Below are 71,563 nucleotides of genomic sequence, written 5' to 3'. Positions count from 1 at the left end.
CATCCCGAATAACTACATCTGCATTCAGGATGGCAACTAAATCGTCATCCCGCGAGTACCTAACGTAGCTACGCCAGAACGTGTGGGCATTTTTGCATCGTGCCACACACGCGGGATAGAGATGAGTAGTATTTATTGGGCGTGTGACACGAAGTAGGTGCGCCCACACGTGTGGGCAATTCTAATGTCCGCCCACACACAGCCCGTGTGGGTTGCCTCCTGCTTACGCCACACACGATGTGTAAATGCATGTCTAATATACCACACATGTGATGGATATCGGCGTCCATATCTATACAGAACAAGTCATACGGACACTCAGTCGTAGTCGTATGTGCATTGATCTTCTATATAAGAAACCCGTCCAAAAAAACTGCATTATCGGGCGGGGCTCTTTTTTTTAAGGGATCGGGCGGGACTCTTGATCCCACGCGTTATATATAGCGGCATGTTGTTACTTCCGAACTTGAAAATCTCGCAAGTCGTTATCGATCTGTTCGGCAACCTCGACCTGCAGCGCGCGAGCTAGGCGCTTAGCGGCTAAACCTAAAACCCCGACCTCGATGGCGGCGGAGGGGGAGGTGTCGGGAACACTCGATACCGCCGACGTGATGAAGATGGACGAGAAGGAGAAAACTGGAACACTCGGTGCCGCCGACGTGATGAAGGTAGACAAGAAGAAGGAGAAGACTGTGGCGGTGCGCTCGGGGTTTCTCGGCGGCGGCAGCAAGGAGGAGACGTACATCCGGGCCGACATGATCGACCTCGAGAACCTAGACGTCGAGATGCAGAGGGAGTCCATCGCCAAGACTCTGGCTCTGGAGAAGCAGCGCCACAAGGACAAGGATCAGCCCATGGCGCCCTGGGAGATCGACCTCGCGAAGCTAGAGGTGCACCACCGGATAGCACCCGGGACCTTCGGCTCTGTGTATCGCGCCACCTACGACGGCAAGGACGTCCTAGGTATGTACTGCGATTTTGTGTGTCGACGCTCCTCCAACGCCCGTTTTAATGTCCGTGCATGTATAAAACTATGAAAACAAGCGTTGGTTTAGGCTCGGGTTTAGGGTTTGATTGTTTTCTTTTCTGCGGGTAGATTGCCTTTAGGGTTTAAGATCGAGGCACTGGCTAGTCTCGTTCGTTTTGCTATAAGGTGATGGGATCTATCTTAGATCAACTTTTCGTGTTTTGTCTTGCAAAATCATGAAATCCAACAGTCGTGAATTATTTGATGAGTTTTATTCTATGCTATATTAAAATCAAATAGTAGCTAGCCAAATCAGATGGATTCTTTTTTTTCCTTTTTTGAGAATCAGGATGGGTTATGTTCTACATATGCATATCTCCCATCTATGAACTCTAGTTTAGATGAAGTGTTTCCTATTTTTCTTGTATTCCCACCGTCAGATTCTTTATTTATTTTTAATTCTCGCCATTGATACATCATCATTGTTGGTCTTTGGATTCGATAATGTGTCTCGATCTAGCGGCCTGCTCTAATAATGTAATATTAAAATTGGAAAAAATTGTTCTTTCAACTTTTGTTTCTCAGTCAGCTGGTCCAAGTGTTCTGTTTACATATCCTAATAATTAAACATGTTAGGCCCTTACATAATAAACCATTACTATATGCTTAACTCTTATAGACATTTTCGTGGCATACCAGAGATTATAGTTAATACTTTTTGGCGGGGACCAGAGATTATAGTTAATACTTTTTTCCCGTGCGTGTATGAAGCCAAACTATTGGATTGGGGAGACGATGGAGCTATGCCAGAGACTGAAATTGCTATTCAGCGCGAAGCACTGAGTAAGGAGGTTGTTGTCTGGAAGGACCTCGACCACCCAAATGTCACAAAGGTGAATATTTTGCTCCCCGTGAAGACATTTGCATCCTATATTAGGAACGTTCAATGTAGTTTTTTTGGTGGTAGTAGCAATATTAGTTCTTTTTGCTTGCTTGGGACTATCAATAGTGGGCACTACACAACTGTCTTCTTTAGAGCGAGGCTTTCTTTGTGTGTTACATTCTAAAAGTGTAATATTTTCTTCCTTGCAGTTCATTGGCGCATCAATGGGTACCATTGACCTTAGTATTCCAGCTGTGAGCGGGGAGTATAGTGCACCCCCTGATTTTCCAGAGAGTGCATGTTGTGTCGTCGTTGAATATCTCAGTGGAGGAACACTGAGACAACATCTATATGCGAACAGGGACAATAAGCTTACATATGAAGAGGTGGTTGAGCTCGCATTGGATTTGGCTAGAGGGTAAGCAAAGCACTTTCACTTATTTTCCAATCTGAATCGGACGATAACGAATAATATTTTCATATATTCTTTTTACAGATTGGCCTATCTACACTTGAAAGATATCGTGCATCGGGATGTCAAAGCAGAGAATATGCTGCTTGACACAAAGGGGACCCTTAAGATTGCCGACTTTGGGGTCGCGCGTGTGCAAGCTAAGAATCCAGGAGAGATGACGGGCATGACAGGCACGCCAGGTTACATGGCTCCGGAGGTATTACTCGCTGCCAACTAATCGCTCTAGGATTTTGGTGCCCGGCTCAATTCTTGCATTTCTTGAAAACAATCTTATGTTGTTGTCTTTCATATACAGGTTATTCTAGGCAAGCCATACAACAGAAAGTGTGATGTTTACAGCTTTGGGATATGCCTGTGGGCGATCTATTGCTGTGACATGCCTTACTACCCAAACAAGAGCTTTGGAGAAGCCTCCTCTGATATTGTTCATAAGGTTTGTTTCAACCGTCAGCTCCCTCCCTCGTTGTTACACCCAAAATTCATTGCATGGACAAGCATGTTAAATAAGCCTGTGCAACAATATACTTTTTATGCTTACAATTTTACCTTTTATGTTGTGTGCACAGAATCTGCGGCCAAAGATCCCACGGTGCTGCCCGGCCCCGTTGGCGAACATCATGAAGAGGTGCTGGCAGGCTGACCCTGAGAAGCGGCCCGACATGTTGGACGTTGTGCAACTCCTGGACGCTCTTGATACAACCCATGGTGGAGACATGGTTCCGGAAGGGGAGAGCCCCGGATGCTTCTGCTTTTTGAGACCCCGTCGTGCAGGTCCATAGATTTGTCTCCAGTGAACAACATTATGATAGATTTTTGTCGTTGCCTTAATTAGACACGTGTGATGGTGTACTTCAAAGTTTTTTTTCCGGCGGCCGTGTAATTTGAAGTTTACAACCCATGGTTAATTCGACACTTGATTCATGGTCGCGTCCGTTTTCTTCTGTTTTGGGTCGGCTTGACCTGCTGGTTCTTCCTTGCCTCGTTTTTTTCCTGTTGGAATATACTCCCTCCGTCTCAAAAATAAGTGACTCAATTTTATGTTGAAATATACTTCCTTAGTACAAAGTTAATATAAAGTCGAGTCATTTATTTTGGGACGAAGGGAGTACAGAGCATAATGTCATCAAGACATGAACATATCAGGGCTGCATTGGAGAAAATCATGATTGGCTGTTCTTTTGCGGTTCTGCACCCGCCTAATTTGATCCCAGTACTTTTCTCAAACGAGAAATTGATCTGAATCTGCAGTCTGGCAACCGACTGAGTACTGAGCAGAGGCGCGTGTGTTGAAGGATATCAAAGCCTCTGTTCTAGGAGAAACGAAGGCTCAAAAGTCTTCAGCGGATGGATCTTCACGTGGCACATGGATGGATGGGTTTTGGCTCTCGTCTCGTGGAACTCAAGCTGCAGAATGCCGAAAATATAATTATACTGTATTTCAAAACCAGGAACAACCGAGCTTCTCTCACGTAGAGATGCAGTGGCCTCGGCTCATTCAAAAGGATAGATCCATCACCCATGTGCAACTTGTAACTGACTGCGAAGCTATTGTTTCAGCATTAGAGAGAGTTAAGGAGCAGCGTTGTGCTCAACAGCAAATCTTCCGGGAGATGACGTCTACCCGCATGCTGATGACACTAAGGAGGTGTAATGGGAAATTTGACAATGGTAAAGAACACTGAGCGAAAAATTGAGCTCGTTTTAACGTGACAAAGCGGCCACGTGGCTAATAGTGGACGGCGCAAGCAATAATGGCCGTTAACGGCTGGACCGACCGAGCCGGCCAGAAGATGCCCAATAAGTAAATAGTGCTCCACTCCTTTCCCGACGCTCTCACTCTCGCTCCCCTCTGCGTCACCGCCGCCGCCCAGTATCGTCGCATGGGCCGCAATGCCTTCTTGGAAAGAACGGGAGGAGAACAGCAACGACGACGACAAGCTGCACTTCGCCGGGGAGGTAATGCCACCGCCGTTGTATTCTGTCTGATAGCCTAATATTAGGGTTATAGATTTCAGATTGAGGATTTTCTTTTATGTATGATTTGGACCGGATCAAGTGCATTTGACCACTCCAAATTCCTTTTGAACTCGATCCAGTCGCTCCTAACCATAGATGACTCGGACTTTGAAGGTGGTGTGGTGACACAAGAGGTCCCAGTTGAGTGCTACCACCGGAAAATAGACAAGAAATTCGTAACCTTTGAAGGTAGCATTACTGGAAGGAGGTTTTATGGATGTGGTGAGGAAGTAAGTTCCTATGCCTGTCCTGCTTTGCTTATTTGAAATCCCATGTTAATTGCTCTGTTTCTCTGAAAGTTTTCATTTTTTATTAATTGATGCTTATTTGAAATCCCATGTTAATTGCTCTGTTTTTTCTGAAAGTTTTCATTTTCTATTAATTGAGTTATCTCTGGTGTACCATTGTAATGGTTAAAGGTCACACTGGTTTGAAAAAAAGAGTTAAGGCAAAGATTTATATATCTTTAATCTGCTTATTTGAGCATCTATGTTGTTTGGAAGTTTACTTCCATAAACATAGTTAAAGACAAACATAGTTAACTGCTCTGCTTCTCTGAAGCTTAACTGCTCTATTTCTCTGAAGGTTTTTTTATTTAGTAGGAGCTAGAGACAAACATAGTTAAAGAATGAATTTCTGTATGAAAAGGATTATGTTACCCTGGTGTATCATTTATAGCTGCTTATGGCTAAGTAACTTATTTTTCTTGCAGATTGACATTATGGCTATGTTCGATGGGTTGATATGGAGTATCCTAAAGCTACTAAAAAGGCTTCAGAGAAAGAAAACCTCGCATGGGAGTAGGGTCCCAACCCCAACAACCACGGCAGCCATCCAATGGTGCGCGCGCAAGGAGGGGGGATGAAGCGGTGATGTAGCCGGTGGTCGTCGTTGTGCCCGTCGTCCAGATCTTCCCTGTTATGATGCCTCCAACCGCCGATGAGAGTGGAGAGAGGAAGAGTAAGCGGTGAGAAAAGGGTGATGGGATTTATTATGCTGCCTCTAGAAACAACGCGACATCTGCTGCGATTTCCCACACGTGCAGCCGCCTACATGTGCATACCCTCCTAATGCTTGTTTGGACCTGACTCTCTGAAAATGATCGATTTAATCGTTCCTCCTGAACCAGACTATGGGTTGCTTTAAGTTTCGTGCGATGCTGGCCAAGAAACACGCGCAAACAATCAAATGGGACAAAATTGCATCGCAAACTTGGTTTAGAGGGATGCATGCAACCAAACAGAACCAAACAGACCCTTGATGAACTAGCTCATGTTTGTTTGTATTGCTGAGATTAACTGAGAGCATCTACAGCCGGACTTGGCAAATCCGACTCCCTATACGTCCGCGGGCGCATTCAGACGGGCCCTCATATTTCCTTCCGGTCAACCACATGTCTCAAATCCGGACTCTCAAATCCATGCAAATCTATGCACTTCGATCATATAAGACAATGTTGCACGTAAATAACAAAATGTTGGTAAGGAGCATACATAGTGTTTACATAAAATTTATTTTAAGTGCATAACTCAAGTATTAGCTCCTTTGTTTTTATTGTGGGTCGACATGTGCTCCACAAGATCATTGATTAGATGCATGTGCACCTGATGATCTCAAAGTTTCTGATGCATCTGCATAAAGTTCCTAAGCCGAGCCACATCTTGATCTTCCGGGATTTCAACGTTCTCCAGATGCTTCAAAATCATTGGTTTAGACTACACCATCACTGAGGGAGTCCTGGATTAGGGGGTGTTCGGGTAGCCGGACTATACCTTCAGCCGGACTCCAGGACTATGAAGATACAAGATTGAAGACTTCGTCCCGTGTCCGGATGGGACTTTCCTTGGCGTGGAAGGCAAGCTTGGCGATGCGGATATTCAAGATCTCCTACCATTGTAACCGACTTTGTGTAACCCTAACCCTCTCCGGTGTCTATATAAACCGGAGGGTTTTAGTCCGTAGGACAACTTCATCATACAACAATCATACCATAGGCTAGCTTCTAGGGTTTAGCCTCCTTTATCTCGTGGTAGATCTACTCTTGTACTACCCATATCATCAATATTAATCAAGCAGGACGTAGGGTTTTACCTCCATCAAGAGGGCCCGAACCTGGGTAAAACATCGTGTTCCTTGCCTCCTGTTACCATCCGGCCTAGACGCACAGTTCGGGACCCCTACCCGGGATCCGCCGGTTTTGACACCGACATTGGTGCTTTCATTGAGAGTTCCTCTGCGTCGTCGCTTTCAGGCCCGATGGCTCCTTCGATCATCAACAGCAATGCAGTCCAGGGTGAGACTTTTCTTCCCGGACAGATCTTCGTCTTCGGCGGCTTCGCACTGTGGGCCAATTCGCTTGGCCACCTTGAGCAGATCGAAAGCTACGCCCCTGGCCATCAGGTCAGGTTTGGAAGCCTAAACTACACGGCTGACATCCGCAGGGACTTGATCTTCGACGGATTCGAGCCACAGCCAAGCGCGCCGCACTGTCTCGATGGGCATGATATAGCTCTGCCGCCGAACAGCGCCTTGGAGGTCGCACACGCATCGGTTCCGACCATTGATTCGGAGCCTACTGCGCCGATCGAGGATCAGCAGTTGGACGCTGCATCAGGGGCTGCGATCTCAGAGGCGATTGAGCCGAACTCCAGCCCCGCACTCCGCATGGCCCGTGACTCCGAGGAGCCGGATCCCTCTCCGAACTCCGAGCCCCCCGCGCCCCTGCCGATCGAATCCGATTGGGCGCCGATAATGGAGTTCACCGCCGCGGACATCTTTCAGCACTCGCCCTTCGGCGACATCCTGAATTCTCTAAAGTCTCTCTCTTTATCAGGAGAGCCCTGGCCGGACTACGGTCAGCAAGGTTGGGATACGGACGATGAAGAAATTCAAAACCCACCCACCACCCAATTGGTAGCCACTGTCGACGACTTAACCGACATGCTTGACTTCGACTCCGAAGACATCGACGGCATGGACGACGATGCAGGAGACGAACAAGAACCAGCACCTGTAGGGCGCTGGAAGGCCACCTCGTCATATGACATATATATGGTGGACACTCTAAAGGATGGAGATGGCGATGGAACAGCAGGGGACGATACCTCTAAGAAACAGCACAAGCGCCGGCGTCAGCGGCGCCGCTCTAAATCCCGCCAAAGCAAAAATGGTGATTCCGGCACGGGAGATAATACTACTCCGGATAGCGCCGAAGAACACCCCCTCCAGCAAGATTCAGCACAGGAGGACAGAGAAGCCAGCCCCCACGAGAGGGCGGCGGACCAAGATGTTGAGGACGATAATTATACGCCTCCCTCCGAAGACGAGGCAAGCCTCGACGACGACGAGTTCGTCGTGCCAGAGGATCTCACCGAACAAGAGCATTTTAAACGCAGGCTTATGGCCACGGCAAGCAACCTCAAGAAAAAGCAGCAACAGCTTAGAGCTGATCAGGATTTGCTAGCTGACAGATGGACTGAAGTCCTTGCGGCCGAAGAGTATGAACTCGAACGCCCCTCCAAGAGTTACCCAAAGCGCAGGCTGCTACCCCGACTAGAGGAGGAAGCACCTACATCACCAGCGCATGACATGGCCGACCGGCCACCTCGTGGCCGCGACAGAGAGGCCTCTTGGCCCTCCACTCAAGCCATGCCCCAATGCCGCGTCAAGCATACTAAGGCACGGGAAAATGCGCCCGACCTGCGCAACATACTGGAGGACAAGGCAAGGCAAACAAGATCGATCTACGGATCGCGCAGGCGCCCCACGGCACATGACGGTGATCGTCACTCCGGATGCAATAAATCCGGCCGGGCCGAACTCAACAGACAAAGCTCCTTCGAGCTGCGTCGTGATATAGCCCAATACAGAGGCGTCGCACACCCACTATGCTTCACAGATGAAGTAATGGATCATAAAATCCCTAAGGGCTTCAAACCCGTAAACATCGAATCGTACGATGGCACAACAGATCCTGCGGTATGGATCGAGGATTATCTCCTTCATATCCACATGGCCCGCAGTGATGATCTACACGCCATCAAATACCTCCCACTCAAACTTAAGGGACCGGCCCGGTATTGACTTAACAGCTTGCCAGCAGACTCAATCGGTTCTTGGGAGGACCTGGAAGCCGCATTCCTTGACAACTTCCAGGGCACTTATGTGCGACCACCGGACGCCGATGACCTAAGCCACATAATTCAGCAGCCAGAGGAATCGGCCAGGCAATTCTGGACACGGTTCCTAACAAAGAAAAACCAGATAGTCGACTGTCCGGACGTAGAGGCCTTAGTGGCCTTCAAGCATAATATCCGCGACGAGTGGCTTGCCCGGCACCTGGGACAGGAAAAGCCGAAATCTATGGCAGCCCTCACGACACTCATGACCCGCTTTTGTGCGGGAGAAGACAGCTGGCTAGCTCGCAGCAACAATTTAACCAAGAACCCTGGTAATTCGAATACCAAGGACAAAAGCGACAGGTCGTGTCAGAACAAACAAAAGCGCCGCGTTAATAGCGACAGCAACGAGGATACGGCAGTTAATGCCGGATTCCGAGGCTACAAATCCGGTCAACGGAAAAAGCCATTCAAAAGAAATACTCAGGGCCCGTCCAGTTTGGACCGAATACTCGACCGCTTGTGCCAGATACATGGCACCCCCGAAAAGCCAGCCAATCACACCAATAGGGACTGTTGGGTGTTTAAGCAGGCAGGCAAGTTAAGAGCCGAAAACAAAGACAAGGGGCTGCATAGCGACGGCGAGGAGGAGCCCAGGCCGCCGAACAACAGTGGACAGAAGGGATTTCCCCCGCAAGTGCGGACGGTGAACATGATATACGCAACCCACATCCCCAAGAGGGAGCGGAAGCGTGCGTTACGGGACGTATATGCGATAGAGCCAGTCGCCCCAAAGTTCAACCCATGGTCCTCCTGCCCGATCACCTTTGATCGAAGGGACCACCCCACTAGCATCCGCCATGGCGGCTTCGCCGCATTGGTTCTAGACCCAATCATTGACGGATTTCATCTCACAAGAGTCCTCATGGACGGCGGCAGCAGCCTGAACCTGCTTTACCAGGATACAGTGCGAAAAATGGGCATAGATCCCTCGAGGATCAAGCCCACCAAAACGACCTTTAAAGGCATCATACCAGGTGTAGAAGCCAACTGTACAGGCTCAGTCACACTGGAAGTGGTCTTCGGATCTCCGGATAACTTCTGAAGCAAGGAGTTAATCTTCGACATAGTCCCATTCCGTAGTGGCTATCACGCACTGCTCGGGCGAACCGCATTCGCAAAATTCAACGCGGTACTGCACTATGCATACCTCAAGCTCAAGATTCCAGGCCCTAGAGGAGTAATCACGGTCAATGGGAACACTGAACGCTCCCTTCGAACGGAGGAGCACATGGCAGCGCTCGCAGCAAAAGTACAAGGCAGCCTCTCTAGGCAGTTCTCCAGTTCGGCCTTCAAAAAGCCGGACACTATCAAGCACGCCCGGAGTACCCTACAACAAGACCGCCTGGCACGTTCTGAGCTAGCGTAGCAATGCGGCCCCAACCCTGCCCTCGCGATATAGCGAAACCAGTGCTTCGCGTACATAACTACGCTCTTGAAATACCATGGGCACAGGTGAAGGGGCACTATCACAGCACGCCCGAAATACGGCTTAAACCGCACCAGGGGCTGCCGAATTCCTTTTTTTTCTTTTTTTCTCTTACTCTCAGGACTCCATACTTTGGATGACCCGTTCGGCAATTCAACTCTCGCACAAACGATGCAAGATCCAGGAAAGTAGACAAGCCACGCCGCATTATGGAACTCCCAGGTGGTCTCTACTGCGAGCAGTATACCTGTTTTTTAATACAATTCCGCGGCCTGCCCCTAGGAAGGACATGTTAAATAGTCCAATTTCTTTTGCTTATCGCACTATTTGTATCGTTCCGCTTTCATAGCAGCCTTTCTATAAACAATGCATAGCTTTTTGTCTATTTTTTGCATTATCCTCTTTATATATATGTTTATCAATAACATGTTGCATCCGTACACTGTGGTACGGTAAAAATACGCCAGGGGCTTCAGTACCCATCAATATGGCGTGAGAAGTCCGTACACTTTCACAAGTGCGGCACCCCAAACTTATAGCACTATATGCATCGGCTCCGAATCATGATTTGGGTCAATAGTTGGGTTTGCCCGGCTCCTATGTTTTGGTGCCTTACGTTCCGCTATATTGGCTAAGGTAGCACTAGGAGAACTACTGCGATTGTGCCCCAGTTGAGCTGGGATGAGCACCTCAGTAGAGAAAGCTAAAACTGACTATCATGATGAGGCGAGAGACCGGTCGCTGTTCGAGAGGTTTTTCGAGTCCTTAAAGACTTATGCCGCTTCGAGTGAGGAACCGGCTTTGTCCGGCCAAGGCGTCGATAGCGCCCCGAACTCGGTCTTCCGAATACTAGGGGCTTCGCCAAAATTTAAAATTATAGAGTTCTATGGCTAAGTGAGAGTGTTCAAGCATTATAGTCTGATTGCCTTGTTCCTTGTGCTGAGCGCCTCCCTCGACGGACCTAATCATGGGAAAAAGAGCGCTCAGGTTTATCCCGAACACCCCAACACTAGTGGCATGGGGGCAGAAGCCGACGACTGGCCATCTCTCAATTTTTGATAAACGGTCGCACAGAAAGTAATATTTTAAATTCAAGCATTGCTTAGCGCATATGAACAAGTTTTCAGCGCACAGGATAACACGGGCGAGTTCATTCAAAAATTACATCCTTGGTGCATTCATCCGCCATAAAGCAGGCACCGGCCAGAACATCCTTGTAATAGTTCTCGGGCTTGCGATGCTCCTTCCCCGGCGGCGGCCCATCCCTCACAAGCTTCTCACCGTCCAGCTTACCCCAGTGCACCTTTGCACGGGCAAGGGCCCTACGGGCACCTTCGATGCAGACGGAGCGCTTGATGACCTCGAGCCTTGGACAAGCCTCCACCAGCTGCCGCACCAGTCCGAAGTAGCTCCCAGGCAGGGCCTCTCTAGGCCACAGCCGAACTATGAAGCCCTTCAGGGCCTGTTCGGCCGCCTTGTGGAACTCGACCAGCTGCTTCAGCTGGTCGCTCAAGGGCACAGGGTGTCCGGCCTCAGCGTACTGAGACCAGAACACCTTCTCCGTCGAGCTGCCTTCCTCGGCTCGGTAGAATGCAGCGGCATCGGATACGCTGCGGGGAAGATCTGCGAATGCCCCTGGAGAGCTCCGGATTCGGGTAAGTAACAAGTAGTTTACTTTTATATGTCTGCTTTGCATAGAGAATGCCTTACCCGCCGCTATCTTTTTCACCGCATCCAATTCCTGGAGGGCCTTTTGGGCTTCAGCCTTGGCAGATTTGGCAGTTTTAAGGGCCGCAGCAAGCTCGGACGCTCGCGTCTTCGAGTCGAGCTCCAAACTCTCATGTTTTTTCATGAGAGCCTGAAGCTCTTGCTGCACCTCGCCGACCTGCGCCTCAAATTTCTCCCGCTCGGTGCGCTCCGTGGCCGCTCTCTTCTTGGCCTTGGACAGCGCCTGCTTGAGGGTCGCCACCTCAGTTGTGGCCCCTACAATAAGCAGTATACTCCTGTCATTTTTTGCAATTGCATCTTCTTATAGGCATTTTTTCTATAAGGTATCTCTTACCTTCTTTCTCCTCGAGCTGCCATTTGGCAAGGCCGAGCTCTTGCTCGGTCCGCTCGAGGCCCTGCTTCAGGGCATCCACCTCCGCAGTCAGTGCGGCGGTGGCCAGCAGCGAAGCCTGCATACGTATATTGACTCCTTTTTAGTTAGACTCCTGCGATATTTAATAGATCCTCTATTCGGCTTTTCTTTCCGAATGCCAAACAGAGCATCAGGGGCTACTGTCTATGCGGTAATATTTTTACATATTTCTACTTACCTCGAAGCCTGTTAGAAGGCTAGCACAAGCTTCAGTAAGTCCGCTTTTGGCAGACCGAACCTTCTGGACCATCGTACTCATGATGGTACGGTGCTCCTCATCGATGGAGGCGCCCTTAAGCACCTCCAGCAGATTGTCCAGCGCCTCCGGTTGGATGGAGGACGCCGGCTCAATAGGCTTGCTCCTCTTGGCAGGAGTTTGCCTGCCACGGTCCGGAACCGTTGATGATTCTGGCGCGGTGTCCGGCTTAAAGCCGGACTTGGAGCCCTGGGGGGTCTTGTCCCCTTTACTCCTGGAGTCCGGGAGGTCGCCTCGCGGCTCCTCCTGGACCACCTCCTCTTGCCCCGGAGCTTGTCGCGATGCCACTTCGGCGTCATCCGCAGCACAGGGGGAGGCAGCGGGCGGAACTGAATTCACGTCCGATGAATCCAGGGAGCCGCTCGACGACTCGTCGAGCCCGTCCTTGGGCGGGCTGCATGATTATATTCGACATTAGGGAAAGCTGCGCAACAAAAGGAATATCATGAGTTACTCTGGTATCCGAACACTTACGATTTCGTCGGACGCTTGGCCCTGTCCGGCCACTCCTCTTCGTCCTCGTCGGCGTCGGGGGCATAGTCCGGCGGAGGGGTTTTCCTCTTCTTGGACCCTTCGGCCCCCCCTACTAGGGCGGCCTTCCTCTTCTTTCCTCCCCCTGCTGGAGGGGGAGAGGTCTCTTCTTCCTCCTCCTCGTCTTCACGGGAGGAGTGCGTCTCGGACTCATCGGATGACGAGTCCGACACCACCATATGCCGGGAACTCTTTCGAGTCCCTGTGGCCTTCTTCTTCTTGGCCTTCTTCTCCGGCACCACATAAGGTGCCGGAACCAGCAGCTTCACTAGGAGAGCAGGGGCAGGGTCTTCGGGCAAGGGAGCCGGACAGTTAATCAGTCCGGACTTCGCCTGCCAATCCTGTCAAAGGTGAGGGAGTTTAGATCTCGCATAGAGTCAAATTATGAAGAAAACATGACATCCTGTAAAAGATGAAAATATTTTACCTCGCTAGCAGGACGCTGCGAGCTGAATCCGCGGTCTTCGGAGGCGGATGTGGGAGCCTCGGTGCCTTTGGTTAGCCCCTTCCAGACATCTTCGTACATCGTGTCGAAGAGCCTGCTCAGAGTTTGGTGCTGCGCCAGGTTGAACTCCCACAAATTGAAGTCCCGTTCTTGACACGAAAGGATCCGGCGGACGAGCATGACCTGGACTACGTTGAAAAGCTTGAGCTACTTGTTCACCAGGGACTGGATGCATTTTTGCAGTCCGGTCACCTCTTCTTCGTCGCCCCACGACAAGCCCGTCTCCTTCCAGGACGTGAGCCGCGTAGGGGGTCCGGATCGGAATTCAGGGGCTTTGATCCACTTCGGATCGCGTGGCTCGATGATGTAAAACCACCCTGACTGCCACCCCTTCAAGGTCTCCACAAAGGAGCCCTTGAGCCATAGGACGTTGGCTATTTTGCCCGCCATGGCACCTCCGCACTCCGCCTGGTTGCCGCGCACCACCTTTGGCTTGACATTGAAGGTCTTGAGCCAGAGGCCGAAATGGGGGCGGATGCAGAGGAAAGCCTCGCACACGACGATAAACGCCGAGATATTGAGGATGAAATTCGGGGACAGATCGTGGAAATCTAGGCCATAGTAGAACATGAGCCCGCGGAAAAATGGGTGGAGAGGAAAACCCAGTCCGCGGAGGAAGTGGGGAAGAAATACTACCCTCTCATGGGGCCTTGGGGTGGGGAGAAGCTGCCCCTCCTCAGGAAGCCGGTGCGCGATGTCTTTGGATAGGTATCCGGCCTTCCTTAGCCTTTTGACATGGCCCTTCGTGACGGAGGAGATCATCCACTTGCCTCCCGCTCCGGACATTGTTGGAGAAGGTTGAGGTAGGAAGTGCGGGCTTGGGCGCTGGAGCTCGGGTGCGCAGAAGATGGATAGGCAAAGGAGGAAGAAGGCGTAGGTAAAAAGGTGGATCCTTATCCCCTTATATGAGCGGATTCGACTATGCGTCCCCACCAGCCTAGTAAAACTCGCTTGCCTCCCAAGCGCCATGATAAATGGCACGGTTGGGTTACCCACATCCGTATTGATGAGAATCCCGTAAATGGAGGACACGATCTCTGCTATGACAAGACGTGCCAAGGAAACCGCCTCGCAAAACACACTGAGGTGGAAAAGTGAAAATGATTCGAATAAAGGCTTGGCCGTAGTGTGATGTCACGCTGCGGAATACGTCAGCAGATTAGATTTGTGTTAATATTATTCTCTCTGTGGCAATACGTGGAAACTTATTTTGGAGAGCCGGACACTACTCTTGGTGTTTACAAACTTTTATGAAGAATTTGGAGGAGGAACCCGCCTTGCAATGCCGAAGACAATCTACGCGTCGGACTTGTCGTCATTGAAGCCTGGTTCAGGGGCTACTGAGGGAGTCCTGGATTAGGAGGTGTTCGGGTAGCCGGACTATACCTTCAGCCGGACTCCAGGACTATGAAGATAAAAGATTGAAGACTTCGTCCCGTGTCCGGATGGGACTTTCCTTGGCGTGGAAGGCAAGCTTGGCGATGCGGATATTCAAGATCTCCTACCATTGTAACCGACTTTGTGTAACCCTAACCCTCTCCGGTGTCTATATAAACCGGAGGGTTTTAGTCTGTAGGACAACTTCATCATACAACAATCATACCATAGGCTAGCTTCTAGGGTTTAGCCTCCTTGATCTCGTGGTAGATCTACTCTTGTACTACCCATATCATCAATATTAATCAAGCAGGACGTAGGGTTTTACCTCCATCAAGAGGGCCCAAACCTGGGTAAAACATCGTGTTCCTTGCCTCCTGTTACCATCCGGCCTAGACGCACAGTTTGGGACCCCCTACCCGAGATCCGCCGGTTTTGACACCGACAATCACCCTCATTCTCGACAATTATATTGCGTAGAATAACACAACACATCATCAGCTGCCACAAAGTTTCTGATTCTCACAACATTGCAGCACTCCGCACAATTCCTCAACGAGCTTGAAGCACACCAAATGCCCTCTCCACATCCTTCCTAGCCGCTTCCTGCATTATTGCAAACTGGCTCTGTTTTATTGCCATGCGGTTCAGATATGGTCTTCGCCCACTGAGGATAGATGCCATCCGCAAGATAGTATCCCATGTTGTAGTCCCAGCCGTTGATGGTGTAGTTGCACGACGGTGATTCCCCATTGCAAAGCCTCCTAAACACCGAAGATTGTTGAAGAACGTTGATGTCATTGTGAGAACCCGGCATTTCAAAGAAATATGTCAAATCCATAAGTCATGTGATGCCACCGCTTCTAGTATGATGGTGGCCTCTCTGGTGTGGCCTTGATACATTCCCCGCAAACCTTTGAGGCAGTTCTTTCATTGCCAATGCACACAATCAATTGATCCGAGCATTCCTGGAAACCCCCTTGCCTCTCCAATAGCCAACAACATCTCCGTGTCCTGCGCATTTGGTTCTCTGAGATACTCAGGTCCAAACACCTTTGTCACGGCGCGGGCAAACTTGACAGTAGTCTTCAAGCACGTGCTCTCCCCTATCCTGACCATCTCACCAACGACATCTGCAGCGGTACCAAGTGCAAGCATTCTCAGAGTAGCCGTCCACTTCTGCTTGACAGAGAAAGAGAGTTGTCCGCAAGAATCCCTTGTGAGCTTGAAGTAGTCCTCGTGTACCTCCACTCCCTTCACAACGCGCAAAAACAATGGTTTCTGCATGTGAAAACGGCGACAAAACCATGGATCATTCGGGAAAGCAGGATTGGGAGCGAAGTAGTACCTCTGCAGTAGCTTTGCTCCGGACACCCTATCCCGGTTGATCACTCTTCTCATTTTGATTGAGCCATTGAAGTTGAGAATATGCTCCACTTGTCGGTCCATTTCCTCTTGCATGCTCATGTCCACTTCTTCGTCTGAATCCGAGGAATCGAAGAACTCATCTTGAATCATTTCATCAAGCTCCGTCGGTCCATACTCCTCGTCCGACGAAGCATCGGAATCCATCGTTTTCCCTAATAAATCACAAAAAATCTAGTCGGACAATGTGTCAAACACATCAAGGGCAAGGTAGAGCCAGAGAGTTGCCGAACGTACCGCGGTGGCGTCCGGGCCGGCGAGGACGGGGGAGAGGACTGCTCTGTCGAAGCTGGCGACACAGAGGCTAGGAACGGCTGCGGAGGGCACGCGGCGGCGGAGTTGCGAGACGAGCGGCGCCAAGGAGGAAAAAGAGAGGAGATAGCAAATGGATCCAGCAGGTCTTGGGGATGGATTTGGTGCAATTACGGTGGGATCGGGCTGTCGGATCTGACGTGATGGGCATGCCCGGGCGCCTCATATTTGGGTTGGACATGGGGGGTGCCGGCCAGCCCGGAAGGCCCGTCTGAGGGGGCCATCTGGTCGACAAATCATAACCGAGCGGCCCGTCCGGGCGTATGAGGTGGATTTAGGGGCCCGGTTGTAGTGACGTTTGCTGCTTAGGCTAGTCATAGTGGGAGTAACTTAGTGAAAGTGCGTTATATCGACTAGGGGGGGTGAATAGGCGATTTTTATGTAAGTCTTCAAAACTTGGGAGTTCTGAAGACAAACAGTGAAGATTATGCCTATTACTATGTAGCGGAAGTTAGATTACACTAGGCCAGCCATGGTCATGTATTCACAGAGTGAAAGCACAGTGACAAATAGCTTCAGTGTAATAAGGATCAAGTGGGAAGAAGTTATGAAGCCACACAGATCATGCATTCACGTTGTGAAGACAAATGATAAAGCAAGCATGCAATGACTTCACAATAAGTAACAGCAAGGGAAGGAAGTGAAGATGAAACCAGTGACTCGTTGAAGACAATGATATGTTCGACCAGTTCCAGTTGTTGTGACAACTGTACGTCTGGTTGGAGCGGCTAGGTATTTAAACCTTAGGACACACAGTCCCGGACACCCAGTCCTGAACACACAGTTCAGGACACCAAGTCCTCACCGTATTCTCCTTGAGCTAAGGTCACTTAGTCCTCGCCCAATCACTCTGGTAAGTCTTCAAGGTAGACTCCCAAACCTTCACAGACTTCGTTCACTGGCAATCCACAATGTCTCTTGGATGCTCTGAACGCGACGCCTAGCTGTCTGGAGGATTCACAGTCCTCAAGTGTAATAAGTCTTCAGATCACACAGACAAGAAGACTCAAGTGATGCCCAATTTACTCTAGCTCTGGGTGGTTAGGGCTTTTCTCCTCACTAGGAATTTTCTCTCAAAGGCTTCGAGGTGGGTTGCTCTCAAACGACAAAAGCCATGCACTGAAATCTGAGCAGCCAACCGTTTATGGTTGTGGGGGTGGGCTATTTATAGCCACTTGGCAACCCGACCTGATTTGTCCGAAATGACCCTGGGTCACTAAGGAACTGACACGTGTCTCAACGGTCAGATTTCGAACTCTCATGGCAACTTTACTTGGGCTACAAGCAAAGCTGACTTGTCCGGCTCTGGACAAGATTCGCTCTCATTGTCTTCACTCGAAGACATAGGTTTTTGATTTAGGCATCACTTCAGTCATTCTGACTGGTTCTCCTGGACCCCACTTAACAGTACGGTGGTTCCTATGACTCAACAAGAATAAAAAGAACTACGAAGGATCTAAGTCTTCGAGTTCCATAGGCTTCATAACGTGTCTTCTGTTGTCATAGTCTTCAATGTGAATATCTTCATATACCACCTTTGTCTTCAATGTCTTCATACATTTTTAGGGGTCATCTCTGGGTAGTAAAACCAAATCAATGAGGGACTTCTACCTGTGTTTTGCTGCAATTCTCACAAACACATTAGTCCCTCAACTAGGTTTGTCGTCAATACTCCAAAACCAACTAGGGGTGGCACTAGATGCACTTACAATCTCCCCCTTTTTGGTGATTGATGACAAACTAGTTGAAGTTTTCAACGGGGAATATAAAGTGTGAAGTTTGTAAAGGAATTGTCTTCATAAGTTGCAAGAGCTCCCCCTGAAGATGTGCATATAAGTTAATTTGCTTTTGGAATGCAAATGCACATGGCAGGTTGTACTTGTGGAGATCAGCTTCAGCTTATGATGACAATCCACTATGCATGTGAAAGTATATGAAGATAATGACATGCATAATGGAAAATGGACGTCTGCAGAATGAGATGAGTGCGGAATTTATCGTCGCACATGCGGAATTTATCTTCGCAAACAGAGTGGTAAACAAGTAGCAGACGACCATCGAGTTTTAGTGTTTACAACTCAAAAGAACCAAATGAAGCAAAAACAAGAGTTGTAAACACGAAGCAAAGTATAACAAAACAAGGCACCCGCCCATGTTGACCCGCTTGAAGACTATAAACATCATATGCTTCTCCCCCTTTTGTCAGGAATGACCAAAAAGGTTTGAAGACATAGAGTTTTCTACGCGTTCCTAGGCGCAGCAGGGTCGGTGGAGTTGTTTGGCGGTGCTGAGCTTTGAGGTGCTGAGGCGGGTGGTGGTGAAGTAGTATCATCATCTTCATCAATGATCCTCGCAGTGACAGTGGCAGCAGATGAGGAATACTCAGAGTCTTCAAGTGACGGTGTGTTGCGCATCACAGCCCTCCTAGGAGGTGTGGTGTCAAATTTGAAGCGCTCTGTGAAGCCATCCTCTTCAAGTTCAGCTTCAGTGCAGATCATTGAGAGCCATTTCCACGTACGTCGGCAAGTCTCATGTGTAACGAAGGCATTCTTGGTGGCCAGGTTTCGAAGACGATTGACATCCACCAAGAGGCTCTTCATCTGACGTTTCAGCCAGTCGTGATGCCTATCTTGCTTTTGGTGAAGGGCCACAAGAAGCTCTCGGTCAGTGAGGACACGAGCACGCTTCTTGGGTCTTGGAGCGTTTGTGCTATCTGTGGCTTCAGTTGATGCTGGTGCACGTGTAGTGCCAGCCATCGGATAGACCCTGGACATGGCTTCAACACCTTCAACATTCTGCGTGAAGCTCTGGTGTTCGGCATTCTGAAGACTTATTGGTTGCTTGGCAGGCTCAGGGTATATTGCTTCAGCAGAGATATCCACATCTGGCAGGAAGATGCGATGGTTTCGGGCTGAGGGCTGATACGAAATTGTAGAGTGCAGTTTGATCAGCCTCATCACCCAAGGGGCATAGATTTTTAGACCAAATAAGTCTGAGCCTGACGCAGCAAGTTGTCGTATGAAAAGATCCTGTGCGTTGAAGCATTTGCCATGCATGATATAGAATATGAGAGTCTTCATTGCACCCTCAATCTTGGCATGTAGAGAGTGTCCCTTAATGGGCCAGAGAGTCCGCCGGATAATATGATATATGGTCCTGGGCAGGTACTCTAGGTCTTCAACGAAGAACTCAGTTGGATAGGGTGCATCCTGAGGCAATGGCTTCATCATTGAGAGCATCTGACTCATATTGGGTTTAGGTCTCTGGATAATACTCTCAATAGCTTCAGAATGTGATTGGCAGCCTTCCTCGAAGAATTCGCCTGGAGTGGGCAGGCCGGTGAGCTCAATGATGTTAAATGCATTGGCTTCATGATGGACATTTCCGGTCATCCACTCCAGGATCCAAGTCTTCGGATCTCTGTTGTAGCCTTTAATGTGGAGAGTGGCATAAAACTGAAGCAGAAGCTCTTCGTTCCAGTGCTCTTCATCAGTCACGAACGGCAGCAGACCCACTTGCTTGAAGCAGTCCAAAGCTTCCTCAAGACATGGCAGACCAGCAATAGCTTCAACCTCAAGGCGCTTGTGAGGGAAGATGCGACCTTGGTTGTATAAGATGCAAGAATAATAGCTGTGCTGTGAATAGCTCCAGAACCTGTCTGATACAATCCTTTCCCTTGAATAGGGGTTCTTGGAGCTATCGAAAAATGTGTTGTCTGCCTTGAAGCTGTTTACATCAAAGGAGCCAGGTGCTGATGCAGGACCTGGGAACCTTGGAAGCCTTGGGACTGGCTTCTGGACATGAGGCCTGTGCTCTATGTGATAGTCAAATTGTGGCCCTGCAGCAGACTCAGGAACTGAAGTGTCTGGCTCAGTGGCTTCGCTGTCCACTGAAGCATTTGGTGGGGCGGGCTCCACATTGGCTTCAGTGTTAGTAGTTTGAGGGACATCTTCAGGCACGTTCTCTTGGGGAACTGCATCTTGATGGAGCGAGGGAGTGGGTTCTGGAGGTGCTTCTTCATTGTCTTCGGCTGATGCAGCCGGAATTTCTGCAGACTGGACTTGAGGCCGTGGACCTTTGCGAAGCCTACGGAACGCAGACGACGCTTGTGGTGTCGGAGTGGGCTGGGCCTCAATGTCTTCTTCCTCCTGAGGGCGATCCGCCCATGACTCATCTTGTGCCATTGGCATCAGAGGACGACCAATGCTGATGGGTTCGCTTGTTTCAAGCTGAGAAAGGGCTGCATCACCTTGCACATTGTCCTGATGACCAATGTCTTCAGCAGCTAGTGGGTCGGCTGCTAGAATATCTTCAGCGTCAGGTGCCTCTGGGGGAGCAGGCTCATGAACTGTTAGTCTTCTTTCTGCATTCGGGTGAATGACAGAAAGGGGTTCAACCATCAAGGGCTCTGTGGGAGCAGCCCTAGATTTCTTAGTCTTGCGCTTCTTTTTACTGGGGGCAGAAGGAGAGGCTTCAGAGCTCTTCCTTTTTCTGGCTTCAGCTTCTGCAGCTCTTGTCTTCTTTAGCTCTGAAGCTGTTGACCGGCTCTTTGGCTTCGAGCCAGTCGTGGCAGTTGGGAAGACAATGGGAGTGGCTGCTTGTCTTGATGCCTCTGGTTCACTCACAGCAGGCTGCTTCTTCTTCTTTGCGGCCATCTTGGGGTCGATGCCTGGACGCCCAAGTGCCTTGTGCTTTTCAGCCTCGTTGTAGGCTTGAACACATTTGTCAGCCAATGACTTCATCCTTTCACGCGAGCCTTGAGCTTCAGCACGCTTCTTCAGAAAGTTTTCTTTGAGATCATGCAGCATGATTTTGAAGCTTCTCACTTCCTGCACGCTGAGACTAGCCATGTGCTTCTTGAACTGAGCTTTTTCGTGATCAATTTTCTGCTTCAGCTCAACAATGCGCTGAGCAATGGCCAGTTCTGAAGCAATTGCGCCTTGGAAGGCGACGCTGAGTCCAACAGGCAGCTGCAGATCATTGAAGCTTATATCTGGTGTGTCAAACCATTCATCGATGAAGCTGTGGATGATGGCGACATCAAAGAGAGGCAGATTGTTGAAGATTTCCGCTTCCTCCTTGCTTTTGATGAGCTGTTCTAGTGCGTCATCGCCCAGATCTTCATCGCTTGATAGATCAATGGCTTCACTACGCAGAATGGCAGCAGCAGTGAGCTCTTTGCCTGTGTGTTGCTGGGGCTCCTTATCCTTCAGGGGCTTGGAGATGCGGGATACATCTTCAGACTGCACACTGACTTCAGGAGGTGCAGTTTTCAATGGCTTCGCCCTTGAGATTTTTGAGGCAGGGGCCGGCTTCGAAGCTTTTGGTTTCTTTGTCTGCTTTGGCTTCGGCACAGCAGGAGCTTCATCAGACTCAGAATCAGCTGGAGGGTCATTCACAGCAGTCCCTTGGACCAAGATGTGGGTGATCAGGCCCTCAAGATTGGCAAACGGACCGATGATATTGGGTTCCGCGTCGCGTGTGCCATCTGCCCTTGGTGAGGAGGGACCAGGGTTGAAGTCAAGCCCAAATTTCTTCTTGTTTAGCTTCGCTGACTGTTGGGCAAACTGAAAGTTGCGCTTGAAGAGATTGTCGTCACGACACCAGAGAAGTGACGACGGATGTGCATCATCAGGCTGTGGTCCTCGGACCATGCATGGGTAGAAGCCTTGAGCAATGGCTTCATCTCTGGTCCTGGGTACAAGGTTCTTGTATAAGATATCCCCCCATGGACTCTTGATAGCATTCTTTTCAGCATACTCCTGGGTGACGAAGCGGTATTTGAACCACTGTTCTGCCCAATAGCGTCGAATCCATTGGATTCGGGTTTTGCGCTGCCCATAGCTCTCTTCTGGATCTGTTTTGTACATTTCTGCCAAGTCTTCAGGCAGATCCTTGGAAGTTCCCTCACGTCTCTGTCTGCCCCCCTTTCTTGCTGCTGCAACTGAAGCCATAAACTTTAACTTGAAAGGCTTCAAAACTTTCAAAGGCTTCAAAGGCTTTCTTTTTCTTGACAAACAGGAACTGGCTTCAGGAGAGTTTATGTGATGCTGTAGGAATTCTACAAATGAATGCAGACTATGAGAATCGAAGGATTCTCCCACGGACATGTACCTGTGACAGCATTAAGGTGCGAGGGAAGGGGAAGAGGTCATATGCATTCTCAGAAGGTTTTGAAGATTAATCAGTTTAGAAGACATTGACCTCATTGTGCGAAGACATTCACTTATAGATAAGAAGTTGGTTCCAGATTTGTACGAACCCATAGATCAGTACAAGTGAGGAATCTAACTACTTTATGAAGCACAAGTGAATATACTAGGCATGTTATGAGATGCAGCGAGAGATCTAACTGGTGTGAAGAGAAACTTCTTATGGTTGAAAGTGACAGAACCAAGAGATCAAAAGAGGCTGTAAAAAGAAGTTTTATTTACCACACTGGAACTGCTAGACGGAAGGAAGTTGATGCCGAGCAGTTCAGTCCTCCGTGCCCTAACTTGGCGACGGAAAACACCTACGGCGACGACGGAGAGGACGATGTCCGCGGTCGGCGTGAGGACGGCGTTGGAGAGGTTGCGGCAGCGAAGCGCTTCGTCTCCGGCGTCGTCGAGTGCTAGCAGTGGCGCTAGGGTTCGTGCGAGGATGGAAGAAGGAGATAATGACTGCGGTAAGTGTGAATTTATAGACTCAGAGGCGGCACTGTGCTATTACACAGGTGCCCCTGGCGGTTCGCATTTGAGGCACGCGTGGCCAGTTAGCGGAAGTTTGGGGTTTGTTCCACGTCCCACGCACGCCTAAATTGTCGGGCGGTCATTCCTGCTTCTCCGGATCTTATGTGGAGGAATGAGCATTAAAAACGGACTTTTATGGTTGTCTCTATGTCTTCAGCTGACAAGGACACAGTGAAGACATTTGACAGTTTCAACAGAATGCATATGACTTGGAGAGATAGAGTTTGAGATAGAAAGCATAGAGAGGTTAGGGTCCGATCACATTCACTTAGTTCAAAAGATTCAACCAAGAAGACATAGCTATAAGTGAATGGTGTAGAGGACAGAACACTAGAGCATATATATATATATGTAATCATCGTAGTGAAGATAATCATGAAGATATGTTAAGTTCGAAGCCAAACCAATGTGAAGATATTGCAACGTAACGCCATGTGTTAAACACTTCAAAATGGAACATTTGGTGGTGGCGTTACCCACCGTATAGGAAGTATTAGACCCAGACACGGCGCACAATTATCGTGGCGCTCCGAAGTCAAATTCCACATTAATGTATTCACACTTAGAATGTATGTCTTCATTGATTGAAGATATACTTTACTTTGTGTGTTGCACATCTAAGTCATCAATATGCATAAGTGTTAGGATGTGTGCCTGATCACAGGACATTTGAGGATTCCAAGATATTTAGCTCACACCGTAACTTGCAAAACCTCTTCTCATCCAAGGGCTTGGTGAAGATATCTGCCAATTGCTCTTCAGTGTTGACGTGTATGATATCAATGTCTTCCTTCACAACATGATCTCTGAGAAAGTGATGACGAATTTCAATGTGCTTTGTCTTCGAGTGCTGAACTGGGTTGTTGGCAATCTTGATGGCGCTTTCGTTGTCGCAGTAAAGTGGCACTTGCTTCAGATGAATGCCATAATCCTTGAGTGTTTGCTTCATCCACAGAAGCTGAGCGCAGCAAGATCCAGCAGCAATGTATTCAGATTCAGCAGTGGAGAGAGATACACAGTTCTGCTTCTTTGAAGACCAACATACAAGTGATCGTCCCAGAAAGTGACATGTGCCTGATGTAGACTTGCGATCAACTTTGTCACCAGCATAATCAGCATCCGAAAATCCAACCAAATCAAACTCTGAGCCCTTTGGATACCATAATCCTAGAGTTGGGGTGTGAGCCAAATATCGAAGAATTCGCTTCACAGCTAAGTGATGCGACTCCTTTGGTGCCGCTTGAAATCGAGCACACATGCAAACACTAAGCATGATATCTGGCCTAGATGCACATAAATAAAGCAAAGACCCAATCATGGAGCGGTATACCTTTTGATCAAACTCTTTACCATTGTCGTCGGGACCTAGATGATGTTTGGCCGGCATTGGTGTTGTGAAGCCTTTGCAGTCTTGCATACCGAACTTCTTCAGGCAATCTTTGAGATACTTCTCTTGAGATATGAAGATGCCATTGCTCTGTTGTCGGATTTGAAGACCAAGAAAGAACTTCAGCTCCCCCATCATGGACATCTGATATTGCTCTTGCATCATATATCCAAACTCTTCACTATACTTCTGATTGGTGCAGCCGAAGATAATGTCATCCACATATATTTGGCACACAAACAGTTCACCATCGTATGTCTTCGTGAAAAGAGTGGGATCCAGGGAACCAGGTATGAAGCCTTTGCTCTTCAGAAAGTACTTGAGTGTATCATACCAGGCCCTAGGGGCTTGTTTGAGGCCATACAGTGCCTTGTTGAGCTTGTATACCATATCAGGATGTTTTGGATTTTCAAAGCCAGGTGGTTGTGCAACATACACTTCTTCTTCAATCTTGCCATTGAGAAAGGCACTTTTCACATCCATTTGATATAGAAGTATGTTATGATGATTTGCATAGGCCAGCAGTATACGTATGGCTTCAAGCCTAGCCACAGGAGCAAATGTTTCATCGAAGTCAATGCCCTCCACTTGAGTATATCCTTGAGCAACGAGACGAGCTTTGTTTCTGACAACTTGACCATGCTCATCTTGCTTGTTGCGGTATATCCATTTAGTGCCTATTATGTTGTGCTTCCGTGGATCAGGACGCTTAACCAGTTCCCATACATTATTCAGTTCAAACTATTGAAGCTCTTCTTGCATAGCTTGAATCCATTCAGGTTCCATGAAGGCTTCTTCAACTTTCTTGGGTTCTGATATTGAGACGAATGCGAAATGCCCACAGAAGTTTGCTAGCTGAGTTTCCCTTGAACGAGTGAGTGGACCAGGTGCATTGATGTTGTCAAGTATTCTGTCAATCTGTACTTCATTTGCAACACGAGGATGTATAGGGCGAAGACTTTGCTCTTGCTGATCTGCGTTGTTGTTTGGAGGAATGTCTTCATGCTGAGCATTGTCTTCATGTTGATCAGGTGCTGAGATGATGAGTTCTTCTTCAGGATGAGCTTCAGAAGGCATAATCTCTCCAGTTCCCATAAGCTTGATTGATTCACTAGCTGGGACTTCATCTAGCACATTTGGCAGTTGCTCTCTTTGTGAACCATTTGTTTCATCAAACCGTACATCCACTGTTTCGACCACTTTGTGATGGAAGAGATTGAAGACTCTGTAGGAGTGTGAATCCTTTCCATATCCAAGCATGAAGCCCTCATGTGCTTTTGGTGCAAACTTTGAGGTGTGGTGTGGGTCCTTGATCCAGCATTTTGCGCCAAATACTCTGAAGTAACTGACATTTGGCTTCTTGCCAGTTAGGAGTTCATAAGATGTCTTGTTCAGAAGCTTGTGAAGATAAACACAATTGATTGTATGGCATGCAGTATCAATGGCTTCAGTCCAGAATTTTCTTGGAGTCTTATATTCATCTAGCATTGTTCTGGCCATCTCAATGAGTGTTCTGTTCTTGCGTTCGACGACGCCATTCTGCTGTGGCGTGTATGGAGCTGAGAATTCATGTGTGATGCCCAAGGTATCCAGATATGTATCAAGGCTAGTGTTCTTGAATTCAGTGCCATTGTCACTTCTGATGTGCTTTATCTTGGCGCCAAAATTGTTCATAGCTCGATTTGCGAAGCGTCTGAAGACATCCTGCACTTCAGTCTTGTAAAGGATTATGTGTACCCAAGTATATCTAGAGTAATCATCAACAATGACGAAGCCATAGAGGCAAGCAGTAGTAGTAAAAGTTGAGTAGTGAGTGGGACCGAAAAGATCCATGTGGAGCAGTTCGAAGGGTTGTGTAGTAGTCATGATTGTCTTCGAAGGATGTTTTGCCCTTGTCATCTTCCCTGCTTCACAGGCACCGCATAAAGTGATCTTTCTTGAACTTGACGCCCTCGATGCCTATGACATGCTTCTTCTTTCGCAAGGGTGTGGAGGTTCCTCATGCCAGCATGCCCAAGCCTCCGATGCCAAAGCCAGCATTCTGAAGCTTTTGCAAGAAGACATACTGCAAGTTGTGGTCCTGCTGAGAAATCTACCACGTACAAATCACTTTCCGATACCCTTCAAACACTAGAGATTTGTCAGATTCCATTAGCACCAGGCAGCGATATTTTCCAAACATTACAATCATATTCAAATCGCAAAGCATTGAGACAGACATTAAGTTGAAGCCAAGGGATTCAACAAGCATGACTTTATCCATGTGTTGATCCTTTGAGATTGCAACTCTACCTAGACCCAATACCTTACTTTTACCAGTGTCAGCAAATGTGATGTGGCTCTTGTCGGATGGACGTAAAGTTGAGTCCATAAGAAGGCTTCTTCTGTCCAGTCATGTGATTTGTACACCCACTGTCAATAATCCATTCTGAAGACTTTGAAGTCGCTGGTGTCGTACCCTACAGTGCAGTTAGGGGGATAGGCTTCACGAAGAGAATTGTGAAGCATAAACATTTGACGAACCAGTGGGTTATGAAAACTTAGATCCAGATTAGGACTAATAGGGAGAGTAGCATGCGATTCAGGAGCAAAGTACATAATGATGCCATTCGGGCATTTTATCTTGCGCCCTACAAGATTTTTAAGGTCCCCAGCAATAGCATCAGAAGATTTTGTTTTTCTGCTGGAGACCTTTCCCTGCAAAAGAGAGTTAAGCTTTCTTAACCACCCACATCTTCAAGGGTGGCTTAGAAGCAATAAGTCTAAGTGCAGCATCTGAGAATTTTGGCTTTGAAGCCTTAGCAAACAGTCTAGCAGGTGGACAATAATACTCATAGGAATAAGCAGAATAATTTTTGGTTCAACATGACACGATTCGATGAACCGCTCTCATTTTCATATGCCTGATTATGGTTTCCCTGCAAAACATTTGCGTTAGTGCGACTCTGGTGAGTCCTCTGTCTGTATGAAGCCTTTGGACCATATGAAGCCTTTGGTCTGAGGTTTGTCTTCTTCAAGTGAGGTGTCAAGAAGACATTCACAGGAAGATTTTCCAGACATGTTTTCGGAACCCAGATCTTCTTCAAAGGCGGTCCATTCCTGCAGTTAGTACCAATGTACCTGGCAAATACTTCACCATTCTGACTCTTAAACAGTTTGTAGTTTGCATCAAAGGATTCATCAATGATAATGGGGTTAGCACAAGTGAAGCCAGATAGATTGGATGGATCTGCTAAGGATTCCTTTGCAGCAACCCATGTGGTTTTGGGGTACTGCTCAGGTTTCCAGTAAGAGCCATCTGCATTAATTTTCCTCACGAACCCAACACCCTCTTTCCTAGGGTTTCGGTTCAGAATCTACTTCTTAAGGACATCACATAGTGTCTGATGCCCTTTCAGACTTTTGTACATCCCTGTTTCAAGCGATGTCTTCAACCTAGCATTCTCATCAGCAATAGCAGTGGTATCCTCAGCAGAGGGGTTAGTTACCATTTCAACAGTTGAAGATATTGCACCAACAGTAGCAGTGGAACATTCAGCAACAGAAGTAGCATTATCACGCTCAATGCATTTAAGGCATGGTGGTTCAAATCCTTCCTGAGCGGAACTGATCTGTTCGGCTCGAAGTGACTCATTTTCCTTTTGAAGATCTTTATGATCCGCTCTCAACTTCTCAAGATCTTGCTTCTTTTGAAGATAATCATAGGAAAGCTTTTCATGAGTTGTGAGAGAGTCTCAAGACGATCTTCAAGTTCCTGATACTTAACGTGAAGATTTTTTATGTCTTCAATTAAGGATTCAGATCGAGTCATTTCAGCACCCAACAGATCATCGCTTCTGTCTAACAGTTTTTGAATATGTTCCATAGCTTTCTGTTGTTCAGTTGCAATTTTAGCAAGTGTTTTGTAGCTAGGTTTTGAATCACATTCAGAGTCATCGTCACTAGATGTTTCATAGCGAGTAGTGCGTGTGTTTACCTTGGCACCGCGTGCCATGAAGCAGTAGGTAGGAGTGGAGTCGTTCTTGTCATTTGCGTCGGTGTCGGTGATGCAGTCATTGTCTTCAGTGTTGAAGATGGACTTGGCGACGTATGCTGTAGCCAGACTCGCAATGCCAGAATCAGACTCCTCCTCAGACTCCACCTCTGCCTCCTAAGATGCGGACTCCTCCTCTGAATCCATCTCCTTTCCAACAAACGCACGTGCCTTGCCAGATGAGCTCTTCTTGTGTGATGAAGACTTTGATGAAGACTTGGAAGAAGACTTTGAGTATTTCTTCTTCTTCTTGTCGTCAGAATCATATTCCTTGCTCTTCTTCTTCCTTCTGTTCTCATTGTCCCACTATGGACACTCAGAGATGAAGTGTCCAGTTTTCTTGCACTTGTGACATGTTTTCTTCTTGTAGTCATGAGCAGAAGCTTCATCATTCCTTAAGCTTGATCGTGAAGATTTTCTGAAGCCTTTCTTCTTGGTGAATTTTTGGAACTTCTTCACTAGCATTGCAAGTTCTCTTCCAATGTCTTCAGGATCATCAGAAATGCAGTCAGATTCTTCTTCAAATGAGGAGACAGCTTTTGCCTTCAAGGCGCGAGTTCGCCCATAGTTTGGACCGTAGATATCTCTTTTCTCAGAAAGCTGAAACTCATGTGTGTTGAGCCTCTCAAGTATGTCTGACGGATTGAGTGTCTTGAAATCAGGACGTTCTTGAATCATCAGGGCCAGGATGTCAAACGAACTATCAAGTGATCTCAGCAGCGTCTTGACGATTTCATGTTTGGTGATCTCAGTGGCGCCGAGGGCTTGAAGCTCGTTTGTGATGTCAGTGAGTCTGTCAAATGTGTGCCGGACATTCTCATTGTCATTTCGCTTGAAACGGTTGAAGAGATTGCGAAGGACACTGATTCTTTGATCTCTCTGGGTTGAGATGCCTTCATTAACTTTGGAGAGCCAGTCCCAGACCAGTTTGGATGTCTTCAAGGCACTCACACGGCCATACTGTCCTTTGGTCAGATGACCACAGATGATATTCTTGGCAGTAGAGTCCAGTTGAACGAATTTCTTGACATCAGCAGCAGTGACACCTTCTCCAGCCTTGGGAACGCCGTTCTCGACGACATACCATAGGTCGACATCAATGGCTTCAAGATGCATGCGCATCTTATTCTTCCAGTAGGGATATTCAGTTCCATCAAAGACGGGGCAAGCAGCGGAGACTTTGATTATCCCTGCAGTCGACATAGCTAAAATTCCAGGTGGTTAAACCGAATCACACAGAACAAGGGAGCACCTTGCTCTGATACCAATTGAAAGTGCGTTATATCGACTAGAGGGGGGTGAATAGGCGATTTTTATGAAAGTCTTCAAAACTTGGGAGTTATGAAGACAAACAGTGAAGATTATGCCTATTACTATGCAGCGGAAGTTAGATTACACTAGGCCAGCCATGGTCATGTATTCACAGAGTGAAAGCACAGTGACAAACAGCTTCAGTGTAATAAGGATCAAGTGGGAAGAAGTTATGAAGCCACACAGATCATGCATTCACGTTGTGAAGACAAATGATAAAGCAAGCATGCAATGACTTCACAATAAGTAACAGCAAGGGAAGGAAGTGAAGATGAAACCAGTGACTCGTTGAAGACAATGATATGTTCGACCAGTTCCAGTTGTTGTGACAACTGTACGTCTGGTTGGAGCGGCTAGGTATTTAAACCTTAGGACACACAGTCCCGGACACCCAGTCCTGAACACACAGTTCAGGACACCAAGTCCTCACCGTATTCTCCTTGAGCTAAGGTCACTTAGTCCTCGCCCAATCACTCTGGTAAGTCTTCAAGGTAGACTCCCAAACCTTCACAGACTTCATTCACTGGCAATCCACAATGTCTCTTGGATGCTCTGAACGCGACGCCTAACCGTCTGGAGGATTCACAGTCCTCAAGTGTAATAAGTCTTCAGATCACACAGACAAGAAGACTCAAGTGATGCCCAATTTACTCTGGCTCTGGGTGGTTGGGGCTTTTCTCCTCACTAGGAATTTTCTCTCAAAGGCTTCGAGGTGGGTTGCTCTCAAACGACAAAAGCCGTGCACTGAAATCTGAGCAGCCAACCGTTTATGGTTGTGGGGGTGGGCTATTTATAGCCACTTGGCAACCCGACCTGATTTGTCCGAAATGACCCTGGGTCACTAAGGAACTGACATGTGTCTCAACGGTCAGATTTCGAACTCTCATGGCAACTTTACTTGGGCTACAAGCAAAGCTGACTTGTCCGGCTCTAGACAAGATTCGCTCTCATTGTCTTCACTCGAAGACATAGGTTTTTGATTTAGGCATCACTTCAGTCATTCTGACTGGTTCTCCTGGACCCCACTTAACAGTACGGTGGTTCCTATGACTCAACAAGAATAAAAAGAACTACGAAGGATCTAAGTCTTCGAGTTCCATAGGCTTCATAACGTGTCTTCTGTTGTCATAGTCTTCAATGTGAATATCTTCATATACCACCTTTGTCTTCAATGTCTTCATACATTTTTAGGGGTCATCTCTGATAGTAAAACCGAATCAATGAGGGACTTCTACCTGTGTTTTCCTGCAATTCTCACAAACACATTAGTCCCTCAACTAGGCTTGTCGTCAATACTCCAAAACCAACTAGGGGTGGCACTAGATGCACTTACACTTAGGTAGTAACATAGCACACTCCAAGAAAATTTTGCTTACGTGGCAAGTAGTTAATGAGAGATGGTAACATAATATGTAATTGTAACATAATATGTTACTGTAACATAATATGTTACTGTAACATAGTGCTTCCCGAAACAAGATGAGTCTACAAGTTAATAAATGAAGTCATCTATGATACTACTATTATGTTACTTTGCATTATGGAGGTAATAACTTAGACCAGTGTCATATGCATGACACTGGTGTAAGTTACTCCCACTATGACCAGGCTAGTCATAGTGGGAGTAACTTAGGTAGTAACATAGTGTATTCCGAGAAATTTTTGTTTATGTGACAAGTAATTAATGAGAAGTGGTAACATAATATGTTACTTTAACATAGCATTTTTCAAGACAAGATGAGTCTATAAACTATTAAATGAAACCATCTATGATACTATTATTATGTTACTTTGCACTATGAAGATACTCCCTCCATTCTAAAATAGATGACTCAACTTTGTACTAACTTTAGTACAAAGTTGAGTCATCTATTTTAGAACGGAGGAAGTAGTAACTTAGAATAGTGTCATATGCATGGGACGCAGACTAAGAGCACTCGGCGACTCCATCCACCGAAATCACGTCCGCTGCTGCTCTGTCTCGGGATGTGTGCAACATAATTGTAAAATAGTTTTTCCTGGCTATACACGACCTGTAGCGTATGCTTGAACAATTTGTACCTGTCCATCGGCATTAACTGTAACTGCATAGGGGTCCATTAGAGCACTGTACAGTTCAGCCACCATAATCAATTCAACACTCATGCACGTACCTTCACGAGTTAAGCCCGACCCCAGGAAGACTGCATTGCCAGATCTGAGGAGAGGGAAGAAAGTTCTCAACGGATCATACTGTTCTTCTTCCACAACGATCTACTATCCCTTTTCTTTAACCAGACAAGAGATATTGTTTTGGTACAAGTCCGAGGAGTTGTAGATCTTGGAGAAAAGATGTGATTCCGTCACCAGATCCCCAGCCCGATCCATGAAACGGCTCACTAGATCTGAGAAACGGCTTCCATGGAAGGTAAACTAGCTTGTTTTTAAAGAAAATCATCATATTCTTACTGCACAACCCGCTCACCAAAAAGATTGTTGAAACTGCTTTTGTGGTAAAGCGATGGAGTGCTGGCTGTTCAGCATGGTGGGACATGGTACATTGAATTGGCGTGTAATTTCTGCAGTCATGTAATGTTTGCATGGTAGTTGTGAGCAAAGGGCTGGATGCATGTTGTGCACGGGATGAAATGACATATTTGAGCTGTGTGTGATAAAGTTTGTTATGTGGATTAATTATATGACAGTACAGACGGACCTCTAATTTGAGGTTTAAGAAAAATCAATTTGTGTAACAAATAAGTCCTAGCAGATGAGTACAGGCAATTTTATTTTAATAATTCGAGAGGAGTGTAGCAGAGTGATGGAGAGAATAGGAAATAAATAAAGATTTGCTAAAGTGAAAATGATATTAGTATTGCAAACGAGTAGACGCGAAACATGAAATATTAAATAAATTGCATGGTAATTGGAATTACATAGTCCGTTTAATGAGGGCAGACGGTGCTTTAGGACTCAATGATTACTTAATTTATTGTTTACATTTAACAATGTTTGGTAGTTGGGAAGATGGTGCATGTAGGCAGTCTCGCGTTTGGACAGAAGTTTCTTTGCCTAAAAACAGAAACACATGAACTTTAGTACGGACATACACTACAGCGCATGATAAATACGCAAGGAAGAATGTCTAAATACAAAACAGCTAATATAGTGATTTCAGATCCCGAGGATAATTGATGAAACCGATTCCAGAATAGTCACTAAGTGCTCTAGGCAATTTCACATATGCATGACACTAGTATAAATTACTCCCTTGTGACCAGCCTTCCCTGGATCCCGATTCCAAGTGTTGCGCGCTTTTCCACGTCGCAGCGTTGAGATTCTCGAGCTTGCCGGCCAGTGCATCGCTGTCTCGAGCTCACGAGCTCCGCCCGGCCCACAAGTTAGCAGCGTCTTCAATAATCTCCAAATGGATCCGTGAAAGATTACGTAGCGGCCTCGCGCTCCGACCGGGACGTGATGCTCTCTGACGAACACACGTAGGCTGTGGCGCAAGCTGGTTCACCGTCGGCACCAAGAAAAATACATTCAACTTTGTCGACCTGGTACCGTACTGTTCCTAATCAATTTCCTCCACGTCGCTGTGGCTGTGTATGGTATTGCTACGGTTCCCCGCCGTCCCAGCCGGAGCGAGTCTACAGGAGCAGTGTCGCATAAAAGGGTTATTTCCTCCTTTCATCTGCCTAATATATTAACGTTTTTAACTATTAACAAGATTAAGATTAATAATATATGACATTCATAATATAAAAATTATATCATTGAAAACTCCTTTCACACACGAATTTAACGGTGTGCTTTGTGTAAGTTACATGTCATATATTACTGTTTTAGTATTTGCTTAAAGTTAGTCTTGAAAAACACATTAGGCCCTATATCTATATATAGATGAAAGGAGTGAGTAGCTCGCTGGACCATCTTGGCACCCCTGCCCTGCTCTGCCTCTGCCGCTGAGGTGATCTGCTCATGGCGGGGAGCATCTCGTCCGCGCTGTTGCTCCTGCTTAACATGGCGGGCGCGCTGCTCGCCCCCTCTCCCCGCGCTCCTTTTCCCCAGAGCCTGCCGGGCGCCGCCGATGACGACGGGGACGTCGACTTCTTCTTCTTCCCCTTCCTGGTGCGCTACAAGAGCGGCCGCGTCCAGCGCTTCGTGGGCACGGACACCGTGCCGGCCTCCGTGGACCCCGCCACCGGCGTGGCCTCCAAGGACGTGGCCATCGACGCCGCCGCGGGACTGGCCGTCCGCCTCTACCTGCCGAGCCTCGGCAATGGCACGAGGAGCGGGCGCGGCGACAGGCTGCCGCTGGTGGTGTTCTACCACGGCGGCGGGTTCGTCACGGAGTCCGCCTTCTCGCCGACGTACCAGCGGTACCTCAACGCGCTCGCGTCCAAGGCCGGGGCGCTCGTCGTGTCGGTGGACTACCACCTCTCGCCGGAGCACCCCCTCCCGGCGGCCTACGACGACGCGTGGGCGGCGCTCCGGTGGGTGCTCAGGAGCGCGCGGTCCGGGTCCGGGGCGGAGCCCTGGCTGTCGCGCCGCGCCGACCTGACGCGGCTGCTCCTGGCCGGCGACAGCGCCGGGGGCAACATCGCGCACAACATGGCGATGCGCGCCGGCAGGGAGGGCCTGGACGGCGGCGCGGCCGTCCAGGGCATAGCGCTGCTGGACCCGTACTTCTGGGGGAAGCGCCCGGTGCCATCGGAGACGCGGGACCCGGCGGAGCGGCGGTTGAACGACCGCATATGGAGCTTCGTCTGCGCGGGGAGGTACGGCGCCGACGACCCGGTGGTCAACCCGGTGGCCATGGCGAGAGACGAGTGGCGGCGGCTGGGGTGCGCGCGCGTGCTGGTGACCGTGGCCGGGCTGGACGTGCTGAGCGCGAGGGGCCGCGCGTACGTGGAGGAGCTCAGGGCGAGCGGGTGGGGCGGCGAGGTGCGGCTGTACGAGACGCCCGGCGAGAACCACGTCTACTTTCTCTTGCAGCCGGACGGCGAGAAGGCGGCGAAGGAGATGGATGCGGTGGTGGCCTTCATCAACGGCGACCGGTCATTCGGGAACTCGAAGCCAGAGCGTTCGGCCAAATACACAAATATCTTAGGAACTCTCGCAGAAGGACAGGAGAAGAACAACGAAAAATGAAAATCCAGTTGCAAGTAAAAGGAACAAATCTATCGTTCTCGTTCCCATAGGAGTATCAGTTTCTTTTATGATGAAAGGCACTCCCGCGTTGCTTTCACTGAACACTGGAGCGGTCGTATTATTATCCCTAAATGGCCTCTTTTTCAAACTTAAGCACACCAGTGGCTCCTGGGTGGCAAGAAGAACAAACGACAACGTGACCGTCAAAATCTTTCCAGGTTATCAACGCAGCCAGAGTTATATAGATTTGCCAGGCAATGGCATAACAACAGATAGACTGCGATGGTACATATTACTCATAAAACAACATCAAGCATAGAAATTTGCAAAACCGAGGTCCAGCCAAGGAGAGTCTCTCCGCTAGAATTAGTTCCCTTGGGCAGACTTAATTCACTGCGTCTAGATTTCTAAATAGAAAATAAGATACTTTAGATTCGGATTTTATACAATGGCCACTTGCGGATGGCATCCCGAACCAGGGCAAGAACGGATGACCGGGAACGCTGATGGCAAGTATCACTGCTTGAAGCGCTGCAGCAACAAAGATTTATTCAGATACCTGTGGCATTTCAAACAAGAGCTACAACAATGGACCACGTAAAGGTTTGGTTTAACTCACATCATTGGGTCCGCGAGCATCCTTAAATTGCTCCGATATCTCCTCCCTCGCTTGTTTAGCTGAAGATAGAGAAGCAAAAGTTGTCAGCTTTTTAGCACAAATAAGGCATTAAAATTGAAACCGTAGTTTCAAATAATGTGATAAACAATAAAAACACAATGCGCATAAACAATATCTTCATACTGTATAGTAGCATCTTCATAACAGGAAAATAAACTAAGACTCAATTACATAAACTGCAACAAGTGGTGTAATATGAAGATATATGTCACATTTCCTACCACAAACAAAATGATTTTACTTAGATTCACTATGCTAACTTTCATACAAAATATTCTCAAACCAATATTCACCGAAATAGGTGAAACATTAAATGAGCGACATACAAGGAGTAAGCAATCGGTATAGTGATGCTACCTTTAGATGAGAGATCCTCCAAAGTCCTGTTGGTCCTCACAGCAAACCTCTGGAAGGCACGGCTGCACAGTAAAAAGAAACATCTTGCTCAGAACAAACAGCACCAAGGCAAGTAAAATACTCCCTCCGTAAACTAATATAAGAGCGTTTAGATCACTAAAATAGTGATCTAAACGCTCTTATATTTGTTTACAGAGGGAGTAGAAACTAACGGATATCAAGGGAAACTCATGGTGTCTAAACAAAGTGGTTAATAATACTCCCCGGTGGTTACTCGACATCAGAGTAAAATATAACATGACACAAGAAAAACCCAACAAGCTCCGCCCTATCCAAAGCATAGGAAACAAACTCAGATGCAAGCTCAAGGACATAAATCAATCACAATTTTAAAAGAGATATTAAATTTTTCATTTACAGAGACAGATTCAGAAGCAAGTCAATCAGCACAGATCCACCCGAAGTAGACCCTAAGACTGGGGCAACATATGAAATCATCATCCTCTTGGATATTCATTTGCTGACACTAAGGCATATTTGGTATAAAGGTTATAAGCATCAGAAGTTTAATGCAGTTCAGCTAAATGAATTATTGGCTAAGTGCCACAGCTCACATGGATTTGTTCACATACATAGATATCAGCAACATGTAAGAGAGTGGTAACTAAATAAAGCAGATGAAAAAACATCTTACTCAGAAAGAACAACAACAAGGCAGGTAAAACAGAAAGAAACAGAAATCAAGAACAACCGAAACTGTGGTAGCTCAACAAAGCAGATAAAAATATTTCAAAAGGCTGCAAGAGTGTGGTTCCTGAACATCAGAGTAAAATTTAACAAGATGGCACAAGATAAACTCAACAAACTCCACCTCATCCAAATTACAGAGCACAAACTCACACCAGTCATGAGGAGCTAAGGCAATCATAATTTTAAAATGAAATAACAAAACAATTCATTTACAGAGTCAGATTCAGAAGTATATCAATCAGCACAGATCCACCAAAGCAGACCCTAAGACTGGGGCGACAAATATGAAATAATCATCCTCTTGGAAATTCATTGCTGACATCAAATCATCATTACAGGCATCAGAAGTTGAAAGCCAAATTAATCATTGGCAAGGTGGCACAGCTAGCATGGATTTGCTCACAGAGCATGCTCTCTGCAGTTTCCTTGATCAAATTAAAATAATTTAACTGGCTAAGTTATGGTTTCTCAAATGCAATTTTAATCAAAATTAAACAGGCAGACAAAGGTTGTAGCTAGGAGCAGAAGACTATTTTGTTGAAGTAATCACAGTTTGGTCATCTGAACTATGCACTTGTGATCATCACCAAGCTTGCAGACCGATAAAAGGAAGTACAAAAACAAACAGAGTTCGACCTCATTGATAATTATGCTTTCCACATGAAGAGAGTTGAGACATATGTTTGTCTATCATTTTAGTTTAATCATCGGCCAAACAAACAAACAAAAAGGGCAAACCAAGAAGATAATGTGGTAGGGGGACTTAGAATTTGGGTACTCGGCAAGTAAAACAAATGCCAGTTATGACGAACGAGACCAAAAATCAATCATCACCGTCCATGGCAATTCTGACAATTTTCTTGAACAGTGGCAAAAAGGACTAGTTCATTCTCCAGAAAAGGTGTGGTCAAGGTCATCAGACAGGAGCAAAATACTTTTTTTGTTCAAATAAGGGGACAACAAAACCATAAATATACGTCAGACAAAATTTAGACATAATATACCAAAAACCTAGTGCAAATGCTCCATGTACACTCAGTCCATCAGGTGTTCTTCGAATAGTGTGATCATTCCCGCAAGAATCATTACAAGTCTGCTAGAACACATCATCGTTGTCATGAAAAATCAAATTGATTACCAGCTCATAATCGTCAAACAAGAGAAAGGACACAAACACATACAGTAACTGTTCGGCAAACAGGGAATGTAAAACAACACACAAATGTAATGCAAATGTTGCATAACAACTCAGTCCCTTAGATGTTCTTTGAACTGTGCGATCATTTCCGCAAGAATCATTACGGGTTTTTAAGAACTCAATCACTGTTACCATGAATACATCATTTCAATGAAACCATCAAACAATACAAGCCTATCAAAGCAAATAGCTCTAGCAACAGAATTCAGATGACACCTCAACTGGATCCCATTGTGTTTAATTCAAAATAGGGGAAACTAACCACCAGAATTCAGATGGCCATTCCATATGAAGCTAACAAATTTCTAAAAAAAATGAGGATGAAAGAAACATGTGATACAGAGTGTATGTATCCTCGCTCCTTGGGAAATCTATGTGCCCACCCGGTCCCTTAGATGTTCTTTGAATCAAGCGATCATGCTCGCAAGAAGCATTACAGGTCTGCAAAGGCTCATCACCTTCGCGGACGACTAGTTGGATTTGGGGGATTTTTGACCAAAGTAAAAAAAAAATCGACCTTTTTCCTAATAATGATTGAAACTCAAATCCCAAAAATACAAACAGACCGCACGCATCCTAGAACAAATCAATACCAGTAGCATGTATGCAAGAGCCGTGCTGCACCCTGCGTCATGGGGAAACCCTACGAGGGCACATGAAATGGCGAGCCCGCGATACAACGAGCTGATGTGGCTTGAAGGGAACGAATCCGCTGGGAACCGACCGGAGAGCCGATCCCCCCAAGGACCAGATGACGAAGCGCTACCAATCCGCATGGTATCGATCAAACCAAATCGACGATGGAACCCTCGCGAGACGACGACGGGTAGATCTAACCTAGGTTCTGAAGGGAGGGACGGAGGGAAGGGGGGGGGGGGGGGGGGGGCAAACATACTTGTTGGCGAGGCCCTCGACGAGGAACTCGTTGACGACGTAGCTCAGCGCCCTGCTGAAGATGCCGCCGCCGGCCATGGCGAAATGGTGGAGCGCGGAAACTTCGCGAAGGGGGCGGAAGCAGGCGACTGGTCAATTGGAACGGCGTTGTGATGCGATGCGACACTCGTAAGAATAGCAGTCTCTTTAACCTTCTTTTTTTAGGCAAAGCAGTCCCATTTGGCAGGTTTGGGATACGTTTTTATGCTCACTCGCAGGTGATTGAACCAGACCTGGCCATATGGCCCGAGCTACGCGGCCCAGGCCAAATGCTCCTTTGGGAGCCCTCCAAGGGTCATTTGGGTGGAATAAGACTGCGTCACTTGACGCACACTTAAAACCATCACATGCTTGTGTTTTGGGTGCTCCTTTTGATGTAATTTTTTAAATTTTTCGCACACGTTTTCTGCTTTGTAGATGTTTATTTTTTTATTTTTTAGTTTTTCGGTTTTTCACCGGTTTTTCTTAGCTTTTGGAAAAAAATTAAAAAAAATTGCGCAAACAAACGTGTTTTTTTCTTCTGCAAGAGGCACAGATTTGCTTTCACGAGAGATACGGTTGCGCCTCTTGAAAACAGAAAAAACACATTTTTTCCTTCCCGCGTTTAGCACGGCTGTCGTGGAATTGTCACGGCAGATGTCCTTAGTGTCAGGACTTAGTCGCAAGGCCAACGCATCTATGTGGTAGCTTGAGAGGGGTTGAGCGGAATCAAGAGACGCAACACAAAACAAGGATTTAGACAGCTTCGGGCCCCGGGAAACATCATCTGGTAACAACCCTACATGCTGTTTGTGGCTAGGTCTCATTATGCTCACGATGGAGTCGACGGTAAACCGGCTCTTTGTGTCTAGCCCTAGAGATTGTTTCTTCTTGCTTGTCCCTCTTTGGGGAGCCCTGCCCCTCCTTATATAAGTTGAAGGGGGCGGGTTACATGTAGAGTCCAACTCGGACTTAAGACTTAACTATTCTGACTTCTCTTTACGGGCTTCTTAACATCTTGGGCTTCAAAACGTCTCGGGCTTCATAACCCCTGGCAACCCAGTTATCACTGTAATCCGGTTTAAGATGGTCTGTCGGTTTAAGATGGTCTGCCGGTTTAAGATGATCTGCCGGTTTATGATGATCTGCCGGTTTATGATGGTCTGCTATGTTGTCATCTGACTTAACTCTTGCCGGGTTATCATCTGACTTAACACTTGCCAGTTTACCACCTGCCTTAACACTTGCCGGTTTACCACCTGCCGGTTTACCGTCCGTCTTAGCCATCTGTCTTAATTGTCTGCCGGTTTACCATCCGCTGGTTTACCAAGTCCCAGCCGGGTTATGACTCCGGCCGGGTCATACCGAGGGGTATATCCCCGACAACGGCCGTGTCTCTCAGAAACGGAAAAAAACATGTTTTTTTTCTTGTCGCGAGTGCCTCTCGAAAATAGAAAAACATGTGTTTTCTTTTTTTCCTTCCGCGAAAGGCACAAATATGCTTTCACGAGAGGCGCGGTCATGCCTCTTGAAAATGAAAAAAATGTGTCTTCTTTTTTTTCCTTCCGCGAGAGGCACCAATTTACTTCTCGTGAAGACATGGATTTGCTTCCGTGAGAGGCACAATCGTATCTCTTTAGGAAATAAAAAAAGGGACTCTCAGTTTAGTTTTTTCATCTTTTTTTGTGAAAATAAAAGTTCTTCAAAACTATTAATATGGGGTCTAATATTGAAGATTTTGACATGATGAACCCAACGTGAAAATAATTCAAGATTTGAACGTATAATTAAAGAGATAATCTGAATAAATGAATCTATGAAAAAAGAAAAAAGTCACAGGTTGCTCGCAACCTGAGAAGGTGAGAGTGACCTTTGCAAAAAGTGCCACTTAATTGTTGATTTCGACACATCACACGAACCGATTTCTAACATCGAGGTTGGGAGCTCCTATACAGTGACCTCCACGAACCGATTTCTAACATCGAAACCAGGCATCGCGCCCCCTGGCTTTCATGCACGTCTTTGCGCCGGCATGGGTATGGGATGGGGCTCCCTTTTTTCTTCGTTCTTTTTTCCTATTTGTGTTCTTTTCTATTTTTTCTTCCCAAAAAGTTTGGGGTTTGAAAAATAATCAAAAAAATGATCAACAACGCAAAAACTATTCATGAATTCAAAAATATGTTCACCAATTTTCAAAAATGAACATTTTACGAATTCTGATGAGAAATTTTGTATTTGTATGAACAAAATTTGAATTTCAGATGAATAGTTTTTAGTTTTGATGATTTTTTTTGTATATTGATGAATATTTTTTGTATTTGATGGACAAATTTTAAATTCAATGAACTCTTTTGAGTTTAATGAACAAATTATGAATTCGAGAATTTTTCGAAATCAATGAACATTTTTGAACATGATGATATTTTAAAAAAATACATGGACATTTGTATGATTTTGATGCATAAAATTTGAATTTCAATAAATGTTCCCTAATTTGAAAACATGTTTGAATTTCAAAAAAAGATCACCAATTTGAAAAAACCGTTCCTAGATTTCATAAAATAATAAAAAAAAAAATAAAAGAGAATGGAAAAAACCAAAAAAGAAAAGTAGAAAGAAAGAAAGAAAGAAAATAAGAAAAAGAAACGAGTTTGGGAATGTTCTAGAACCTTTCCAAAAAATCGGCATCGGATAGCTGGGCCGGCCCAAACAAACGCAGTGTCAAGCTAGGTTGCGCACGCGGTCGGTCAGCTGCGAGCCGCATGCCAATTAGGATTTGTCGGTTCCTTCACTGCGTCCTGTAGATTTGTGTCGGGCTGGTTTTCTATGATTTTTTTTATTTTTCAAGAAAACGAATCCACTGGGAACAGACCGAAGAGCCGATCCTCCCAAGGACCAGATGAGGGAGCGCTACCAATCCGCATGACATCAATCAAACCAAATCAACCTCAAAACCTTCGCGGACGACGACGCACATATTTAATCTAAGTTCTCGAGGGAGGGAGGGAAAGGCGAGGCAAGCATACTTGTTGGAGAGGCCCTCGACGAAGAACACATTAACGACGTAGCTCAACACCCTGCTGAAAAATGCTACCGCCGGTCATGGCGAAATGGTGAAGCAAGGAAACTTCGCGAAGGGTGCGGAAGAAGGCGACTGGTCAATTAGAACGGCGTTGTGTTGCGACACTGGTAAGAATGACAATTTTAACGGCAGATCCTGACGCATCTAATTGGGTCGGCCCATCTAATGTTTTTTCTGTCTATTAATTCGCAAAAAGGGGCGCTGTATGAGAATCGAATCCGCGACTTCCCATATCGAGGACGTAGGTGTAATCACCACGCCACCAAGAGGGATCTGGTAAACTTTAACATTTTTCCTCTTTTATTTGTTCTTTTTCCTTTTCCTTTTCCTTTTTTTTTCAAATTTGATGAACTTTTCTCAAATGTATGACTTTTTTTGTAAATCAATGAAATTTTTCAAATTTTCTTGTACTATTTTGTATTTCGTGAACTTTTTCAAAATTTTCATGAACTTCTTCAATCCGTGAACTTTTTTGAACTCGTGAACTTTTCTGAAATTAGTGAACCTTTTCAAATTCCGTGAACTTTTTCTGAGATTTATGAACTTTTTACCCGAATTAGTGAACATTTATTTCAAGTTTTGGTGTGCTTTTTGTAATACCTGAACCTTTTCTTTCTAAATCAAATTTGTGAACTTGCAAATTTTGGGACAGAGCGGCGACAATTTTCCTTAACTACTTCACAGTAGTATGGATTACGAGTACGTGGTGTCTCTAGTGGTTAGCCAAGCACTGGTAGCAATGCAGTGGTGCGAGTTTGATTCTTGACCGCAACAAGTTTTTAAGGTTTTTTTCGCTGCCGCTGCGTGTTCGTGGGCCGGCCCACCAGGGCGCTGCAGTGAGCGCCAGTTTTGGTTAAGCGGTGCTAAACACGCGGAATAGAATGTCCCAATTTTAACCACATGTCCCATGCCTGCGGATACCTGGCCCATTTGGCAGGGTTTGGATACGTCCACTCGCAGGTGGTTTTTTTCGCTGCCCATTTGGCAAGGATTTTTTCGCTGCCTCTGCGTGTTCGTGAGCCGGCCCACCAGAGCGCTGCAGTGAGCGTCAGTTTTGGTTAAGCGGCGCTAAACGCGCGGAATAGAATGTCCCAATTTTAACCATCCTGCGGGTACCTGGCCCATTTGGCAGGGTTTGCATACGTTCACTCGCAGGTGGTTGAACCAGACCTGGCCATGTGGGCTGTGCTACGCGGGCCGGGACAAAAGGACACGTTGTTATACTTTGGTAATCTTTTATTTCTTTCTTGTTTTTTTATTTGTTTTCCTTTTTTGTTTTTTTGTCGGTTTTTACTGATATCTTCTTTTCCACACATGTCTTATTTTTTTCTCAGTCCATGTACATTTTTATCATAAACTTCAGATATTTTTCAAATACATGATGTATATTTTTTAAATACATGTTTTGAACACCTTTTTGAATTCATAATAAAAAATTTCTATATACACGTTGTACACCTTTTAAATGGAACTAAACCTTTTTTAACCTACAGGGACATTTTTTACATTGTATAAACATTTTTAAAATGTCTTGATTTTTCTTTCAATCACCGGAATTTTTATTTAGAATGTCACGAAAAAAATTGAATCACTGAAAATTTTCTTTAAAATGTCAAGCACTTTCTTTAATGGTATGAAACATTTTTTTATAGGATGCAATATTTTTCAGTTTTTTTAATAAAATATCAAAAAACATGTTTGAAACTCATGAGCATTTATTTAAATGGCACATATATTTTTTGTATGTATGGAATTTGTGTTTAATTACTCAGACATTATTTTACATTGTATAAATATTATTTTAAATGGCATGTACATGCTTTTAAGTGTGTGACATTTATTATTTGCCACAAACATTTTTCAGGCACATGGTTAACATTTTTATACATGTTTAATATTTTTCAAATGCATGATTACTATTTTTTTAACTTTTTATGTAAAGTATTTTTCATAATATAAATATATTAGAAATCGAAACAATAGAAACAAAATCAAGCAAAAAACAAAAACAAAATGAGAAGAAAAAGCAAAAAAAAAGCATGGGCGATGTTAGCATGCAGGGTCATTGGGCCGACCCAGTAGTGCCCCCTGCAAGCGACCTTGTGATAGAGATCGTTGTGGGCTGCACAAGTCGCACCCGTGCCTAAACTGCGATGTGAGGCATGCGTGCTATTGGAACACGCGGAACGCTACGCTAGCGTCAAATAACTTTTTTCCTACCGCGCACCCAAGAACATGTTGAAATAGATCACGAAATTGGGTTTACCACCCAGTCACCATGGCAAAAGTAGAGTTGGTGATGCGTGTAGTCGATCAGTCGTTGTCTCCTCCTCGTGTAGTCGATCTCCCGTGAAAAGCGATCTTTCGCGAACATCTTCTTACAAATCCCTCGAACGGCTTCTTGTAGTTCCCACGAACGGTTCGTCCAACCACCGCAGATGTGATGCCTCCAAAGTATCCACATGTACGAGAAGCGACACCGTGCGACGAACTGCTAGGTTTGGTCGCGCGGCATGGGGCGTGGGGAGTGGCGGCGGCCGTAGAGTCGAGAAAAGATCAACCATAAGTGGTACGCCCACTCCCCTTTATATAGACCTCCGAGGTGGGCTCGACACTTGAGGCCCACTAGGAGTCTACACCAATTTTTACTCGGATCCAATCCAAAATAGACTGTAGCCCCTTAAGTGTGAAATCCTATAGCTAGGTTCATGTACACACGGACACGACCGCGTCGATAGTTGGTAGCGGCTCCTAGCAAAACGTGCCAACTCTCATGTGTGCGTAAAGTCGTTAGACGAACCTCGACAATGCGTCATATGAAACATTTCTTTTGCGTGACAATATATGTTGTCGGGCTCAAGGCGAGTATTTGTCACCCTTGTGGTAGCTCGATCTCTCTTCTTGAAATCATGGTACGGATTCCCGAACCGGGTTAACACTTAACCGAAGTCGCATGGCCATGATTTCTGAATCTGATCACTCGAGAGGGCCCAGAGAATATCTCTCCGTGTCGGAGGGGCAAATCCCATCTTGGTCAACCATGTCTCGCGGCATGTCTCACGACTCACCTGGAACCTACCTTTATAACTATCCAGTTACGGTATAGCGTTTGATAGACCCTAAGTGAGTCCATCCTCATTCCGAGAACATGCTAGGACCTTAGGTCTAGGATATGTCATATATATCGTACCTGAGACTAACAGATGACAATATCAGGCCGCGTCTCAAAGTTGGCCTATTCAACTTGGTGATCTCCATCCCCGAGTCCATAATATCAGTTTAGCATCTCTATGCCCATGACTTGTGAAACATAGTCATCGACTGAATCATATATTAGTCAAAGGGTACGTGTTCGGATAACCTTATAAACTAGGACCATTAAAACAATCATCATATAATATATAGTTCCACAAACAAGTCACATACTTATTGATACATGATACGTCTCCGTCGTATCTACTTTTCCAAACACTTTTGCCCTTGTTTTAGACTCTAACTTGCATGATTTGAATGGAACTAACCCGGACTGACATTGTTTTCAGCAGAATTACCATGGTGTTATTTATGTGCAGAAACAAAAGTTCTCGGAATGACCTGAAACTTCACGGAACGTCTTTTTGGAAATAATAAAAAATCCTTACAAAAGATGAAGACCAGGGGACCCACACCCTAGCCACGAGGGTGGGGGGCGCGCCCCCTACCTCGTGGGCCCCTTGGAGCTCCTCCGACCTCAACTCCAACTATATATATTTGCTTTCAGGGAGGAAAAAAATCAAGAGAAAGATTCATCGCGTTTTACGATATGGAGCCGCCGCCAAGCCCTAAAACTGCTCGGGAGGGCTGATCTGGAGTCTGTTCGGGGCTCCGGAGAGGGGAATCCGTCGCCATCGTCATCATCAACCTTCCTCCATCACCAATTTCATGATGCTCACCGCCGTGCGTGAGTAATTCCATCGTAGGCTTGCTGGATGGTGATGGGTTGGATGAGATTTATCATGTAATCGAGTTAGTTTTGTTAGGGTTTGATCCCTAGTATCCACTATGTTCTGAGATTGATGTTGCTATGACTTTGCTATGCTTAATGCTTGTCACTAGGGCCCGAGTGCCATGATTTCAGATCTGAACCTATTATATTTTCATTAATATATGAGGGTTCTTGATCCTATCTTGCAAGTCTATAGTCACCTACTATGTGTTATGATCCGGCAACCCCGAAGTGGCAATAATTGGGAACACTCCCGGTGATGACCGTAGTTTGAGGAGTTCATGTATTCACTATGTGTTAATGCTTTGGTCCAGTACTCTATTAAAAGGAGGCCTTAATATCCCTTAGTTTCCATTAGGACCCCACTGCCACGGGAGGGTAGGACAAAAGATGGCATGCAAGTTCTTTTCCATAAGCACGTATGACTATATTCGGAATACATGCCTACATTACATTGATGAATTGGAGCTAGTTCTATGTCACCCTAGGTTATGACTGTTACATGATGAACCACATCCGGCATAATTCTCCATCACTGATCCATTGCCTATGAGCTTTCCATATATTATTCTCCGCTTATTTACTTTTCCGTTGCTATTGCTATCATCACTACAAAATACCAAAAACATTACTTTTGATATCATTACCTTTTGCTACTGTTACCACTACTATCATATTACTTTGCTACTAAACACTTTGCTGCAGATATTAAAGTTTCCAGGTGTGGTTGAATTGACAACTCAGCTGCTAATATACTTGAGAATATTCTTTAGCTCCCCTTGTGTCGAATCAATAAATTTGGGTTGAATACTCTACCCTCGAAAACTGTTGCGATCCCCTATACTTGTGGGTTATCAAGACTATTTTCTGGCGCCGTTGCCGGGGAGCATAGCTCTATTCTTTGAGTCACTTGGGATTATATCTTCTTATCATTATGAAGAACTCGAGAGATCCAAAAACCAAGATTTATCCCTCAAATACGAGGGGAGGTAAGGAACTGCCATCTAGCTCTGCACCCGATTCACCTTCTGTTTTGAGTAAGCTTGCGACACCTAAACCTGCTTCTCTTATTCATTCTGATATGCCGCATGTTATTGATGATGCCACTTCTGCTATGCATGATACTTATGACGAAACTACTTCTATGCTTGATACTACTATGCCACTTGGTGAATTTCTTGATGAACAACTTGCTAGGGTTAGAGAGAATGAAAATATTGAAACTGATAATATTGATGAAAGTGATGATGAAGACTCTCCCCCTAATGAATATGAATCACCTGTTATTCCTGAGGGTTATGTTTTTGAAAAAGAAGCTGCTATAGCTATTTTAGCTTGCAAAGATAGATACGAGCTCAAGAGGTTATTAGCTAAATGGAAGCAACAATCTCTTAATGCTAGAATGAAACCTGACCCTGCTTTGCTACTTCACCTATCTGTCTTATTGATAAGGATTATGAATTCTCTGTTGATCCTTATATAATTACTTTGGTTGAATCTGATCCTTTTCATGGCTATGAATCTGAAACTGTTGTGGCACATCTTACTAAATTAAATGATATAGCCACCCTGTTCACTAATGATGAGAGAACTCGCTACTTTTATATCCTTAAAATATTTCCGTTCTCATTAAAGGGTGATGCTAAGATATGGTTTAATTCTCTTGATCCTGGTTGTGTGCGTAGTCCCCAGGATATGATTTATTACTTCTCTGCTAAATATTTCCCTGCTCATAAGAAACAAGCTGCGTTAAGGGATATATACAACTTTGTGCAAATTGAAGAAGAGAGTCTCCCACAAGCTTGGGGGAGGCTTCTCAAGTTACTTAATGCTTTGCCTGATCATCCTCTTAAGAAAAATGAAATACTTGATATCTTTTATAATGGACTAACCGATGCTTCCAGAGATTACCTGGATAGTTGTGCTGGTTCTGTTTTTAGGGAAAGAACACCAGATGAAGCTGAAATTCTATTGAATAATATGTTGACTAATGAAAATAATTGGACACTTCCTGAGCCTATTCCTAAACCAACTCTGAAGAAAAGAGGTGTTCTATTTCTCAGTCCTGAAGATATGCAAGAGGCAAAGAAATCTATGAAAGAAAAAGGTATTAAAGCTGAAGATGTTAAGAATTTACCTCCTATTGAAGAAACACGCGGTCTTAATTTACCGCCTATTGAAGAAACATATGATCTTAATCCATCTCCTATTGAAGAAATACATGGTCTTGATAACCTGACACAGGTAGTAAAGGTAAATTCTCTCTATAGATATGATAAAGCTGAAATCCCTCTTACTAAGTTTGCTAACCCATGCTTAGATGAGTTTGATAAATTTATGGTGAAGCAAGAAGATTTTAATGCTTATTTTGGTAGACAATTCAAATATGCTTGAACACTTGGGTGATTATATGGCTAATGTCAAAGGTGAACTTAAACTTATTAGTAAACATGCTTCTATGATTACCACTCAAGTAGAACAAGTACTTAAGGCTCAAAATGATTTGCTCAATGAATTGAATAGTAAGAATAATGATTATGTTGTTAGAGTGGCTACTAGAACTGGTAGAATGACTCAGTAACCTTTGTATCCTGAAGGCCACCCTAAGAGAATTGAGCAAGATTCTCAGAGAAATAATATAAATGCACCTAGTCCTTCTAAAAGAAAGAAAAAGAAAAATGATAGGACTTTGCATGCTTCTAGTGAACCTATTACTGAAACACCTGAGAATCCAAATGTGTCACACCTTGCATTTTGTACCATGTCATTTGCATTAATATAAAGCATGGAAATTTGGACCAACAAAAACTTTTGCATTATTTGGCTTTTTATTTTGGAGTTGATTTTCTCTCTGTGATTTTCAAGTGCTCTTTAAAGTCAACTACTCCACCTTCTGTACTTCATCTCCATGCCCCAAACTTCTGCCCAATGATCATGCCATGTGTATAGTGCAATATAGTATTTTCTTACAAAAATAATTTGTCCAAATAGTATTTTCAAAAAATTAGTTTTCCAAAAACCCCTGAATTGAGGTTTGCACTACAAGTACTTGATTTTGGGTATGAAAAATATTTCAAAGAGTATATTTGAAACCTACTAGATATAGGATTCCCATAAACCACAAAAATATAATTTAAAAAATTATTTTCGTATTTTATTTAAAAGCTTTTTCTTAAGGCCAGAAATGGTCTTTAATAGGGAAAAATTATTTTATTGTCTCGAAAATATTTGAAAAAAATCAGGGAAACTCAGTGGACATATATTTTCCATATATAAGAGTTTCAACACATGGTCATGTTCAAAATATTGGACAAAACCTCCCAAAACCATTTCTTCCCATTTCAAGGATTTGAAATATTTCTACAGGAAACATTTTCATAAAAATCTAAGGAAAACCCAGCAAGTCACAAATGCATATTGTGATCACCTCGCAAAGCCTCATATCAACCAAGGTCATTTTGGCTCACCAAAATACCCGAAAACCCTCTCTGACCAGAATCAAATTTGAACAACTTTGTACTGCCAACTTTCTCCCCTTGACCCCAACTTTTGTGAGCATGTTCACATGACCAAATCAGGCCACTACACCAAGTGGTGCATCAAGGGGAAGTGATTTGATCAACTAGATCTACACAAGTTCATTTCTGCTATTTTCTAGGGTTTACAAAAGTTGCATTGGCAACTTTGCCCAAATAAGCTCCAAATTGGTGGAAGACCCTAATTATATGTGTCATTTCACCCTGTGGAGTCTCATGGCAAATGGAAATCATCTACTTGCCCAAACCATTATCAAACACCTTCTGACACTTTTCCAAAATGCCATTTTGACCTCTTCCACTAATCTCCATGGGCTCAACTTTGTACCATAGCTTCTCCTGACCCTCTTCTACTCCCCAGTAACTTTTACCTGGCCATAGCTCAATGATTGAGGGGTGAAACACCCCCATTTACCTCCCTGGACAGCAGCTTCTCTCTCCCCCTCAACCTCCCTCCTCACTCAAGTGGCCGCCTGATACGTCCATTTTGCATCATGCTTTTATATCAATATTTATTGCATTATGGGCTGTTATTACACATTATGTCACAATACTTATGCCTATTCTCTCTTATTTTACGAGGTTTACATAAAGATGGAGAATGCCGGCAGCTGGGATTCTGGGCTGGAAAAGGAGCAAATATTAGAGACCTATTCTGCACAGCTCCAAAAGTCCTAAAACTTCACAGAAGACGTTTTCAGAATATATAAAAATTACTCAGCGGAAGAAATTCACCAGGGGGGCCACACCCTACCCACGAGGGTGGGGCGCGCCCTACCCCCCTGGCGCGCCCCCTACCTCGTGGGCCCCCTGGTGGCCCTCCGGTGGCCATCTTCTGCTATATGAAGTCTTTCGATGGAAAAAAAATCATAAGCCATCTTCTCGGACGAAACTCCGCCGCCACGAGGCGGAACCTTGGCGGAACCAATCTAGGGCTCTGGCAAAGCTGTTCTGCCGGGGAAACTTCCCTCCCGGAGGGGGAAATCATCGCCATCGTCATCACCAACGCTCCTCTCATCAGGAGAGGGCAATCTCCATCAACATCTTCATCAGCACCATCTCCTCTCAAAACCCTAGTTCATCTCTTGTATCCAATTCTTGTCTCCAAGTCCGGGATTGGTGCTAGTAGGTTGTTAGTAGTGTTAATTACTCCTTGTAGTTGATGCTAGTTGGTTTAATTGGTGGAAGATCATATGTTCAGATCCTATATGCATATTAATACCCCTCTGATTATGAACATGTTTATGCTTTGTGAGTAGTACTTTTGTTCCTGAGGACATGGGAGAAGTCTTGCTATTAGTAGTCATGTGAATTTGGTATTCGTTCGATATTTTGATGAGATGTATGTTGTCTCTCCTCTAGTGGTGTTATGTGAACGTCGACTACATGACACTTCAGTATTGTTTGGGCCTAGAGGAAGGCATTGGGGAGTAATAAGTAGATGATGGGTTGCTAGAGTGACAGAAGCTTAAACCCTAGTTTATGCGTTGCTTCGTAAGGGGCTGATTTGGATCCATATGTTTCATGCTATGGTTAGGTTTACCTTAATACTTTTGTTGTAGTTGCGGATGCTTGCAATAGAGGTTAATCATAAGTGGGATGCTTGTCCAAGTAAGGGCAGTACCCAAGCACCGGTCCACCCACATACCAAATTATCAAAGTACCGAACACGAATCATATGAGCGTGATGAAAACTAGCTTGACGATATTCCCATGTGTCCTCGGGAGCGCTTTTCTCTATATAAGAGTTTGTCCAGGCTTGTCCTTTGCTACAAAAAGGATTGGGCCACCTTGTTGCACTTTATTTAGTTTTGTTAGTTGTTGCTTGTTACAAATTATCCTACCACAAAACTATCTGTTACCACTTATTTTAGTACTTGCAGAGAATACCTTGCTGGAAACCGCTTATCATTTCCTTCCGCTCCTCGTTGGGTTCGACACTCTTATTTATTGAAAGGACTACGATAGACCCTATACTTGTGGGTCATCAAGACTCTTTTCTGGCACCGTTGCCGGGGAGTGAAGCGCCTTTGGTAGGTGGAATTTGGTAAGGAAAAATTTATATAATGTGCTGAAATTTACTGTCACTTGTTACTATGGAAAGTAATCCTCTGAGGGGCTTGTTCGGGATATCTTCACCCCGACCAGTAGAGCAAAGAGTTGCTCCTCAACCTACTGAACCTACTTGAAATGAAAATGTCTGCTTTGAAATTCCTTCGGGTATGATAGAAAAACTGCTAGCTAATCCTTTTTTAGGAGATGGAACAAAACATCTTGATGAGCATCTAATATATGTGAATGAAGTTTGTGGATTATTTAAGCTTGCAGGTGTACCCGGAGATGTTGTTAAGAAGAAGGTCTTCTCTTTATCTTTGAAGGGAGATGCATCGACATGGTATAGGCTATGTGATGATATGGGGTCTTGGAATTACAAATGATTGAAATTGGAATTTCATCAGAAGTTTTATCCTATGCATCTTGTTCATCGTGATCGCAATTATATATATAATTTTTGGCCTCGCGAAGGAGAAAGCATCGCTCAAGCTTGGGGGAGGCTTAAATCAATGTTATATTCATGCCCCAATCATGAGCTCTCAAGAGAAATGATTATTCAAAAATTTTATGCTCAGCTTTCTGATAGCAATCGCACCATGCTTAATACTTCTTGTGCTGGCTCTTTTATGATGAAGACTATTGAATTCAAATGGGATTTATTGGAAAGAATTAAACGCAACTCTGAAGATTGGGACCTCGACAAAGGTAAGGAGTCAGGTATGACACCTAGTTTTGATTGTGTAAAATCTTTTATGGATACCGATATTTTTTGTAAATTTAGCACTAAATATGGACTTGACTCTGATATAGTAGCTTCTTTCTGTGAATCTTTTGCTACTTATGTTGATCTCCCCAAGGAGAAGTGGTTTAAATATCATCCTCCCATAGAAGTAAAAGTAGCTGCACCTATTAAAGTTGAAGAAAAGATTGTCACTTATAATGATCCTATCGTTCCTACTGCTTATGTTGAGAAACCACCTTTCCCTATTAGGATAAAGGATCATGCTAAAGCTTCAACTGTGGTTCGTAAAAGCAATATTAAAACATATACACCTCCTGAGCAAGTTAAAGTTGAACCTAATATTGCTATTGTTAAAGATCTCTTGTCTGATAATATTGATGGGCATGTTATTTATTTCTGTGATGAAACTGCTAGAATTGCTAAACCTTGTGCTAAAGATAAACCTAGACCTGTGGTAGGCATGCCTGTTATTTCTGTTAAAATAGGAGATCATTGTTATCATGGCTGATGTGATATGGGTGCCAGTGCTAGTGCAATACCTATTAGCCTTTATAGAGAATATAATTTTTCTAAATTTAGTAGACAACACCGTGAAGAAGAATTACCTAGTAAGGATGAAATTATTGGTCTTGCTTCTATTGCCATACCTCCTAGTGATCCTTTAGAACAATATTTGCTAGACCATGAAAATGATATGTTTATGAATGGAAGAAGGGAAATAGATGAAGTATTCTTTAAACAGGAACCTATTTTGAAACACAATTTGCCTGTTGAAATCTTAGGGGATCCTCCTCCACCCAAGGGTGATCCCATGTTTGAGCTTAAACCGTTACCTGATACTCTTAAATATGCTTATCTTGATGAGAAAAAGATATATCCTGTTATTATTGCTAATCTTTCAGAGCATGAGGAAGAGAGATTATTGAAAACTCTGAAGAAGCACCGTGCTGCTATTGGGTATACTCTTGATGATCTTAAAGGCATTAGTCCCACTCTATGTCAACATAAAATTAATTTGGAAGAAGATGCTAAACCAGTTCATGATCATCAACGCCGGCTGAATCCTAAAATGAAAGAAGTGGTAAGAAAGGAAATATTAAAGCTCCTTGAGGCAGGTATAATCTATCCCGTTGCTGATAGTCAGTGGGTAAGTCCTGTCCATTGTGTCCCTAAGAAGGGAGGTATTACTGTCGTTCCTAATGATAAGGATGAATTGATTCCTCAAAGAATTATTACAGGTTATAGGATGGTAATTTATTTCCACAAATTAAATAAGGCTACTAAAAAGGATCATTACCCCTTACCTTTTATCTATCAAATGCTAGAAAGATTATCCAAACATACACATTTTTGCTTTCTAGATGGTTATTCTGGTTTCTCTCAAATACCTGTGTCAGCCAAAGATCAATCAAAGACTACTTTTACATGCCCTTTTGGTACTTTTGCTTATAGACGTATGCCTTTTGGTTTATGTAATGCACCTGCCACCTTTCAAAGATGCATGATGGCTATATTCTCTGACTTTTGTGAAAATATTTGTGAGGTTTTCATGGACGATTTCTCCATCTATGGATCTTCTTTTGATGATTGCTTGAGCAACCTTGATCGAGTTTTGCAGAGATGTGAAGAAACTAATCTTTTCTTGAATTGGGAAAAGTGCCACTTTACGGTTAATGAAGGTATTGTCTTGGGGCATAAAGTTTCTGAAAAAGGTATTGAGGTTGATAAAGCCAAGGTTGATTCTATTGAAAAGATGCCATGTCCCAAGGACATCAAAGGTATAAGAAGTTTCCTTGGTCATGCCGGATTTTATAGGAGGTTCATTAAGGACTTTTCAAAAATTTCTCGGCCTCTGACTAATTTATTACAAAAAGATATACCATTTGTTTTTGATGATGATTGTGTAGAAGCATTTGAAATTCTTAAGAAAGCATTGTTCTCTGCACCTATTGTTCAGCCACCTGATTGGAATTTACCCTTTGAAATTATGTGTGATGCTAGTGATTATGCTCTAGGTGTTGTTCTAGGGCAAAGAGTTGATAAGAAATTAAATGTTATTCAATATGCTAGTAAAACCCTAGACAATGCTCAAAGAAATTATGCTACTAATGAAAAAGAATTCTTAGCGGTTGTATTTGCTTGTGATAAGTTCAGACCTTATATTGTTGATTCTAAAGTAACTATTCACATTGATCATGCTGCTATTAAATATCTTATGGAAAAGAAAGATGCTAAACCTAGACTTATTAGATGGGTTCTCTTGCTACAAGAATTTGATTTGCATATTGTTGATAGAAAGGGAGCTGAGAACCACGTTGCAGACAACTTGTCTAGGTTATAAAATGTGCTTGATGACCCACTACCTATTGATGATAGCTTTCCTGATGAGCAATTAAATGTCATAAATGCTTCTCATACTGCTCCATGGTATGCTGATTATGCTAATTATATTGTTGCTAAGTTTATACCACCTAGTTTCACATACCAGCAAAAGAAAAAGTTCTTCTATGATTTGAGGCATTACTTTTGGGATGACCCACATCTTTATAAAGGAGTAGATGGTGTTATTAGACGTTGTGTACCTGAGCATGAACAGGAACAGATCTTACGCAAGTGTCACTCCGAAGCTTATGGAGGACACCATGCTGGAGATAGAACTGCACATAAGGTATTGCAATCTGGTTTTTATTGGCCTACTCTCTTCAAGGATGCCCGTAAGTTTGTCTTATCTTGTGATGAATGTCAAAGAATTGGTAATATTAGTAGACGTCAAGAAATGCCTATGAACTATTCACTCGTAATTGAACCATTTGATGTTTGGGGCTTTGACTATATGGGGCCCTTTCCTTCCTCTAATGGATATACACATATTTTAGTTGCTGTTGATTACGTTACTAAGTGGGTAGAAGCTATTCCAACTAGTAGTGCTGATCATAACACTTCTATTAAAATGCTTAAAGAAGTTATTTTTCCAAGATTTGGAGTCCCTGGATATTTAATGACTGATGGTGGTTCACATTTTATTCATGGTGCTTTCCGTAAAATGCTTGCTAAACATGATGTTAATCATAGAATTGCATCTCCTTATCATCCTCAGTCTAGTGGTCAAGTAGAATTGAGTAATAGAGAGCTCAAATTAATTTTGCAAAAGACTGTTAATAGATCTAGAAAAAATTGGTCCAAGAAACTTGATGATGCATTATGGGCCTATAGAACTGCATATAAAAATCCTATGGGTATGTCTCCGTATAAAATGGTTTATGGAAAAGCATGTCACTTACCTCTCGAACTAGAACACAAGGCATATTGGGCTATTAAAGAACTCAATTATGATTTTAAACTTGCCGGTGAGAAGAGGTTATTTGATATTAGCTCACTTGAGGAATGGAGAACCCAAGCCTATGAAAATGCCAAGTTGTTTAAAGAAAAGGTTAAAAGATGGCATGACAAAAGAATACAAAAGCGTGAGTTTAATGTAGGTGATTATGTATTGCTATACAACTCTCGTTTAAGATTTTTTGTAGGAAAACTTCTCTCTAAATGGGGAGGTCCTTACGTTATCGAGGAGGTCTATCGTTCCGGTGCCATAAAAATCAACAACTTCGAAGGCACAAATCCGAAGGTGGTGAACGGTCAAAGAATGAAACACCATATCTCAGGTAATCCCATAAATGTTGAAACTAATATTATTGAAATCGTAACCCCGGAAGAATACATAAGGGACACTTTCCGGAATGCTTCAGACTCCGAAAAGGAATAGGTATGTGGTACGGTAAGTAAACCGACTCCAAAACAGTTTTTAAGGCAATATTTCTCCGTTTTGGAATATTTAGAAAAATAGAAAAATAAGAAGCAGTCTTGGAAGGACACGAGGGCTCCACGAGGGTGGAGGGCGCGCCCCCCTACCTCGTGTGCTCTCCGGACTCTGTTTTCGTACACAACACGTATTTTGGTCGGTAAAAATTCATTATATAATCTCCCGGAGGTTTTGACTCCCGTATCACGCAAAAATATCCTGTTTTCATTTCGAGTTGTTTTTCTGACAGATCCAGGTCGTCATGTCGTCTTCAAGCGCCCCCAAGGACCAGTTCTTCGAGAAGGTCATCAACCCCTACCTCGCAGAAGTGCTGCAACACCCTCAAACCATTGAGATGCGTGAGGGGTTGTTGCACATCCGCGATGCTGAGGGACCAAGGAAGACCGGAAGCACGGAGGCAAGGCTCGAGGCATTTGAGCAAGAAGTTTTCAAGTGTCAGGAGATGGTGGAGCGTGGACTCGATTCAAATCACATCATGATCACGGAGTTCACCAACAACCACAAGCTGGACGTCAAGGACATTGGGAAGGCGATCTTCAAGCTTCATGAGAAAAACGAGCACCTCCAAGCCCAGATCTATGACCTGCAAAATCAAAATTGTGAGTATGAATATAGATTCAAGAGGATGAGTTTCGCTGCAGATTTGAGGTTCCAGGAGACTCGGTCATCCTTTTATGATGGTGAGCCTATGCCTTGGAAGAAGGACGACAAGCCTACTCCATCAACAAAATCACCACCGTCTCCACCAAGAAGAATTGAGTATCTGGTATGGGCACTCCCTTTGGCAACTGCCAAGCTTGGGGGAGTGCCCCGGTATCGTATCACCATCACTTTTGTCTTTACCGTTTTTCTTAGTTCGATCCTTTTGGTAATATCTTGATCTAGTAGAATAAAAGTTCTTAGTATGATCTAGTCGTGAGTTTTGCTTTATAATTCTTCTATGTAATCGAGTCCGTGAGCTATATAATAAAGATTAGTGTTGAGTCGAGGGCTTGATTCTTTTGCCATGATCTTAAGTGAATAAAAGAAAAGGAGAAAGAAATAAAAAGAAATAAAGAGATCATATGGATCTCATGGAGAGTAATGAGCTCACATAGAAAAAGTATGATGAATAAAAGTTGTTGAGAGTTGACAAGCATAGTTTTGGTCATCATTGCAATTAATAGGAAGTAATAAAGAAAAAGAGGTCTTCACATATAGATATACTATCTTGGACATCTTTTATGATTGTGAGCACTCATTAAAATATGACATGCTAAAAGAGTTGACGTTGGACAAGGAAGACAACGTAATGGGTTATGTTTTCTTACATCTGAGATAAATTATATTGTCATCGATCATCCAACATGGTTGAGCTTGCCTTTCCCCCTCGTGCTAGCCAAATTAATCGCACCAAGTAGAGATACTACTTGTGCTTCAAAATACCCTTAAACCAGTTTTGCCATCAGAGTCCACCATACCTACCTATGGATTGAGTAAGATCCTCTAAGTAAGTTGTCATCGGTGCAAGCAATAAAAGATGTTCTCTAAATATGTATGACTTATTAGTGTGGGAGAAAATAAACTTTATAGATCATGTGATATGGAAGAAATAAAAGCGACAAACTGCATAATAAAGGTCCATATCACAAGTGGCAATATAAAGTGACGTTCTTTCGCATTAAGATTTTGTGCATCCAACCATAAAAGCGCATGACAACCTCTGCTTCCCTCTGCGAAGGGCTTATATTTTACTTTTATCTCCTACATTGCATAAGAGTCATGGTGATCTTCACCCTTCCTTTTTACATTTTATCCTTTGGCAAGCACAGTATGTTGGAAAGATCCTGGTATATATGGCTAATTGGATGTGAGTTTTCATGAACTATTACTATTGACATTACCCTTGAGGTAAGACATTGGGAGGCAAAACTATAAGCCCCTATCTTTCTCTGTGTTCGATTAAAACTCTATACCCATAAGTATTGCGTGAGTGTCAGCAATTGTGAAAGACTATATGATAGTTGAGTATGTGGACTTGCTGAAAAGCTCTTATATATTGACTCTTTCCTATGTTATGATAAATTGCAATTGCTCCAATGACTGAAATTATAGTTTCTTAGTTTTCAATGAAGTTTACTATTCATACTTGAAATTGTGATTGAATTATTACTCTAGCATAAGAAATCACATGACAAGAATTATATAAGTTGCTGTTCTAAGAATGATCATGATGCCCTCATGTTCGTATTTTATTTTTATCGACACCTCTATCTCTAAACATGTGGACATATTTTTCGATTTCGGCTTTCGCTTGAGGACAAGCGATGTCTAAGCTTGGGGGAGTTGATACATCCATTTTGCATCATGCTTTTATATCGATATTTATTGCATTATGGGATATTATTACACATTATGTCACAATACTTATGCCTATTCTCTCTTATTTTACAAGGTTTACATAAAGAGGGAGAATGCCGGCAGCTGGGATTCTGGGCTCGAAAAGGAGCAAATATTAGAGACCTATTTTGCACAGCTCCAAAAGTCCTGAAACTTCACGGAAGACGTTTTCAGAATATATAAAACATACTTAGCGGAAGAAATTCACCAGGGGGGAACACCCTGCCCACGAGGGTGGGGGGCGCGCCCTACCCCCTTGGACGCGCCCCCTACCTCGTGGGTCCCCTGGTGGCCCTACGGTGGCCATCTTATGCTATATGAAGTCTTTTGATGGAAAAAAAAATCATAAGCCATCTTCTTGGACGAAACTCCGCTGCCACGAGGCGGAACCTTGGCGGAACCAATCTAGGGCTCTGGCGGAGCTGTTCTACCGGGGAAACTTCCCTCCCGGAGGGGGAAATCATCGCCATCGTCATCACCGACGTTCCTCTCATCGGGAGAGGGCAATCTCCATCAACATCTTCATCAGCACCACTCTCAAAACCGTAGTTCATCTCTTGTATCCAATTCTTGTCTCCATGTCCGGGATTGGTACTAGTAGGTTGCTAGTAGTGTTAATTACTCCTTGTAGTTGATGCTAGTCGGTTTAATTGGTGGAAGATCATATGTTCAGATCCTATATGCATATTAATATCCCTCTGATTATGAACATGTTTATGCTTTGTGAGTAGTACTTTTGTTCTTGAGGACATGGGAGAAGTCTTGCTATTAGTAGTCATGTGAATTTGGTATTCGTTCGATATTTTGATGAGATGTATGTTGTCTCTCGTCTAGTGGTGTTATGTGAATGTCGACTAAATGACACTTCACCATTGTTTGGGCCTAGAGGAAGGCATTGGGGAGTAATAAGTAGATGATGGGTTGCTAGAGTGACAGAAGCTTAAACCCTAGTTTATGCGTTGTTTCGTAAGGGGCTGATTTGGATCCATATGTTTCATGCTATGGTTAGGTTTACCTTAATACTTTTGTTGTAGTTGCGGATGCTTGCAATAGAGGTTAATCATAAGTGGGATGCTTGTCCAAGTAAGGGCAGTACCCAAGCACCGGTCCACCGACATACCAAATTATCAAAGTACCGTACGCGAATCATATGAGCGTGATGAAAACTAGCTTGGCGATATTCCCATGTGTCCTCGGGAGCGCTTTTCTCTATATAAGAGTTTGTCCAGGCTTGTCCTTTGCTACAAAAAGGATTGGGCCACCTTGCTGCACTTTATTTACTTTTGTTACTTGTTGCTTGTTACAAATTATCCTATCACAAAACTATCTGTTACCACTTACTTCAGTACTTGCAGAGAATACCTTGCTGGAAACCGCTTATCATTTCCTTCTGCTCCTCATTGGGTTCGACACTCTTACTTATCGAAAGGACTACGATAGATCCCCTATACTTGTGGGTCATCACCACCCAGGGCATCCAAAGCCCCTTCCCCTTTCTTTACTCCCTCCTAGACCTGCTGGACATGCTTGGGGGCACCCACACTGCTTAGAAAATGGCATGCCAAGCCATTTGGGCGCTCTGGAGCGCACTACAGTGCGGCCAGGCACTGTAGCCGCCCCCTTCCAACCGCCTCCGGCCACCTCGGGCCTCCCCAGTGCGCCCGACAATGCGCCTCGACATCTGCGACACGCCACACCTCTGTCCCCCTCCTCCTTCTCCCTCCTCTCGCCCCAGCTCGCACGCGCGTCGGCCGCCCGAGCGCCCCAGTGAGCGCGCTCGCACGCGCGGAGCCTCTGGCCCCCCTGCTCCCTATCTCTACTCTCCCTTGCTCTGGACCAACCCCACAAATGCCTCAGACACGCCCTGACGAGCCCCCGTGACCTGCTTCGACCGCAATAGGCTCGCCGGCGCACACCTCCTCGGTGGACCGCCGCCCGCCTATTTAAGGGCCTCCCTGAGCCCTCCTCTCCTCACCACTCGCTCTCCCACTCCCCTAGTCACCCCCTACACCACCCGCTCCTCTCCAGAAGCTCTCGAGCTTGAGCTCGAGCTCCGCCGCAGCGGCTCGCCGTCGTCCGCACAGTAGAATCTCTCCCTGCTGCTCCTAAGCCTCGATCTGGAACCCCCGCTACTGACCGTTTCCCCCCTCTTTCCCGCTCGTTTTGCAGTCGGATACGGCCGAAACCACCAACGCCCGAAGCACCTCCGCCGCGTGACCTCGTCACCGGCGAACCAGGCTGCTCCGGTGACCAACTCCACCTCCACCCGAACGACGACACGATGCTGAGCCCAGCCGTGCCCTCGCCCGACCCTGCCGTGCCCTGCATCATTGCCGGCGAGCTCGCCGGCCGTCTGGACTCGAGGTTAGGGATGACAGGTGGGCCCCGCCTGTCAGCCTCTCCCCTCCATCACCTCTCTCTCTCTCTCTCGCTGACGCCTGGGCCTCGCCCGTCAGGTTTAAACCTGGCGCGCGCGCATCCACCAGTGCGCTGGGCCGCCTCTCGGACTGGGCCTGCTGCGCTACGGCTGCTCTGGCCCAGTTGCACAGTGCTCCTTTTCCTTTTTTCTTTTCTATTAGACTTGCAGAAATTCCACATGATTAATATTCATCCAAATGCAATAATTCCAGTTCCTAAAATCTTGTAAAAATCCCACCTATTTAATGGTATAACTTTCATACATGCCCAACCAACTTTTCTGTGTTGTTCAAATTTAAATTCAAATTTGAGCAGTTAAATCCTTGTTTGAAAATCCATTGCTCTGTCTCTGTAGCTCCAAACCCAGAAATAAGAATCCCCCCTTCTTAGTTTTAACCCTAGTATTTAACAAAAATGAGTTGACATTTTTTGAGCACTTTGGTTTTTCTGTTTTATTATTGCCTTGTTTTGTCGTTATTATTTTGCGAAGATAGATTGCATTGCTGATGAAGGAGTTGGACCAGAAGACTTTGAAGACCCAGAAGACTTTGCTGAGCCAGGCAAGCAGCCCTTTGACCATGTCTATGAAACCCTTTTTCTATGCATGTCATATAGCACCATATTGTTGTTGCAACAGAATCATGATGAGGTGGTAACCACCTTGACGGGTTGCCTTTGTTACTTCCTTGTTGACACTTGCATTATGCATGACCCTACCTTCCTATTAGGGTTATGCCGGTGGGAGTAGATAGGATGCTAAAGTAGTTGCTACGCAAAAAGGGACGGGAATATGCATGGTGATGGAGACAAAGTATTTCCAAAAGACTTCTCAAAAACCCCATCGGGTGCCACTTATGCCCGAGGGAGATGATGAGTTGGGTAGCCACTTGATGACGAAGTGGTGTACCGAGGCAAGTGTGTGTGTTGTTTTCCAAAACATATTGGTTTAAGTTGCGACCGTTATTCCAACCTTACATGCGCAACCACTCTACCCTTATATGGGAAAGGGCATTATTGATTACCTAGGCCGATACTAGCTTGGAGCCCGCATTACTAGTGACGGGAGAGTTGTTGTTGCGCTCTCTCGGGACGGGGTCGAGCCAGGTAGGGCGGCCATGACTGTTTTTACAGGGCACCGGACACACCGTTGGTACCCCGTGCTTGTGGTATGAGATGAATATGGGAGCATGGCTCCAAATTTTTAAGATGTGAAATGTTGGGCACGGGGGTTACTACCAATCGAGTGGACTCTATTTTAGTGTCGTCTAGGGAAAGATAGTGATCGGGTGCTTACCCCGGGTACTTGAGGTACCGCGGGTCGTGGATGACACGGAAGTTCCCCGGATCTTGTGGGTAAAGTGTGCAACCTCTGCAGAGTGTAAAACTATTCGAATAGCTGTGTCCACGGTCAAGGACAGTTGGCTAACCGCTCTTGGGCTACGTACACTTGTTTACAAACCAGTGTGTGTGGGAAGAACTACTTGGGTCAAGTCAAAGGACTTGACATGGATGAGTTGGGTTGGAGCCCACTCCCTTTATGTTGATATCTGTAACCAGTCCCTATGGTTACTTGAATTCATACGATGCATGATTTACCAGTTATTGAACATGTCATAACGCAACAAAATTAGCTTTCTGCAAAAATTTACCTATGTCATGCATTGTTGTATCTTGAGCCAAAACATGGGTTGCTTGCGAGTACATTCAAAGTACTCATTGGCTTGCCACTGGTTATTTAATTGGTCGGGCATGGAAGAACAGGAGTTCGATGACGAGTTCTTTGGAGATGAACATGCGAACTAGGACGTTTCCCAGTCAGAATTCTTGTAGGGTTAAGGCAGATGGCATGGGTTCTACTTATCGACGAAGATTTCTGCTGCTTAAGTTTATTTGGTATTCAACCCTTGTGGCTTTATATATGTAATACTTGACCATAATGGTCATAATTTGTGTAAGACGATATGTATGGATGTAAGACTCTTGTTATTCAGCTTCTATGTGTTCAGTGAGCATTGATCTCTGGGATCATTATACACGTGCATTCGGTGATCACGACTTATGAGTCGGGGTCCCCATAGAGCTGGTATCAGAGCCATCCCGACTGTAGGAAGCCTTAGTTAGCATGGGCATTAGTTAGGATAAAACCCGTTTTGCAAAACCCTCTATACTCCTCTTCTTTTCTAAGCTTACCAAACCCAAGGTATATTTCCATATTGACCTCTCCCATTCAACCTTTGTAGATGGCTGCCGTACCCGAAGACTTCCTGAGCACCGGATTCCCCGTGCTTCTCGAGGATAGCCTCAAGAAGTGCCAGTTTCATCGAGCCCCCATTCTCACCTACCATGAGCATTGGATCAATGACTCCGAGACAGAGTATCATGTGGAAGTGATCGTGAAGGCTAATGACTCTCCAATAAGCTGGTTCTTCGAGGGACCCCAGATGGCAACACTGGTTCTTGCCATCGCGACGGCAACCCTCAAGGCACTCACACACCTCTGAGACCTTCTTCCCGAGATGGCGAACAAATTGGCAACCCGCTTCTTGCCTTATCGGAAGGAGGGTGAGGACGAGAGTAGTGCACCAGCTCCACCATTGGAGGAAGGACTTCCACTCCGATTCCAGACCTACTTCAGCCTTTGTGCCGATAGTTTGGCACAACACTTGGCCTCGGAATCAATGGAGCTCCGAAAGGAACTTCACGAGACCAAGGCACTTCTTCGCCAAGCACAAGGGAAGACAGATAGGATCAAGAAAGAAGGTGCTCCCCATGGACAACCCACAATCGCATACCGAGGCGGAAGACCCCCAAAGGATGGAGAACCACCACATCAGCACCGCATGAGCGCAAGGGACTACCACAATCTCTTCACACCATCAGCAAAGAAACGCCGTGTCGAGCTCCTCCACTCCCCCACCCCTTTAAGCAATGAAGGAAGTCATGCTACTGATGATGAGGAGGAAGACCCAGAAGAGACAGACTATGCGACCGAGCGTTCCACCACTTAGGCATCATTCGCAACTCAGATATGCCAGTTCATAACCCCTACGGTAGGATAGGTCGTGTACCCCCTATGCGAAGTCGAGTCCTTGTAATGGTTCATATGAAACCATGTAGTGTTGTGTTTTTGATGTGTTTGATGAACGTCGTACTTTCCTTCGGGAACTTGTAAGCGACTACATCACCCATTTGGATTTTAATGAATGTGTTTGTCCTTTTGGCCCTTGCATGAAAACAATTAGTGTCATACCGACCCCTTACTAGGCATCCCATCCATATTGCTTTCCCTCATCTTTCCCAGTCATGAGACCTTGACCGCTCCAACAGGATGCCTATTGTAACACGTACTGGTACCTCTACCCATCAGCAAGAAGCCGGAGCAGGAGCCAGTCAGGACCAAACCCAAGGACAAGCTCCACCACTGCCACCACCTCCAAACATGGACATGGCTCAGCTTCTCCAAGCCTTCCGAGAGGAATGCCAAGCCAACACTGCAGCCCTCTAGATAATTGCTCAAGCTGTCAACCGCCAGCCGGCGGGGAACGGCAATGGACGTTCCATGCTGGCGGAGTTCAAGAAGCATGCACCACCCACCTTCATCGAAACTGCTGAACCCCTGGACGCAGATGACTGGGTCCGCACCATTGAGGATCTGCTGGAACTAGTCGGATGCACCGAGGACCGTGAGAAGGTGGCATATGCTGCTCACTGTCTCGGGGGAACTGCCAAAGCTTGGTGGGATGGATTCAAGGCCATGCATGCTGAGCAAAACATCACTTGGAATGACTTCAAGGCAGAATTCCACAAGGCCCACATTCCTTCTGGAATCATGGCCATCAAGAAGCGTGAATTCCGAGCCTTGAAGCAAGGTAGTAGCACTGTCAAGGAGTACATGCAGAAGTTCAATGTTCTGTCAAGATATGCTCCTGAAGATGTCAGCACTGATGCTGCCAAAACAGAGCGCTTCATGGAAGGCCTTAACCAGACTCTGCAGTACTCGCTTGTTGTGTGTGACTGCCCAAGCTTTCCTGATCTGGTGAACAAGGCACTCATGCTTGAGGACAAGCGACGTGCCTTGGACGATACTCGTAAGTGCAAGATGATCAGCAAGGGTAGCTCCAACAACCAGAAGCCTCGCCCGTGGCAGCCAGCCCTGGTCAAGCCAACCTATCAACAGCCAAGAGCCCCTGCACCTCGCACCAACTATCAGCCTCAGCAGTATGCCAACCCCAGGCCAGCTTTCAACAACCCCAATAACAATGCCGGCAAGAGCAGCAACCCGAATCAAGTCACTTGCTTCAGATGTGGTCAGGCAGGACACTACTCCAAGTATTGCCCCAACAAGAAGCCCGATGCCCTGCGCCCAAATACGCAGAACCCAGGACAAGGCCGCGGAATGCCACCAAGGAACCAAGCTCCCCGCAACCCGCCCAACAATGGCAAGGGTCGTGTGAATCATGTGACTGTAGAAGAAGCCTAGGAAGACACGGACGTCGTGCTGGGTACGTTCCTTGTTAACTCAGCACCTGCAACTGTCTTGTTTGATTCTGGAGCCACGCATTCATTTGTCACCCAAGAGTTTGCATTACAAAGTGGCATGACCCCTACACCCCTGAATAACCCTATGGTGGTACAAATCCCTATAGCAGAGATGAGAGCCAAGGTAGGCTATAAGGGAGTCGGAATTGTCATTAACGGGGTAGACTTCCTAGCAGACCTTATCGTCTTAAGATCACAAGGCTTGGATGTGATCTTAGGAATGAATTGGCTCATCAAGCACCAAGGCTTGTTAGATTGCGCCAACCAGACCGTCACTGTGACCAATGACCAAGGAGTTGAAGTTAAGTTTGCTCCCAACCCCTCCTCTGCTCAAGGCACCCAAGTCAACTGTCTATCAGAAGTTGGATTGGAGCAAGTGCCGGTAGTATGCGAATACCATGATGTCTTTCCTGATGAGCTGCCGGGAATGCCTCCTGGCCGAGACATTGAGTTCATCATCGAGCTCATACCCGGAGCAGGACCCATCTATAAGAAGCCTTATAGAATGGGATCGGAAGAGTTAGCAGAGTTGAAGAAGCAACTGGAAGAGCAATTGAGGAAGGGATTTATCTGCCCTAGTGCCTCCCCTTGGGGATCACCTGTTCTGTTTGTGGCAAAGAAGGACGGTACCATCCGCTTGTGCATTTACTACTGCTCCCTCAATGAAGTTACAATCAAGAACAAGTATCCACTTCCCGAGATTGAAGATCTGTTTGATCAACTCAATGGGGCCAAGGTGTTCTCCAAGATCAACCTCAGATCTGGGTACTACCAGCTGAAAATCAGACCCCAAGATATTCCAAAGACGACATTTGTAACCAGATATGGCCTGTATGAGTGCACGGTCATGTCCTTTGGATTGACCAATGCCCCAGCTTACTTCATGTATCTCATGAATAAGGTCTTCATGGAATATTTGGACAAGTTTGTTGTTGTCTTCATTGATGACATTCTTGTCTTCTCGAAGACGGAAGAAGAGCACGAGCAACACTTGAGGATGGTCCTAGACAAGCTTCGAGAGCACCAACTGTACGCCAAGTTCAGCAAGTGCGAATTTTGGCTGCATGAGGTTGGAATCTTGGGTCATAAATTGACTGCCGAATGATTGTCGGTCGATCCCACTAAGATTGAAGCCGTGACTGAATGGCAATCCCCAAGCAATGCGAAGGAAGTCAGAAGCTTCCTCGGACTCGCAGGATATTACCGCAAGTTCGTTGAAGGATTCTCAAGCATTGCCCGACCCCTGACCCAGCTCTTGAAGAAGGACAAGAAGTTTGAATGGACGCAGAAGTGCGAAGAAAGCTTCCAGGAGCTGAAGAAGAGATTGACCACCGCCCCAGTTTTGGCCACACCTGACATTCACAAAGAATTTGTGATATATTGTGATGCGTCGAGAGCCGGGCTTGGAGGTGTTCTTATGTAAGAAGGCAGGGTCGTAGCATATCTATCCAGACAGCTACGTTCTCATGAAGAGAACTATGCTACTCATGATCTTGAGTTAGCAGCAGTGGTTCATGCCCTGAAGACATGGCGACATTACCTCCTAGGGAAGCGGTGTGAGATATACACGGATCACAAAAGTCTAAAGTATATTTTCACTCAGAAAGAATTGAACATGAGGCAGAGAAGATGGCTAGAGTTGATCAAGGATTATGACCTCAGTGTTCAATACCACCCTGGGAAGGCTAATGTGGTAGCAGATGCCTTAAGCAGAAAGGCTTGTTCCTTGAACGCTATGATTAAGGAAAGGCTACCCGCCTTGTATGAAGAACTTGAAAGCTTTGGGTTGGAACTAGTTGTACCAGGATTCTTGGCCAACCTCGAAGTTAGGCCTACCTTGATGGATGATATTAAGGAAACACAGAAAGGACACGTAAGCATCGAAGGCATCAAGAAGAAGATGAAGCAAGGCAAGGCCCCAGGATTCTCAGAAGATGAGCAAGGAATTGTGTGGTTCGGGAATCGAATTTGCGTACCCAACAAGGTTGAGCTCAAGAACTTGATCTTGCAAGAAGCTCATGACATGAAGAGAGAGATAGCTACTTTCGTCGCTAAGTGTGACGTATGCCAGAGAGTCAAGGCTGAACATCAGCGACCTGCTGGATTGTTACAACCTCTCAAGGTGCCTGAATGGAAGTGGGACAAAGTCGGGATGGACTTCATCACCGGATTACCCAGGTCAAGCAAGGGGCATGACTCCATATGGGTCATTGTTGACCATTTGACCAAGGTGGCCCACTTCATTCTTATCAAGACGACCTACAAGGGGAACCAGTTAGCCAGTCTCTACATCAACCGAATCGTAAGTCTTCATGGTGTTCCCAAGGAGATTGTGTCGGATAGAGGGACCCAATTTACCTCAAGGTTCTGGAAGAAGTTCCAAGAGGCCATGGGGACCAAGTTGTCCTTCAGCACTTCTTTCCGCCCACAGACCGGAGGTCAGACAGAGCGAGTGAATCATATACTCGAAGACATGCTCCGAGCCTGTGTCTTAGCATATGGAGCTAGGTGGGAAGATTGCCTCCCTTTTGCCGAGTTCTCCTACAACAACAGTTATCAGTCAAGCCTACAGATGGCACCATTTGAGGTGTTGTACGGACGCAAGTGTCGCACACCCCTCAATTGGTCAGAGATCGGAGAAGGACTAGTCTTTGGGCCTGATATCCTCCGTGAAGCAGAAGAGCAAGTCCAGCTTGTCAGAGAGATTTAAAAAAAAAAGCAAAGTCAAGGCATAAGAGCTACGCTGACTCACGTCGAAGAAACATGACCTTCCGAGTTGGAGACCATGTCTATCTCTGGGTCACACCTCTCAAGGGAACCCAGCGCTTCCATGTCAAAGGAAAGCTCGCACCAAGATACATCGGCCCCCTTCAAGATCACTGCACGGCGAGGAGAAGTGGCTTACCAGTTGGAACTGCCACCTGAACTATTTGATGTGCACAACGCATTCCACGTGTCACAACTCCGAAAGTGTCTCCAAGTTCCAGACACGCCTGATCTTTACAAGGACGTCGATCACCAAGCCATCGACCTTCAGCCTGATTTGACTTACCGTGAGAGGCCCATCTGCATTTTGGATGAGGCTGAGCGACGCACTCGAAGCCGCACCATCAAGTACTTCAAGGTCCAGTGGAGCAACCACACTGAAGCAGAAGCAACCTGGGAACGTGAAGACTACCTTAGATCAGAGTTTCCGTATCTCTTTAAATCCTAGTTTAGGAATCTCGGGGACGAGATTCTTGTAAGGGGGGTAGGTCTGCCACACCCTGCATTCTGTAACATGTCATTTGCATTAATATAAAGCATGAAAATTTGGACCAACAAAAACTTTTGCATTATTTGGCTTTTTATTTTGGAGTTGGTTTTCTCTCTGTGATTTTCAAGTGCTCTTTAAAGTCAACTACTCCACCTTCTGTACTTCATCTCCTTGCCCCAAACTTCTGCCCAATGATCATGCCATGTGTATAGTGCAATATAGTATTTTCTTACAAAAATAATTTGGCCAAATAGTGTTGGGGAACGTAGTAATTTCAAAAAAATTCCTACGCACACGCAAGATCATGGTGATGCATAGAAACGAGAGGGGAGAGTGTTGTCCATGTACCCTCGTAGACCGAAAGCGGAAGCGTTAGCACAACGCGGTTGATGTAGTCGTACGTCTTCACGATCCGACTGATCAAGTACCGAACGCACGGCACCTCCGAGTTCTGCACACGTTCAACTCGATGACGTCCCTCGAACTCCGATCCAGTCGAGTGTTGAGGGAGAGTTTCGTCAGCATGACGGCGTGGTGACGATGATGATGTTCTATCGACGCAGGGCTTCGCCTAAGCACCACTACGATATGATCGAGGTGGATTATGGTGGAGGGGGGCACCGCACACGGCTAAGAGATTAAGAGATCAATTGTTGTGTCTATGGGGTGCCCCCTGGCCACGTATATAAAGGAGTGGAGGAGGGGAGGGGCCGGCCCTCTCTGTGGCGCACCCTAGGGGAGTCCTACTCCCACCGGGAGTAGGATTCCCCCTTTCCTAGTAGAACTAGGATCCTTTCCAAGTAGTAGGAGTAGGAGATAAGGAAAGGGAAGGGAAAAGGAGAAGGAAGGAAGGGGCGCTCCCTTCCCTAGTCCAATTCAAACCAGCCCATGGGGAGGGGTGCGGCCACCCTTTGAGGCCTTTCTCTCTCCTTTCCCGTATGGCCCATTAAGGCCCAATACGAATTCCCGTAACTCCCCGGTACTCCCGAAAATACCCGAATCACTCGGAACCTTTCCGATGTCCGAATATAGTCGTCCAATATATCGATCTTTATGTCTCGACAATTTCGAGACTCCTCGTCATGTCCCCGATCTCATCCGGGACTCCGAACTCCTTCGGTACATCAAAAACATAAACTCATAATATAACCGTCATCGAACTTTAAGCGTGCGGACCCTACGGGTTCGAGAACTATGTAGACATGACCGAGACACATCTCCGGTCAATAACCAATAGCGGAACCTGGATGCTCATCTTGGCTCCCACATATTCTACGAAGATCTTTATCGGTCAGACCGCATAACTACATACGTTGTTCCCTTTGTCATCGGTATGTTACTTGCCCGAGATTCGATCGTCGGTATCTCAATACCTAGTTCAATCTCGTTACCAGCAAGTCTCTTTACTCATTCCGTAATACATCATCCCGCAACTAACTCATTAGTTGCAATGCTTGCAAGGCTTAAGTGATGTGCATTACCGAGAGGGCCCAAAGATACCTCTCCGACAATCGGAGTGACAAATCCTAATCTCGAAATACACCAACCCAGCAAGTACCTTTGGGGACACCTGTAGAGCACCTTTATAATCACCCATTTACGTTGTGATGTTTGGTAGCACACAAAGTGTTCCTCCGGTAAATGGGAGTTGCATAATCTCATAGTCATAGGAACATGTATAAGTCATGAAGAAAACAATAGCAACAAACTAAACGATCAAGTGCTAAGCTAACGGAATGGGTCAAGTCAATCACATCGTTCTCCTAATGATGTGATCCCGTTAATCAAATGACAACTCATGTCTATGGTTAGGAAACATAACCATCTTTGATCAACGAGCTAGTCAAGTAGAGGCATACTAGTGACACTCTGTTTGTCTATGTATTCACACGTGTATTATGTTTCCGGTTAATACAATTCTAGCATGAATAATAAACATTTATCATGATATAAGGAAATAAATAATAACTTTTATTATTGCCTCTAGGGCATATTTCCTTCAGTCTCCCACTTGCACTAGAGTCAATAATCTAGTTCACATCGCCATGTGATTTAACATCAATAGTTCACATCACCATGTGATTAACACCCATAGTTCACATCGTCATGTGACCAACACCCAAAGGGTTTACTAGAGTCAATAATCTAGTTCACATCGATATGTGATTAATACCCAAACTGTACTAAGGTGTGATCATGTTTTGCTTGTGAGGGAAGTTTAGTCAACGGGTCTGCCACATTCAGACCCGTACGTATTTTGCAAATTTCTATGTCAACAATGCTCTGCACGGAGCTACTCTAGCTAATTGCTCCCACTTTCAATATGTATCCAGATTGAGACTTAGAGTCATCTAGATCAGTGTCAAAACTTGCATCGACATAACCCTTTACGACGAACCTTTTGTCACCTCCATAATCAAGAAACATATCCTTACTCCACTAAGGATAATTTTGACCAATGTCCAGTGATCTACTCCTAGATCACTATTGTACTCCCTTGCCAAACTCAGGGCAGGGTATACAATAGGTTTGGTACACAGCATGGCATACTGTATAGAACCTATGGCTGAGGCATAGGGAATGACTTTCATTCTCTCTCCATCTTCCGTCATGGTCGGGTTTTTGAGTCTTACTCAACTTCACACCTTGTAACACATGCAAGAACTCCTTCTTTGACTGTTCCATTTTGAAATACTTCAAAATCTTATCAAGGTATGTACTTATTGAAAAACTTAGCGTCTTGATCTATCTCTATAGATCTTGATG

The 71,563-nt window shown here is 45.3% G+C and overlaps 3 protein-coding genes, 6 non-coding genes and 1 pseudogene across 9 annotated transcripts; 2 read left to right on the top strand and 8 right to left on the bottom strand.

Moving 5' to 3' along the window:
* The first annotated feature begins 611 nt into the window (after positions 1-611).
* On the top strand, positions 612-3,104 carry LOC125533709 (serine/threonine-protein kinase STY13-like). The gene is made up of 6 exons (XM_048697076.1): positions 612-963; positions 1,739-1,860; positions 2,060-2,268; positions 2,347-2,521; positions 2,621-2,758; positions 2,892-3,104. The coding sequence occupies exons 1-6, from the start codon at positions 612-614 to the stop codon at positions 3,102-3,104; spliced, it is 1,209 nt and encodes a 402-aa protein (XP_048553033.1).
* Positions 3,105-33,729: 30,625 nt separating this feature from the next.
* Positions 33,730-35,194, top strand: LOC125538970 (probable carboxylesterase 13). The gene has a single exon (XM_048702302.1). The coding sequence runs from the start codon at positions 33,920-33,922 to the stop codon at positions 35,090-35,092; it is 1,173 nt and encodes a 390-aa protein (XP_048558259.1). The 5' UTR covers positions 33,730-33,919; the 3' UTR covers positions 35,093-35,194.
* A 95-nt stretch (positions 35,195-35,289) lies between these two features.
* On the bottom strand, positions 35,290-39,193 carry LOC125538971. The gene is made up of 4 exons (XM_048702304.1): positions 38,972-39,193; positions 36,129-36,190; positions 35,712-35,770; positions 35,290-35,623 (listed from the first exon to the last, which is right to left on the bottom strand). The coding sequence occupies exons 1-4, from the start codon at positions 39,046-39,048 to the stop codon at positions 35,609-35,611; spliced, it is 213 nt and encodes a 70-aa protein (XP_048558261.1). The 5' UTR covers positions 39,049-39,193; the 3' UTR covers positions 35,290-35,608.
* On the bottom strand, positions 36,548-36,633 carry LOC125541975. The gene has a single exon (XR_007297764.1). It is a non-coding gene; the product is annotated as a small nucleolar RNA U31b (small nucleolar RNA).
* LOC125541974 lies at positions 37,093-37,179 on the bottom strand. The gene has a single exon (XR_007297763.1). It is a non-coding gene; the product is annotated as a small nucleolar RNA U31b (small nucleolar RNA).
* LOC125541884 lies at positions 37,382-37,474 on the bottom strand. The gene has a single exon (XR_007297724.1). It is a non-coding gene; the product is annotated as a small nucleolar RNA snR60/Z15/Z230/Z193/J17 (small nucleolar RNA).
* On the bottom strand, positions 37,638-37,717 carry LOC125541943 (annotated as a pseudogene).
* On the bottom strand, positions 37,908-37,992 carry LOC125541827. The gene has a single exon (XR_007297674.1). It is a non-coding gene; the product is annotated as a small nucleolar RNA SNORD25 (small nucleolar RNA).
* Positions 38,121-38,209, bottom strand: LOC125541825. The gene has a single exon (XR_007297672.1). It is a non-coding gene; the product is annotated as a small nucleolar RNA SNORD25 (small nucleolar RNA).
* LOC125541826 lies at positions 38,454-38,544 on the bottom strand. Its single transcript, XR_007297673.1, has one exon. It is a non-coding gene; the product is annotated as a small nucleolar RNA SNORD25 (small nucleolar RNA).
* Positions 39,194-71,563: the final 32,370 nt, after the last annotated feature.

Source organism: Triticum urartu, chromosome 2, assembly GCF_003073215.2.
Source record: "Triticum urartu cultivar G1812 chromosome 2, Tu2.1, whole genome shotgun sequence".
In the NCBI taxonomy this organism is placed as follows: Eukaryota; Viridiplantae; Streptophyta; class Magnoliopsida; order Poales; family Poaceae; genus Triticum; species Triticum urartu.
Note: the sequence above shows the minus strand (reverse complement) of the source record. Positions and strands in the feature narration are given on the sequence as shown.

Bases quoted from the DNA above. Each gene is read 5' to 3' on its own strand.
- LOC125533709 (XM_048697076.1), top strand. From the start codon at position 612: ATGAAGATGGACGAGAAGGAGAAAACTGGAACACTCGGTGCCGCCGAC. The intron at 964-1,738 runs GTATGTACTGCG...GCGTGTATGAAG, and splicing joins CGACGGCAAGGACGTCCTAG to CCAAACTATTGGATTGGGGA. The intron at 2,759-2,891 runs GTTTGTTTCAAC...TTGTGTGCACAG, and splicing joins CCTCTGATATTGTTCATAAG to AATCTGCGGCCAAAGATCCC.
- LOC125538970 (XM_048702302.1), top strand. From the start codon at position 33,920: ATGGCGGGGAGCATCTCGTCCGCGCTGTTGCTCCTGCTTAACATGGCG.
- LOC125538971 (XM_048702304.1), bottom strand. From the start codon at position 39,048: ATGGCCGGCGGCGGCATCTTCAGCAGGGCGCTGAGCTACGTCGTCAAC. The intron at 36,191-38,971 runs GTATGTTTGCCC...TTTACTGTGCAG, and splicing joins GTCGAGGGCCTCGCCAACAA to CCGTGCCTTCCAGAGGTTTG. The intron at 35,771-36,128 runs GTAGCATCACTA...CTCTATCTTCAG, and splicing joins GGAGGATCTCTCATCTAAAG to CTAAACAAGCGAGGGAGGAG.